Source organism: Amblyomma americanum, chromosome 7 (genome assembly GCF_052857255.1).
Source record: "Amblyomma americanum isolate KBUSLIRL-KWMA chromosome 7, ASM5285725v1, whole genome shotgun sequence".
In the NCBI taxonomy this organism is placed as follows: domain Eukaryota; kingdom Metazoa; phylum Arthropoda; class Arachnida; order Ixodida; family Ixodidae; genus Amblyomma; species Amblyomma americanum.
This window is the reverse complement of record NC_135503.1, coordinates 21,991,715-22,048,548: the sequence shown is the minus strand read 5'-3', so window position 1 is coordinate 22,048,548 and position 56,834 is coordinate 21,991,715. Positions and strand designations below refer to the sequence as shown.

General features: G+C 47.5%; 3 protein-coding genes across 3 annotated transcripts in view; 2 read left to right on the top strand and 1 right to left on the bottom strand.

Moving 5' to 3' along the window:
• Positions 1-986: 986 nt before the first annotated feature.
• Positions 987-9,352, bottom strand: LOC144098659 (dehydrodolichyl diphosphate synthase complex subunit NUS1-like). Its single transcript, XM_077631463.1, has 5 exons — positions 8,943-9,352; positions 7,814-7,942; positions 4,986-5,150; positions 4,128-4,218; positions 987-1,499 (listed from the first exon to the last, which is right to left on the bottom strand). Exons 1-5 carry the CDS (start codon positions 9,259-9,261, stop codon positions 1,409-1,411), a joined length of 795 nt encoding a protein of 264 aa, XP_077487589.1. The 5' UTR covers positions 9,262-9,352; the 3' UTR covers positions 987-1,408.
• A 158-nt stretch (positions 9,353-9,510) lies between these two features.
• LOC144098658 (uncharacterized) lies at positions 9,511-18,418 on the top strand. Its single transcript, XM_077631461.1, has 4 exons — positions 9,511-9,803; positions 9,987-10,424; positions 12,161-12,333; positions 13,796-18,418. The coding sequence occupies exons 2-4, from the start codon at positions 10,014-10,016 to the stop codon at positions 15,708-15,710; spliced, it is 2,499 nt and encodes an 832-aa protein (XP_077487587.1). The 5' UTR covers positions 9,511-9,803; positions 9,987-10,013; the 3' UTR covers positions 15,711-18,418.
• A 33,413-nt stretch (positions 18,419-51,831) lies between these two features.
• Positions 51,832-56,834, top strand: part of Dys (Dystrophin) — a 421,748-nt gene continuing 416,745 nt past the window's right edge. The window contains exon 1 of the mRNA XM_077631460.1: positions 51,832-53,036. Coding sequence (XP_077487586.1) covers positions 52,766-53,036 — 271 coding nt within the window. The 5' untranslated portion in view covers positions 51,832-52,765. The remainder of the gene's footprint in view (positions 53,037-56,834) is intronic.

The following is a 56,834-nucleotide window of genomic DNA, read 5'->3' as shown; positions in this document are numbered from 1 at the left end:
TTTTCTTAGGTTTCAGTGGAGTTTTGAAGGCACTCGTGGCTACTCCGAAGACAGCAAAAAACAGCACATTAGGTTGGCTTTTTCGCACAGCTCCACAAGTGCAAGTTAAGCGCCGGCTATGATGGCTTCCCCGCTCCACAGCCGTGTCACGTGGAAAGCTGTACGCTGGAGCAAAAGCTATTGCCGTTTTCACCACCGGCCAATGTGAGCGAAGGGTTGTTAACCGCAAGCTTACAACCACTTGCTCTGCTGCTTCGAGGGTGCTGTGGGTGGATATGCCAGAGGTGTGAATGCGTGCTGTCTGCTAGACTACAGCCCTACGCGTCGCATCGCTATTGGCGAGTGCAAGATAAAAGCAAACCTAGGCTCTAGCGCTTCCCCATTGCCACCAGTCACTTGTAAAGTGTGGCGAAGCCTGCCATTTGAACGGGCACCGTTTGGCACCAGGGAGTTCCATATACCCAAGTCATGGCCAACCGCGTATATATGAAGTAGAAATTGCATGTGTTTGTCAAAGATATTTTCTATGAAGAGTTCGATATAGCCAATAATTCGTAATATCAGTGTTCATTGTATCAAGGTATTACTAGATGGTAAACAAGTAAACTTGAATCAACAAGTGAAATTTGCCTACGCTCGGTACCTCACGTAATTGAATTTATTCTTCCATGCAGTTTCAGTAGTCTAAAGGCAGTTAGACGTCACATGTGAACACCAGATCATACGAGACATATAAAAATTGCAATGGCTCTTAGTTCACTTGGTGCCATTCCGGTTTCTAGAGCAGTTTAGTGCAAAAGTTTGAATGAATTAAAATGACAGAGCAGTGATTATACTGCAGTTTTTGTGGGATTCATTGTGTACAAAGTGCCTGAAAGGGTTAATGTTGGTATATGAAGCATTCTAGATTTTGTTAACGAGTGTAAATGCAAGCCCTTCTGATTGGAAAGAATGGTAGTAAGGATAACCACATAAGTAACTCTGGGTCGCTGGCAACATACGAAAACATTTATTTACAGTACATTCCAGCGCAGCCATAACAAATGGCCGTGCTGCAGTAGCCAGGCCTGTTCATGTAGTGAAAATGGCCTGGGCAACCACCACTAGTCCAATCATCAAGTACCACTCACGCAGACCTGCATGTTTGAAAAGCTCGTCATATGTCGCAGGCAAGTCCTTTTGAAACGGAAACAAAACAGGGAAGGAACCTGCAAGGCCTTTGGGCAATAGAGTAGAAGTATCCAAATTAATGCAACTTAAGTAACATTCTTATGCTAAAAGGAAGACTTAGTGTTCCTCCTCCCAAAAAACATAGCATCTCATCACTGGGACAATGAATTATTGATGACAGAGAGCAATGAACTTGGTGGAGGGGGTGGGAAACAGAGGCGCTCCATGCGTATCACAGTCACTTCCCGAAGCGCTGCTCCCGTGTGTTGTACTTGACGAGTGCCTCCAAGAACTCTGACAGCCGAAGATTATGATGAGTGGGCAGGGTTCTGCAAGTGGTGACCAGTGTTCTTGTTACCTTCCTTTTCACAGACTATGTAGACTGACATGTAGTAGAAAAGCTGTTGAGCTGGCACATCCCCAATTTCAAGGGCATTTTCACACAGCAAATTCTTCTATAAAGAATGTGCACAAAGAAAGATGATGACAAGGAACAATGCATGTCCTTAATGGAAAAGATTTGTGGAAGTGAAGTTGGGTCCAACATGCCACATAAGACGGCAGGAATGACTGGTGAACACATTGATACCCAAAAAACAAAAAATCCATGTCAAATTAAAGACATGACAGTAGAAAAAATGTGGCCCATAACAAGGCAAAAACAACCAAAATGTTTTTCTTAGATGGTATCGAGGAAGCGTTGCCAATCTGCACTCCTTGGAAAAACACTGGTAGAGTTCTTTAATTTGTATGCAGCAGTATGTCCACATTGCTACTCTAGCAAAGACTGGATACAAAACCTTCCTAGGACAAGTAACTGACGGAAATACAATTTAGGATTGTTTTTGTTCTGCATTGTAAACGTTGCATTTTGGAATTTTCATTGGTTTGAACACTCCTAATTCAGACTTTTGGCTTACTCGAACTGATCATTCAGTCCCATTACATTATGCTCATTATAAAGGTCCCATTTAACACGAACCCTCCATAATTCGAACAAATAATATGAACAGCAACCTTAAGTTTTAATCATCGGGAGCCACAAACTACAGCACTACCCTGCAGTCTGTCAGATGCTACACTTCCAACGTGAAATAAACGAGAGGAATGGCTTGCGTAGCTGCAAGCAAAATAGTCCGTCAGAAGATTGTCATCAATATCAACTTCCATTGTAAGACAAAGGCTTCTCTGAAAGGGTTCAAATTCTTGCCTATTTAACACTAGCTGTGGCCACGTTAATTATTAATGCCAGAACAAACAAACAAAAAAGGATGAGCAAGGTGGTACATATAAATAAAAACAAAATGAAACAAATTTCGAGCCTGAAATGGGGCATGAGAGAATGATGCAATTTTTCACACAACTGCAGTTGCTGAATGAGCACTTTGACAACAGCCCGCACCACTGGTTTTGTCTGCAGACCAGTGCTGCAGCAGTGACTAATGCTGCGAATGGCTCGTTACTGCTATGTACAAAGAGCAATACTATATGACCTTCAGTTGCGTATCAATCGCAGATAATTCAGTCCATTGTCTATTTCAACCTTAATATGCTACAATAATCAATGCACTGCACAGCTTATGTGATGGGAATGTTTTATACTGGTACTGGGTCATTGAAAAGGCAAGGCATTGCAGGTGTAGTGGTGCGCTACAACAAAGTTTCGTGGCAACAAATCTTTCACCATTTTTCATTTTCAAGATCGATTGTGGCCGTGAAGATGTTTGTCATGCTCAGTCAAATGTTGCATCAGGCAGTGAAAGGTAAACTATATCAGAATACAGAAAGCCCCAGCTAATGCCAAGCTAAGTAGGCAAAAAACATGAATGCTTAAGGCACACACAGAGTGGTCAGTATAGGAAGGGTGGAAAAATTACTTGTAAATGTAAGCCCCTGTATCCTAGCAGTGTAAAGTTGAATCTCACTGCAATGCTAGGCTTGCAAAAGCTATCGTTAATAAGTAATGTAAAAGGATTCTGGCTGGCATATGCCAACATTAAGACATGGTGGCCGCAAATATTACATTTTTGAATACTAGCTGCGTAGATTCACAATACAGCGGTGCTTTAGAACAATTTGTGGACAATTTTGAACACGCATTTTGGGTATTGCAGCTGAAATGAAATATCTGTATATTAATAAAGAGCTTTGCAGTGCCTTGAACTTTGGTTACATCATTAAGATTTTCAGGTGCTTTCAAAAGAGAAGCCCTTGTTCTCCCAAATTTTATATGTCTACTTAGCAATGTCAATGCACATTAAAAATTACAAGGTGGTCAAAATTAACCCTGGGCCCTCCACTACAGGGACTCTCTTTCACCACCTCATCCGTACTTTCCTTCATGGCATGGCCTAGGTTTCCACAGTAAGAAAGTTACTGTGCCTTTTCTTTCCGTATAACCACCCTCCCCCAATATGTAGCAAAATTCTAAATGTCAACGTTCATAAACAAAATGAATACTTACGCAGTGCTGAGCTAGCTACCTTTGTAGTTTATATAAATGGTTTATGGTTTATGGGGGTTTAACGTCCCAAAGCGACTCAGGCTATGAGAGACGCCGTAGTGTAGGGCTCCGGGAATTTCGACCACCTGGGATTCTTTAACGTGCACTGACATCGCACAGCTCACGGGCCTCTAGAATTTCGCCTCCATCGAAATTCGACCGCCGCGGCCGGGATCGCGTCTTTCGGGCCAGCAGCCAAGCACCATAACCACTCAGCCACCGCGGCGGCTGTAGTTTATATAAAGTGCAGCTGCTTACCCCACATGTATGTATGCACGTGCACAAAGTACTGAACCTGATTCTGTTGAATCCTAGTGATTTCCACACTCTGGCAGGATTCCAGTACTTTTCCAGAGCAATTTATTAGGATAAATTTGCGCACATCGTTCATCTGTATTAGGATATACTACACCAAACTGGTACCAAGTGCACTTTTTCCAAACAGCACACTTACATAATCTCTGTGAGCCGGATCTGCCAAGGTGGGTAACCAAGCAGGCTGTGCACATAACCACACCTCAGTAACAATTCGGGGTCAGGAACATCTGCAGAAAGGAAAGTCTGCATCTGTAAAAAGTGCTGTAGCCTTACGTGCCTGGTATTGAATTTAGTCACTTATCCATTCAGAATGTTCCTTTTCCATAGCCCGAGATTCAACTTGGTGCTCTACCTGGCACTGTCACTGTTAAAAGATAACCTCAGCCATAGCTTTCCATTTGAAGCTGGCATTGCCAGCACAGTTCACTATCCCAACAGCCCACCATGTTAGCTTCCAGTGTATTAAAGAGGCTAAGACAGTGAACATTGAAGCAGGAAAAATTTTGGTAAATATAAGCATAAATCAACCATCAGTTTACACATGTTGCAGCTGCATAAAACACAAATTGTTCAATCTTCCCACCATGCCAATCAACATCAGGATGCAGAAGAATTTTACAGGAAGTTCAGTCCAACGATAAAAGGACTACAAAAAAAAAAGAATATCCTTGCCATAAATACAAGTGTACGACAGGTACACAGATCTTACAGGAAACAGATAGCAATTTATGACATGCCACCAGAGCTAAAATGCACTGCAGCAAAGAAGAAAAGACACTGCTGCAGTCAGATGCTGCTGGAACTTCCACAGTTTACGCGACAAGAACTAGATATTGAATTTTGTTCAGAATATTGACTCTCTGGTGGCTGCGCACTGCAACCAGTGGTAAAGCAGCAGCAGCGTCACCTCATCAATGCTGCAGGCAATTTACAAAACGCGTATTTCCCTTAGGAGGGTCAATAAAAAGGAGTATACTTCCAAGTACAAACACACCTCCCAACTCCCGCTGTATTAGGTGAGGAGTAATATCATGAGGTCTCATCTCTCCTCTTTCCACGGCTTGGCAAAATGTGCGAGCTATGCTCGCCAGGTGTGGGCGGCCATCCTCGGAACTGGCCAAATGCACATTGATGTGCTGCTTGTAGCCATTCCGTCGACCTGGGAGAACAGCATTATGATTAGCACAACTGTTTCACAGCCACTGCTAAACGAAAACACCTACAGCTGCAGCCTTGTGAGTCTCCTCAGCAGTTACTACTGCTGGGTACAACTCGAGAACGAAGCTGCAAATTCCCCTCAAGGGAGGCCCTCCAACCAATGGCATCGACCTATTGTCATGACATAGCAGTCAATGCCTTGCACCTGCCACAGCCACAGCTGTTAGCATGCACCTGCTAACAGATGTGGCAGGTGCAAGGTTTCTGATGCCATTGGTTGAAGGGCCTCTCTGAGGGGAATTTGCCCCTCAATTTTTAAGTTGTATCCAACTATGGTATGTAAACAGCATTACAGAACGTGCATGAAAGTGCCTTCTAGTACAACGATAGAGCCTCTGGTATTGGACAATGCTCTGTCTCTGATCAGTTTCAATTCTAGCCTAAAGAGTTCTTGCATACAGGCTGCCCGCTACTCCTTGCTTGTTTCAGATATCTTGCATTCAGAGAATTCTTGCTTGACACCACTTAATAAGGGTCAACATAGAGAATCATAACAAAAACAGCAGCCACTACCCACAAGGCAACATGCAGCTCAGTTTAAGAAATAGGCAGCTGCACACTCCGCCGGAGTCCAACTAGCAAAAAAAAAATGAGGAAAATATGTAAGTAAGAATAAAAAAAACAGCAGTGCACATTCTGATCAACCTCAGTGAAGGTGGAAATTAATAATGACTGCCGGTATCAGGATGCCTGCAATAGTTTTAACAAAGCTATTATGCCAAACAAGCTTTGAAGGATGCCACAAAAGCTATTCTTCAGACAGCTGCTCATAAAATATTCACTCCTAATGAAGAACATAACTGCCGCTAGCAATAAGTTTGCAGAAAAATGTACTATAATGCCAAACAGACTAGATCTACTAATTCACTTTGAATGGGTGCCACAAAGCCTATTCATTACATAGATACCAATAAAATTTGCAACGTCAGTGAACCACACAGTTCAGACATTAGTCGACCAGCTGCCCTTAGGCAATGGATGTTGACAAAATACGCCCATTTATAAGTTACTGCTAACGAAGGGCAGAATTTGTGCATGGCTTTTTTCAGCTTAAAGTACTGGTAGTTACATAGCAGGTGGAAGAAGCATCGCTTGGCTTTGCACACCTAAAGGCACTATGTGCACAGAATCATGTGGGTCACTCTAGTATAACCTAATCAGTACTGCTGCAAGCCATGTATCACAGTTAGACAAAGATGCTTCTTTTGCCTGCACCCAGGTGTATACAAAACACTAATAATGCTTGCACCAAGATGCAATGAAGATTAGACAGCCAAGATAAGCAAATAAATGGCAGCACCATTCTGTCTGAAAAATTATACACACCAGTCCATGTATTTTTATTTCAACAACGCAATGCAGCATCAGTTACGAAAAAGATGTCACTTATCCTCAAACAGAGAAAATATTGTGCAAAAATCCACACCAAATCACACAGTGGTATATGGTCTGTTCAGAGCAGCATACCATGTGTTCGCAGCCTTTGTACAAAACTGAGACCGTTATGCCGAGCTTCAACAGCACAAAAAAAAAAATTGTGGCGTAGGAACAAACTTTACTTGCCTGCTTTTATGCAGGATTCTTTCAGCAAGGGCATCCAAACACAGCAGCAAACCTCAGTATGCAGTGAGTGTTCGCATTTATAATGTAACATATCTACAACTCAAGGGGCTTGTGTCATGTTTGATGTGCAGTTTCGTTTTTGGTCATTGCATTATTTGATGACTATGATCATGATCATCGGCCTGACCATACCAACTGCAGGACAAAGCCCTCTCCCATATTTCTCCAATTAACCCGGTCCTGTGTGCGACGCGGCCAACTTGTCCTTGCAAACTTCCTAATCTCGTCAGCCCACCTAATTTTCTGCCACATTCTGCTACGCTTGTCTTCTCTTGGAATCCAGTCCATTACCCTTAACGGCCATTGGTTATCTTGCCTTCACATTACATGCCCTGCCCAAGCCCATATCTTCCTCCTGATTTTGAACCAGAATGTAATTAACCCACGCTTGTTCCCTGACGCACTCTGATCTCTTCCTGTCTCTTAACGTTACACCTATCATTTTTCATTCCATAGCTCGCTGCGTTGTCTTCAATTTAAACTGAACCCTTTTCGTTAGCCGTCATGTTTCTCCCCATATATAAAAAAAAAACTTGCCGTTAACTTTCGTAACCATGAAAGAAAAGTAAACAGCACTGGCAGCACCACATTCCGAAGACGCACTACTATTCCTCTAACTTTCAAAGTAGACCTTGAATAACAGCAGAGCTAGACAAAAACATGAGTGGGGTTAAACCAGAGAACTGAGGTAAACAGGCATTAAATCAACCAACAAATCTCCTTCATTCCATCAGGGTATTTTTTTTTTTAAATCGGGCATTTTGAGCTTGATCTGGAGAATTTATTTTGGCATTTTTTCTGCTGCCTCAGATTTTTTGCCACTTTTTTTTTATGCACACTTGCACACTTCTGACGTGCTCTCTGCGAAGCTTCACAAACTTGCAACCAGCAAAAAATGTCGCATTTTACAACGAACGACACTTTCAGTGCACAAATCTTAGAAACAAATTACAGCAGCAAGACTGGCTCACGAAGTCGTACCACTCCTTTCTGGCAGTTCCTGGCCCTTTACATGCAGAACAACTTTGCAGCGGCTGTCACGCCCGAAGTGTTCCGCCTGGCTCTTCGAGATCTCCTTGTAGAGTCTGGCAACGTTCTCCTTTAATGCCCCTGCAGTGGAGAAAGGAAAAGGCGATCAAACGCTACGGATGGTGCACGTTGGATGGATGGATGGATGGATACGGCTGAACCCTTTAAATCGAGCGGTGGCTCAAGCCACCTAGCCATGACTTATGAAATTTTAGCCACCAATGAGATAACCTTCGCTTGGTTACTTCTACCCGCTTAAAATCTCCTTTCCCTTCACTGTCCTTAAACCCCAATGCCTTGGGTAAATCCGCCCCGCTGCTTTCCACTGTTCACGCGCAAAACGGCGCAGCCACTGTAGCGCGCGGTACGCACGATGAAAGATGCGCTTGTATCACTTTTTTTTAACAGGTGCGAGCACGTGAAACGGTAAACACATCAGAGAAACGCGAGCAGATGACGTTAGCACAGATAGACGAACGGAACACGTGTGCTCGGCTACGCGTAGCGAGCTCAGCGAAAGTGCCACATGCGCGCGCGCTCTAAGGTCGCTCGTCTTCCACTGCCGGTGCTTCCGGAAAAGTGGCTCGAAAAAGCGACGCCCTCGGGGGGCAAACGCCCGACAGTATCGACACCGCAACGTCGTGGAAACGTCACCTGTTAGTGCGGCAGCAATGTGATAAGCTCGGCCCAGTCAGAAGTCCTTGCGCTGTGCACAAATTGTGGCTGGCTGTTGAGCACGAAATATAAAATAAGCACGCTTCTCAGGACGGAACCGAGGTCGTGTCTGGTGGTCACCGTAGGTGCGATGAAAGTGAACTTGATAGCAAGGCGCACAATTCCGACCCAGGCATCGTATCATGACCGGCATCAACACTTCCTCCATCACCTACGGCAACTTGTTGAGAGACTAGACTGATGAATGTAGAAACTTCAGCTCCTTTTTTTTTCTTCGATCGCAGGTAGAAATTAAAAAAAATAAATGGAAGGACGCAGCGACAGGAATGATAATTCAGGCAATGAAAAAGAAGCACTGAACGAAGCACGAGAGGACCGGTGACCGGTGTTCAGCGGTGCAACTCACCTTCGGCATCATAGAGAGTTACATGCGGTATCCCAGCAAACAAACACCACACAACGATATTTGCGGCGTCTCGATACGAGATGTCAAGTTCACCAATTAGAACAGCTATGTGCTTGGGAATCTTCTGCAGCAAGTCCATACTGGTGAGAGCACTGGAGGGGCACAGAAGTTTCGCGTCGGCAAACTTTGCATCATGCACACTCGAGTACTTGAATCGATGAAATAGCTTGTGTTTCACGAGAGAAAATACGTCTAAAATGTATAGACAAGCGTGTAAAAAACACAGTATGAGTTTACACACAAAACCAGTAATGAGCATCGTGCAGCAAGCTATATTCACAGGCTCATATCAACATAGTTACACGAAAGCGACACCAACGAGTACAGAGGCGTCTGGCGGAGTTGGCGTCGTGTTTACAGGGCCGCAGTGAATTCCATGGAACGCAGAAAATAGACATACAGCTGAAAATTCTGCAAACGTATTCAAGTAAAAAGATATTTTATTCTTATGTTGCTTAAATATAGTTTAGTAAGAAAACAAATGTAGTAAAGGTTGTTAATACGATAATTGTAAACCTCTCAGCTGCTGTGTGGTGGAGCTGCTTCGATGTCGTCTATTTCATGGCGCGAACTGTCTGTGCTGCAGGTGTAGGCGGAGGGAGTTTGAGCTGCTCTTACAACTTTATTTCACTACACTCGGCGCGTGAAGTGCCTGCGAGACCATGTTGAAACGTTGCGTTTGCCTATATGGTCTCGGAATTTGCTTAAATGGACACAACTTTATCTATGCTGCCAAACGCACCCGCTGTGGTATCCTTATGATCAACCTTGGTGATGGTTCCTCACTGAGAATCGCTGCAGGTAAGATGTTGCCGAACACGTCGTCTGGAAAGCGTTTCTTGTGTCCCTCGTAATTGTTTTCAGTGGGCATCGTGCTGTTTATATCTTGTCATTCTCAGCTATTAGTTCACCTATTGCACTTGCTCGCTTTGTATTTCGCCTTTTGCTGCTGAACCATTGTTGCACAAATGCTTTCCTTTATAGGTAAGAAGTCCTACTGATCTTCGCACAATGGAAAACGAGAGTGATGGAGAAATTTATTCTGATCTCAGTGAATCGTGTTCCGAAACCACACCCGGTGCCAAAGACTCTCGCTTCGCAGTCACTACTGAGTTGGACCTTTTGGACACACCTGTGTTGCCCAGGGAAGCCACTCCTGTAAACAAAGACCTACAGCCTCAGGTTGTCAGCAAGACCCAAAATCTGAGTGCCGTTAACGTAGTGGACGACGATGGAGCCGCCGACATTTACTCAGATCTTGGTGAATCGTGTTCTCAAAGTAAGCGTAGCATTGAAGAAGCGCACTCTGCAGCCTCTGCCGAATTAGACTTGCTAGACACTTCCGTGTTACCACGACAACCAACCCCGTTAAAGAAAGACGGACCGCCAAAGCTCAAGACATCCTGTACCCCAGGACGTTTGGTGAGTGCACCTTTGTATGCATGGTCACATACCCCCACACGTTTAAAACTTTCTCATAATCTCGCATGCGATGTCAACAGCGTACACTATGTACAGTTTTCCTTTTAATATTCTTGCACAGCATTTGCTTGCTGCAGTACCTCTTGTGCTAAGGGGAGAGTAGGAAATAGGGAACAGCCTGCTTATGTCCAGTTTGCTACCGTACACACGGGGAGACGGTCAAAGGAAACGGGGTTGGTGTATAGCATGCACTTAAAGGATGCATGTACAAACACTATAAGAGGTCTTTTAGACATGAGGGTTTCCATGTACTTTGACTGAAGTCTAGAAGCTTCCTGCGCCATTGGTCGATGAGGCCAGGGACTCGGAACCTTCCCCTGGATCTCGCCTGGCCCTAGGATAAGGCCCAGCTCAGCAGTCCGCATTGTTGGGTTTTGTATAGTGTATGCATTGGCATTAGAAGTGAAGACAGGCATACAGGATATGTTCAATGTTTTCCCTCCATTTGCAGTTGTTGTGCACTCCTGTGTGAGTCGGATATGTCGGAACACTTAACCAGAAAAGGCAACCACGGACAGCACAGTAAAGTCACAATGTAGCTGGAGAGTCCGGGCGACACCACTCTGGTGGAATATCGAGTCTGTGCATGAGCGCTCGGTAACTAAGTAAATTGTAATTGTGGCCAAAGGGCCTACATCAGCATGCTCTCGTTATGCTCTAATTGTCAGCCTCTTCTAATATTCAACACCACAGGAGACATTCTAGTAGTCAGCCTTTCTACATTCGGAAAACACCGATTACTAATGGGATCAAACCTCAATGAATGCTAGGCTGGTATTGTACCCACTTGTAAAGATTTGATGGTCCCAAGATTATGAATCCCAGAGGACTGAGGTCTTTCAGCATAAATTTTCTGCAGTCTTACTTTGCTTTCTTTTGTGATGTAAAATGTGATGTAAAGTTTTGCTGCAGTTAAACGCACACATAAAGGAATCCACTTCTGATAACAAGGTTCTACACAGAACAAATTATAGTGCATTTGCACGAAGTATTGTGTGCTTTTTTGGCAGCCTAGTTGCTACCTGGCCAGTGTCTATGTATCTGAGTGCTGTGACATGTTATCCAAGTTAACCTTGATTTGCTGTTCGAAGCTGGACACACCATTGGGGCTTCAATCTGCAAACAAGCAGTAATGTGAGATTCAGCTGCCTTTCAGCAAAGAGAAAATAAAATAAAATATAGTTGCTGTAATTGGTTTATTGACATCGCTAGTAAAGAGCTTGCACTGACCAGCATCATCCCTGTCTTTTCATCACAGTAAGTTTGTATGCTTTCTCATGTGTAGCACTTTGCTGCTCATGGCATTGAAGAAATCTTGAATGAAGACACGCACAATTTTTTTGCTGTCTGGCACCGCTAGTTTGAGTAGCTCCAAAGGTTTAATATGTCAGTAAATCACCTGTTATGTCATTTTATGATTGTTAGGTTTGTAGTGACCCTCATTAAGCTGTGCTGATAAAGATTTTTATATGCTTACAGGGACATGCTGGAAAGTATTTCTCACTGCACCTTTTATCCGAAATTCATCATGGTTGCTTGTATGACATTAAACTAAGACTGCAAGTTCTCCAGCTGAAGCTGTGATGATTATGTTCATTGTTGGAAAATGCTGTTTCCTTTGTTTTAATTGTTTCCATTGGCCCAAGAGTAATTTGTTTACTGGCCACTAATTTCAGACTGTGGGTGGTAATGCAACTAGCAGTCCTGCACTGTCCAGCACTGCGCGAGCAGCCATTGTTGCTTTGAAGAAAGAAAATGGAATGCTGAGGCACAACATTTCTGTTCTGTACAAGACTGCTAAGCAGCTGCTGGACTCGAGAGACAGGGAGATAGTGAGCCTTCAACGAAGGTAGGTAGATGCCAGCATTCAATGTTTGTGTCCTACTTGTAACAGGCAAGGCAAGACACACTAGATGAAACGAGGAGTGGCCATCGTGGTGTTGGTTTCTAGATTCTTTCTTCTGTGTCTTGTTTTGTTGGTTCCGTAACTGCGTCAGCAGAAAGGAGCCCAAAGATTTCGTTCTGGGCCATGCTGCATTGCTCATTATGCATTGCCAACATTTCATATATTTTGAGATGAGAAGTACTCTCATCCTTGCCCCTCCAGAATTTGGAACCTCAATGGATGTTATAAGAGCCCTACCACACAGGTTAGAATCAAAATGCTTGGTTTTTGTACTGTTGACAGTGCCTGTACCTACCAAGCTGTCAGTTGTTTACCCTGTCCCATGTCAACAGTTTGACTCTTGGCTTGATCCAAAAAAAGTTGAGCATATCAGTTAGCTTTTGGTGTTAAATGTTACCTGAATTCTCGTGGAAAAGCTCCTTCAATCTTTTGGGCTATTCTGTCAAATACATTGCCTGCCTTTTCTTTCGTGCACTGTTGCCTTTTTATGAGCATTTGTGGAGTGTGCAGGATTTGTTTTTTTGCTGGTGCTATACAAGATGCAGCTGTAAAGAAACATCATTCATGGCATTGGTTTAGTGGTTTGAGAAATACTGTTGCAAAAAGGCTGTTTACTGTATTGGTCTAAAGTTTGCATGTAGTAGCGAGACCAGCAAAAACTTGGGCCTTATCAAACCCTTGGTAACAATCTAGAGCATTGGAACAACCATGTGGAAATGCGAGCTATGAAATGAAATTATTCAATTTTTCATAACATGTTCAGAGATATCTTCAATGCGAGCTATGAAATGAAATTATTCAATTTTTCATAACATGTTCAGAAATATCTTCCTGGAACATATTTAAGATATACAGCATTGTTTTTTGAAGGCTGTAGGTTCTGTGCAAGAGTGAGGCCGTGTACCATCAGTGCATCCGTACAGCATCAGGCATGCAGGAAACCCATGTGGCTTCCTGGCATTGTCGTGTCTGGCATCAAACTGTATCAGCGGTCAAGTGTTCAAAGCCCACCAATAAATGAAAATTTAATGAAGCACTAGTCAAGATGGAAAGTAAAGCATTGTGCAGCAATTTAAGCAGTTTCTTGACAACTTTTGCATTACCAAAGTTGTAGTGCATCTGCTGGTTGCTGTGACCCATTCTTAGAAAAATGTTAGTTTGCATTTCGAGTGTATGGTGCACTCTGTTAATGCAGCAGTGAGGGACCAGGCTAGCTGCAGGAGCGATGCATGTCTAGCCCGAAACAAAATATGGAAATGCATTTAAACATGGACATGCTCATTTACTGTGATTTGCAAAGAACTTGTGTGCTTGATTGCTTGCACTAATTACTGTTGTCAGTCAGCCACAATATCCACTTAAACCCATTCTATGTAAGACTGACATTATATGTTTTGGAATGCAGGTTAGATAACCTTGTCTTCAAAAGGAACCTGGGGTCACAAAATTCACCACATGCAGCCGCCACTGCAACCAGTGCAAGAGACCTGCAACAACGGTCTCAGAGGCAAAGTCATTCACCATGGAATTCATCTGGAACATCCAGTGTGCGCAGCCCCCATGGCCCTTCTGCTGAAAAGCGTAATGATTGTCCAGATCCCACTGCACCAGCCATGCCAAAGGTGGACATGTCGGGGGACCTGCAACGGCTTTATGAGTACAACAATGTGAGACCTAAGCACAGAACTGAGTACAGCCACGTGCCTAAATTAGCGGTTGCATCACGAAAAAAAAAGGACGCGGCTAAGGTACCAGTCACTCCAACAAAGTCTGCTGCACAGAGGAATGCAAAGAGGCTATTAAAGAACAGCCTAAAAAAAATAAGTGGCTCCCCTACAAAGCTGCCGAGGAGGATGGAAGCGAACAGAAAGCTTGGTTTGTCACCACTCAAAAAGAGGAGGGCTTCTGATAGAGCACCATTAGCAGCGCGATTTAGCGATATATCACACCAGGAAAGGCGAGGTGCCACAAGTCGAGCATCGCCTAAAGATTGGCCCATGGAGCAACGTTCCATGCAGTCCAGGACACCACCATTTAGACATAAAAGTGTCGCTGAAAGGCCGTGCACGCCACGTGATGGCTGGTCACCTGAACCACATCTTGACCGCTATACGACTCCACCAAGAGATATAAGAATTGCCAAGGGACCGCACACTCCTCCTGAGAACCAACCAGTGGAACCTTCTGCCAAACATTTTAGCACTCCACCACTTGGAAGGAGAGCTGCCAAAGGACCGCAAACTCCACCAGACAATCCACCGGAGTTAGCGACCAAAGGCCATGGGACTCCACCATTGGAAGGACGAAGGACCGCAAAAGGACCACATACTCCACCAGAACCACCCACTAAATTCTTTGGGACTTCACCTCTAGAAAAAAGAATTGGCAAAGAACCATCGGAAGACCATTCAGCGGAAGTAAGTGCCTTGCAGTATAAGCAAGAAGCTGGGCCAAGCAAACAAGCTTTAAAAAACCTTGCGAAAGGAGTTGAAGATGCTACTAATGGATCACCGAGACACCAGGACGTGCTTGCCAAGTCGAGCAGGCCATCAGGTAAGTCTCGACCTCGTGAACGTTTGGGAATCAAGCGAAGGAGGTCTCCTACTGGGTATGCACGCAGCACGCGACTACCTCTGAACAGCTTGCCTGAAGAGGTTGAAGCCCGAAGAGTTCGCAGTCCAAGGGAGTCTGAAGACTTCTATAACATCCCGGCAAAGCGGCGCAGGTCGCGTTCGCGATCTTTCTCGCGGTCGCCATCGCCAAGACCATACTCTCCCAGACAGCATCTGCAGCCTCAGAGGGTATCGGTTCATGACCGCCTTGACTTTCACCACACAAGACGCAGGGTCCCAAGGCACCACCGCCACAGCCTGGAGTCAAGATCCATGCATCGCAGGTCGCGGGAGCATTTCTCTCCCCCACCTCGCCGGCATCATCGAACGGAAAGGCCCGCATATTCGCCTTCTCCACCCAGGCTTGCAAAGAGTTCTCAAAGGCAGCCTTCTCCTGGAAGACCAGAGAGCCCCATATCTCAAGATAAGTGTGTACGAATGAGTCCTTTGAGCAAGCAGCCAGCCATGGAGTCAGCGAAAAGAACGTCGAGCTTTGCAGTTAATATTAGTGTCACTTCGGAGCAGGCCAAAGAAAAGACGAGTGCGGTTGCTGTGCATCAAATACAAGAGACCCCATGCCAATCTTCGAAAGCTGTAGATGCGTGTGCGCTAGAAACTGAAACATTGCCAACAAGCAGTGCTGGCGACATAGAAAAGACGAAGGAGTCATCTGAAAAAACGAACATCAGTGGTCCCGGTGATGGTTGAATATGTAAAGCTAGATGCATAGTTTCTACTTTTATGCAAAAAAAAATCCAGTGCCGCTAAAGATACGTGTACATAATGGTGCAGCAAACAAAATGTTGCCTCACATAGTTCATAAACCGTTAGCTGCTGCGGTGGCTCAGTGGTTATGATACTGGGCTGCTGACCCTAAGGATGCGAGTTCGATCCCGGCCGTGCTGTTCGCATTTCGATGGAGGCGAAATTCTAGAGGCCCGTGCAGGATGTCAGCTGTGCATGTTGAAGAACCCCTGGTGTTCAGTATTATCCGGAACCCTCCATCACGGTGTCCGTCATAGCTTGAGTCGCTGTGGGACGTCAAACCCCCATAAAGCAAACCACTAACATGTTTTATAAAACCCGAGACGGAGAAAAATATTCGGCAGTACTACACAAAGGTTGGAAAAAAAAAGAAACCCGTGCCTTCACAGCACCAGCCAGTTTAGGGCTGGCCACTCAGCTCAAAGGCTACACACGACAACGAGCACACACTGACAAAGCGTCGGAATCGCTTGTTTCATGTCCATGTCATAAATTGAGCAAACAACGACCTTCACAAATGATTTCCCGCCTTTGTATAAAACGATGTGTAAAACAGGCTGTCAGCCGTTTTCTTTCTTTATCTCTCCAGCTGTACTCGAATAGGGCCCTCTTTCTTGGAGCCAGACTTTAAGGGGACTATACAATGAATAAAAAGTCGCTTGTAAATGTTTTCAATGCTTAGAAATGATGCTAAGAAGCATTCACACCAAGTGTGAGCCTTCGGAACTGAGCCAGCAATTTATTATGAATTTTTAAAAACCGTGTTTTTTCCAATTCGCGCCCGATTAGTGTGCTCGTAGTGGCCGATTTTGAAACTAAAATCGTGAAAAAAGACGTCACTGTACCCATGACGTTGCTAGGCCACCACACGCTCTCATTCGCTGGAGCCACGACGTCAGGGGCGCACTTACGGTAGCCGTGAAAATCGTCTGCTCGTGCCGCCGCGCGACGCTCTCGGGCAATCGCGAGCCAGGACATTGCCTTCGCGCATATGGTTTCAATTTTCCTCTGCCGCCTCTTTCTGTCGGGAGTTCAGGAGCCACTCGTAGTGGCTCGCCGAGTCGCTACTGTCGTCGCTGGCATTCAGCCGGTACGGCGTGAACGCATAGGGCTCGATGTCCATCGCGGCCGTAAGAACGAGCAGTCGTGCCTCGAGGTCCGGGTCCATTACTGCTAACTACAACAGACGACAAGCAAAAAAAACCCGACGCGCGCCGCAATCACGCCGCCGACGCTGCTGCTGGGGTGCTAGGAGTGACAACCGTAATTTGAAAAGGAACGTCAGCGGATGACGTATTCATGGGCGGATCCCAGTCCCAGAGATGTTTTCTTTATTTTTGTCTGGTGCCCCGCGTGCACGAGTTGGGGGGTGGAGAGGAGAAGCGTAATTTTTAATCGCCTATATCTTTGGTGTTATTGATGCTAGCTTTAAAATTCTTGCGTTGGGATGATGAAATGCCTATCTCGTCTGCTTTACGTAATCTCAATTAATTTATTGCATAGTCCTTTTAGGCTCTGCTCCGCTCCAAAAACTTGTTCGTAGTGCGATCTATCGTAGGACGAGCAGCAATCCGAGCATGAGCTGCACACGTTATTGCCAAACGTGCGCATCGAGTAACAGACGAATCGTTCTTGTCGACCACTCGGGCCGGTTTCTAGTCGCAGCCACGGGTTCCAGAAGCAACTCGTGGCAGCCATCCAGCAGAAGTTTCTTACTTCCGTTGCTTCGCACAGTGCACCGCCCTGAGTGCTCTGCACACGACGAGCGCTGTCCGCAAGCGGCACCTGCTGCTGCTGCTGATGATAGGAATAAGGAAAAGGAAAGTGCACGGGCCTGCCTACTGGCTCAAGCCGAGCCACGCTCGCTGCCGCGTGCTGAAAGTAGGAGAGCAAAGATAGAAAGAAAAGGCGCGCGCTAATATGCCCCAGGTCGATTCCGGTGGCAGTGCAATACCGGACCGACCAGTGCCAGAGTGCTTCAAGCCAAGCACTCTTTCGCAGGGTCTCGGGTGCGTCTTGTAAGCGCGCGCTATGGGCGGACGGTCCTTGCACGCATTGTTTATGCACTCCGAAAGCAACGCCGACCGGAGCTGCTGCTCCTAGAGTCACGAAAAAGCTTAACTGCTTCTAGAGGTACTGTGCAGGGAAGAGATGCTCGTAGAACAAGTTATGAGGGAAAGCCGCAACTCTTGCAATCAGGATGCGGATTTGGTGCAGTGGTTAAAGCGAGTGCAGGCTCAGTCTCATGTTTCTGGTTGCCGAGCTTGACTTAATCTGGGAAAATTACTGCTGTATTGAATGGTAAAGCCTACTAGTAGTGCGTTGGCTGCACCAAGGCCTATCTCAACAAATTGCGAAAATATTCGCTATGTGGATGGGTGGCGCCATCTGTTTTAAATGCCATAAATCACAAACGTTTTTCTTTTTAACAATTAGGGAGTCCTTGTGTTAAAATTGCGAGTTATTGATAAGAAAACATCGTTTTCAGTGAAAACAAAATGCCGCAAAGCACGATAACAGTATATGCACGAATGGACTGTCAGCAACGGTCTAGGGCTAAACGGTGCAAAGGATTTGGCCTCTGCGCTATGCTTGGATGCTTTTCAACAATGTGGTCGCGTTTGGCCAATAAATGCGCGAGCGCCGCAGTGAAGACAAACGCGCAACTATATGTACTTGTACAATAACTCCTATATGCGGGAGCATGTACAGGAACACTAACTGCTTTTGGCGAGGAGCGCCAGGTCTGGAAAAAAAATAGAAACGGGGATACCCACATTGCGATTTCTCCTTTCGGCACCGCATTCCCGCTCAGTTCCGTGCTGCATCTTGCATTTCGCCGAAAAAAAAAATGAAAATTTTGATTCGCGCCGACTACAGCAGAAAGGAGGAAAAGCTCTACTGTTGTTTTCTACATACAATGGGGATGTTTCCTATATTCTGTCAGAACATAATAGATCGTACTAAATGTTCTCTTTACGGAGAAATATGGTTACTAACGCCTATAGTTACACAAATTCAGTTTCTTATATCAGCCGCAGTCGCCTTATTTCGCAAAACTTGTGGCGATGCTAGCCTGCCGACAGTTCCTGCATGAAGTCTGCGGGAGCGTAGAGCACTGAAGCACGCTGGCATCGAGGTAGGAGGCGAGGTTACGGGTTGCACCTCCTTTGTCGCCGTCTCGACAATTTGAATTTCGACCACTCAATCACTGGCGCACTGTCATTGCAGGTTCGTGTCGCTATTTCGTCCTACAGATCGGCTAACAGCGAAACGCTTTGCTATTGGTCCGATTCTTTAATGGAACCTCCGCTGTGTGTTATTGTGACCGTACAAGATTAAACGCGATTAAACCGTTACTGGTCAATTGTCACCACATGTCCAATTATATTTTACATCCACCGTCGGAGCATTGAGAGAGCGAAGAGTTTATTTACACCAACATGAACGTCGGGGCAGGTGCTCAGCCAGAGGGAGGGTCTCCCCCCTGCCGGCCCTCCTGCGCCGTGACCTCAGAGGTCTTGGAGTAAGCCTCCTCGGCCATGCCTAGGACTACCTTTTGTACATCCGCAGATCCTCATGAGCTGGAAGCCAGATGACTGAAACCTCCTGGTTTAGCGGGTGTTTCCTCAATAGACTGGCCGCCTGTTTGGAAATTAGGCCTTTGCTGAAGTTCCTAACAGCCGCCTTATTGTCTGAGAGAATAGTTTTTGGCTCTAGTACCTGTACATGCTAGCGCTATCACGGCCTCTTCGGCTGTTAAAGCTTTACGCACATTAACGGATCCAATTACCTTCTGGGAGTGGTTCCCATCTACCACTGTTACGACCGCGGCCCCTTCTAGCCCGCAGGCACCATTGCAATAGGCTGATTCCTCAGGAGGGTCTTTCATTAGTTTACTTTGAATAAATTTTGCTCTATGCCTCCTTCGTTCCTTGTCATAGATCGGGTGCATATTCTTAGGAATCTGTGCAATTTTGAATAGTTCCCGCGTCTCAAGCACCAGGGGTTCAGCGACATAGGGTGGCTCTCCATACGGAAGCCGTAGTTCTTGTATTTTTCGGCCCGCTACAGTGGAGTTGAGCCGCCAGATCTGCAACCCCCTGACCTCTTTGGCAATCTCTTCCCACGTATTATGCATTCCCATAGCTAGAAGCTTTTCTTTCGAGGAGTTGGGGGATGCCTAAAGCCCTTCTGAATCACTTTCTGATCATTATCTCGAACTTCTCCGCTTCGCCAGGATTGAGATTCAGAAAAGGGGAGGCATAAGCTATCCTGCTGATTATGAAGGCACGAACCCAACTTATTAGGCAGTGTTCTCTGAGGCCTTTGTTCCTGAGGGAGATTCTCATGAATATCCCCGTTACCTGGTCAATATACGTCTGAAGCTTTTTAAGGATGGTGGTGTTTTTCCTATTCTGCTGTAGGAAATACCCCAGGATCCTAATGGTGCTGACTGTCGGTACCTTGCTCCCTCCCACGTATACCTCCACTGTGTAGGTGCGGTAGGCGGGATTCTCTGGTTAGTTGTGCTTTGCTGCACATTGAGAACAGTTCAGATTTCTGAAGAGAGCAAGATAGTCCTCTATCTAGGGCGTAGTTCTCAACTATAGACGCCGCTTTGTGTAGCCTATGCGAAATATCGGCGCTGGAGCCTCCTTCGGTCCAAATTGTGATGTCGTCTGCATAGATGCCATGTTTGATGCCTTCTATCGTATTCAGCTGGGACGAGAGATCTTTCATTGCAAAATTGAAAACCGGGGAGAGGACAGATCCCTGGGGCGTCCCTCTGCCCCGGTACTGATGGGCTCGGACCTGAGTCCCCACGAAGCTAACTTCAGTTTTCCTGCAGATGAGGAAATCTTTTACATAGTTGAAGCACTTGCTTCCCACTCCAGCCGAGTTGAGGCCTTTGAGAACCGCTCTGTGCTCAACATTATCAAAAGCCTTAGTGAGATCAAGTCCCAGGATGGCTCTATATGATGTATCGTCATCGGGAGCATCCAGGATGCCGTCCAGCGTGTACCCTACCATCTCCACTGGCCAGAGTTCCTTGGTTTCCATATGTCGAGAGATTCTGAGTTGCACCACTTTTTCCATGAGCTTTTCAGACAAGAGGTGAGAGATATGGGCCTCATGTTGGATAGTTCAAGTTTCAAACCATAGAGTTATACTGATTCAAACACAGGCGCGCCAGCTTGTTGACTTTCGATAGTGCGATGGTTTATCGGTAGATGGCACACCACGCATAGCCGGTTTAGTGTTCCTGTATATGCTCCCTGCGGGAGCATATCACTAAGCCGGTTTTGCGCCACTCTGATAAGCTCATTTGCCCGCGAAATTTATTTAATTCTGCCACATAATAGTTCGGCACCTTGCTCGGTGCGCAAAGCTGCTTGTATTAGACGATACCGCATTTAACGAGTGGGTTATTTCGCGCCGTAGCTACGTCGGGAATTCGTGCGCAATGACTAAACTGGCCTCGGGTGGCGACACCGACGCGTTGAGTTTCTTACTATTAATTGTAAGAAACTCTACGCACCGACGGGAGGCTTCATTTCCGTGGTTTTCATGATCGTCGAACTTGAATAGTTGGTTGGTACTGCATTTTGGTGCTTAAAAAAACTACCGAAGGTGCATCTGGCCAACGAGAGACATCGGAATAGAAGGTGCCGGATTAGTTTCGACTTACAGCGCACTGGCGCTTCTGTACTTAGCTGCCGTGTCCGGAATTGGAATCCTCGACCTTGAATTCAGCAGCCGGACGCCGTACATCCATTTAGCCACAGCAGGGAGGGGGGCTTGAAATTTGTACTTTGGTACTTGCTCGTACGTCACTCTAAAAAAAAGTGCAAATTGCTCCAAGCCTCGACCACCGTATTTCATCGTGCTGTAAGCGTCGGTATTCCTCACTGGGAACTTGCGACGCCAGTCAGCCACCTTCTCGTGCCAAAATCGCCATTATTTATAAAGTGAGCAAGTGTATGATGCTTCGCCTCGGGGACTTGATGTTTTTGATGTGCTTTCAGTTAAATCATATTTTACATCCTTGCAGGTTAGCCTGTCGTTGACGAGGTCTGTGCGTTCGAGTTCACGTCACCTTATTTACGACTATGAGTCAAATAAACATTCGCCTCTTGCACTCGGATCACATCATCACGTGACTGAATGCTCGCAAAGCTGGAGTAAGGTGTGCTACTATATAATGCAACTCGAGTGGCAGAGTGTCACACGCTTACGCGACATGCGGAGTATTATTGCCCATTAAAGGACTAACTTAGTAGCGTTTGTTTAGTGGTTAGTCGGCTCTTGATACAAGATGGGCTATCGCATAGTGCAACACAAATCACTCATCACATAACGGTAGACGGCACCACAAGCGCTAACGAACTTTTGCCTGCGGTTTCACTTTTGTCACTTAGTGCTAGCTTTCTTCGTTCACTTACGAGCACCTTATTTAATTATCGAAGCCTTCGTAAACACACACAAAAAAGAGGTTTGGTTTAGATTGGTTTACGGGTGTTTAACGTCCCTAAGCGACTCAGGCTATGAGAGACGCTGCAGTGAAGGGCTCCGGAAATTTCGACCACCTGGGGTTCTTTAACGTGCACTGACATATAGCACAGTACACGCGCCGCTAGAATTTCGCCTCCATCGAAATTCGACCGCCGCGGCCGGGATGAAACCCGCGTCTTTCGGGCCGGTAGCCGAGCGCCATAACCACTCAGCCACCGCGGCGGCACAAAAAAAAAAAAAGGTTTCATTTCACCAACCATAACCATGCATATGACTGTAATATAGGCATATAAAATTTGCATTGTGCAGTCATGGCATGAATAGTTGCATTGAACCGTTAGGTACTGGGAGCCGCCGTGGTGGCTCAGTGGTTATGGCGCTCGGCTGCTGGCCCGAAAGACACGGGTTCGATCCCGGCCGCGGCGGTCGAATTTCGATGGAGGCGAAATCCTAGAGGCCCGTGTACTGTACGATGTCAGTGCACGTTAAAGAACCCCAGGTGGTCGAAATTTCCGGAGACCTTCACTACGGCGTCCTTCATAGCCTGAGTCGCTTTGGGACGTTAAACCCCATAAACCAACAAACTAACCAACCGTTATGTACTTGTTGCATTTGAAGTTATTTCATGTCCTCGGGGAGGTCGCTCAAAGCTGCGCTGGCTATGATCATGCACTCCTATACTTGAATCTGACAGCAAATTCTTTTAAACCGATGAGCAACACTCCGTTTAAGGCACAAAGTCACCTTTGTCTTTCCTGCGGCACACACCACTCCTCCTCTGTATAAGCTTGAGTATGTGTGTGCGCTTAGTGTGCATGTATATGAGTTTATACATCATCACAGTCATCTAAGTAGCGCCCCTCCCTTTCTGCCTCTCTCCCCAACATCCAGGCTAGGGAACTTTCTCCAATCAGCATTAAACAGCTTCATAGTGAACCCGGATATATCAAACTAAAAAAAAAAGCGTTTCTCAATAACGTGGCGAGCTACCGGTAAAAATGCGCCTTCCACCTCCGAGCCCGAGCACCACTTAGCACCTCACGCATTCATTGCGGAAGTTCTAACCACTAGGCCACCCTGTGCCCCGGGCCATAGGAGTTGTTGGTGTATCCGACTTGCATGTGCAGATATGCGTCTTCCACCTTCGAGCCCCACACATATCAACACCTTACGCGTGCATTGCGGACGCTCTAACCACTAGGCCACCCAGTGCCCCGGGGCATAGGGGTTGGTGTATCCGCCTTGCATGTGTAGATATGCGTCTTCCACCTCCTAGCCCCACACATATCAGCACCTCACGCGTGCATCGCGGACGCTCTAACCACTAGGCCAACGCAGTAGGGGCTAGAGTATGTACGTTGTAAGCGTTCCTCAAAAATGTGGCATCGGCGGCACCGTGCATGTATATCCCAGCGCCGGGTAGCCACCAGTGAAAAAATATGGGAACACTTAAGCCACCTTGAGAGCGTAATGCGATAGCTTTAAATTTCACATCTGTCGCAGCTTCTGGTGCAACTTCTGTGTTTGTGTTGGCGTCAAGTTCGGAGCAATATCGGTCCATCAACCGCCATATTCGGACTGCTAGCTGCGGTAGCAAATATCCGCTATGCTGTGGCGGTGCTGACATTTGAAAATCACATTTTTCTGATTTTTGATTTCGATTCTCTATTTAGGTTATCTAGGAAGTAGGTTGCTCACAACCAGGTGGGCAGGTCACTCACAAACAAGTAGTCAGGTTGTGACCTGCCTCTGTTGGCAAGTTGCGATGACGTCACGAGGTCACGTGACCTCTCTTGACCGATCAGGGTGGACCCTCAGGGCATGATGTGATGACGTCACACGATCTCTCTCGACCGACCAGCGATTTTAGTATACCGGCATGTGATGCGGGTGCACTAGCCACAAGACCACCGCAGCTGGGACCTAGCGGTTAGTGCACCAGTGCTCTCTTATGATGATAGATTTTTCGCGTTACTCCGACAGGACGGCCCTATGCACCTGGAGCATGTCCTTGGACCCTGGTGGGACGCGGCTTCGGGTATGCGCGGGACAAAAACATTTTTAGTGTTTTTAAGAGATACGGGTTTGGTGGACATTCTTTGACAATCATGTGTGTGTGTGTGTGTGTGTGTGTGTGTGTGTGTGTGTGTGTGTGTGTGTGTGTGTGTGTGTGTGTGTGTGTGTGTGTGTGTGTGTGTGTGTGTGTGTGTGAGTGCGTGAGTGCTTGATTTCCCCATTCACCCTTTCTTTTTCTCTTTTCCTCTTTTTTTCACCGCCATCCGCTTCTCTAATCTCGTCTTTCACCCTCACCTGGAGTAGCATGCCAGGCCGACAACCAGGCAGACCTCTCCTGTTCCATTAAAGTCCCTCCTCCTCCTAACTTGAGTGATGTGCAATATGCCACACTGAGTTAGCCATACTAACAGGCCTGGGCGATTTTAACTGCGGGAAAAGAATCTACGGATACGTAAGAGCTTTCCTCACAAATAGAACGGCTACAATAGGGCTCGTGGAAATCAGGTCCAAGAGCTTTCAAACACCCAATAAGGGAACGCCGCAAGTGTCAGTGATTTCACCCATACTCTTTAACATAGCAATGGTTAAGCTGGCTAGACAGCTAGAAACCATACAAGGCGTAATGCATGCAATGTACGCGGACTACATCAGTGTGTGGGTCACGGAGGGCTCACTCAGCGAAAAGGAAGCGAAACTGCAGGATGCCGTAACGTGCGCAGAAAATTATGTTAGAGACAGGGGCTTGGCTTGCTCGACGGAAAAATCAGAACTACTAAGGGTCTGGCGAGGTAAAGTCAACCGATCCGCACCGGAAACAAAAGAACTAAAACTAAATGTTTATCTAGAAGGGCAACTCATACCGGAAAGAACAACCATCAAAATATTAGGGATGTGGATTCAATTCAACCAAAGGTGCACGCAGGCGCTCAGACTAATACAGAACTCGGCTACACAGGTCGCCCGCATGATAACCAGGGTCTGTAGAAAAACACGGCATGCGGGAGAGCGACACGCTTAAGCTTGTAAAGAGACTAGTGGTTAGCCGAATTACATATAGCATACCGTACTACAACTGCAACAAAGTAGAAATAAAGCTAGCGGACACGATACTTAGGAGAGCATACAAAACAGCGCTGCACCTACCGCCATCAACCTCGACGGAGAAGCTAATGGCGCTAGGTCTGCATAACACCTTTGAGGAGCTAAGGGAGGCCCAACTCGTAGCTCAGCTCCAGAGGCTGAAAAAGACCCAAACCGGGACAGAGCTGCTCAAAAATGCGGCTACGAGGGTGCACTGTAAGAGATAAAAAGATCAAAACGAATACCCGATGAACTGCGGCAAACAATTAGGGTGGCACCAATTCCCAAAAATATGGATCCGAACCTGCACAAAGAGCGACGGGAGGCTAAGGCACAGTATGTGCAACAGAACCTAGCCAACAAAGAAAACATTACGTACACGGATGCGGCTGCATACGGAAAAACTAGACAGCATAACAGAAATAGAGCGGTTTCAACGGCAATTAATCATGAGCTCAAAGAAAGAGTCAGCGCAACTATCAGGGATGGCACAATTGAAGAGGCCAAAGAGGCTGCCATTGCCCTAGCGGCGGCAGCGGGCTACCGTGCTCAAAGGTCCCTAATAATTCTAACAGACTCGCAAACAGCGTACAGAAACTACATGAATGGCAAAATAGGGGGGGGGGGGGGGGGGGGGTGCAGCGCTCCACATCCTAAACACAGCCAAATTACCGCCTAAGGAAAAAAAATTGCAACACGTAATAATGTAGGTACCGGGACACACAGGCATCGCGGGGAATGCCGAGGCGGATAGGAGAGCTCGAGAGCTTACAAACCAAGCCTCCAACCAAACCAGCCTCGAGCAGCATGACGCGGAACCAGTGCTCTTAGGATACTCAGAAATTCTGAATTACTATAAGGGGGTCAGGATTAGATATCCCCCACCTCACAAAAATCTCCACCAGCAGGAAGCAGTCTATTGGAGACAGCTACAAACGGGAACTTTCCCGAATCTAAACATGCTAAGCAAGATCCACCCAGGGCTATATAGCAGCAAATGCCCGAGGTGCGAGGTCAAAGCCACGTTAATTCATATAACGTGGTGTGAAAAGAGAACAAATGCGGCTGCAATAAACAGAATCCCGAGTGCGGAGCAGTGGGAGAGGATGCTTTCCAGCGAGGATCCGGCGGTTCAGTCAGGACTGGTCCGGAAAGCCTACCTGGCGGCAAGATTCAGTGGGGCCCATGACTAGGGGCTCCAACCCTGCCACAAGAGCCACAGACCACATCAAAAGATGTAAAGAGTGCCTCTGCACCGACACCCACCCTTATATTTCTATGAATAAAGTTATTACTACTACTACTTAGCAGAGGGATGCAGCCATGGCGTATAGGTAGAGCATCCGCCTCGCGTGCAAGAGGACCGGGGCTCGAATCCCTGTGCCGCGCAGTTCTCCACCGGGTTCTCCACCGGGTTTAAAACAAAAACTCCGCGTATCTGTGGAAGTGCATAACAAGGCCTGTGGTGCGGCCTGATCACGGTGACCAGAAATGACAATGCACTCCCTCACTAGAGCAGGATTTGGCAACCCTGGTGCAGTACTTGGCCACAACCTCCTATGAAAAAAAAAAAACAATTAACCTTCGGCAATCAGTCCCCAGCAGCTGCGGAGCAACTGACCAAGGCGGTGGTTAGACCTGTGACGCAACGGAGGCCGCTAAGAATCTCTGGCTCCGCACAGGGCGCGTCATTGGGAACTGAACCTGACAACGTTTTACGCTATAGGCAGTTCTTTCGAAGAACTAGTGGGCATTAAATGGGATGTCATATTGCCTAGTGAGGTTAGGAGGACAGATGAAGCATATACAGTACTAAGGAGTACGGGCTGTACTGTGACGAGAACTAGGGGTGGGATTCCTCATCAATCGGGATATAACTGGCAACATGGAGGAGCTCTATAGTAGTAACGAGAGGGGGGCAGCTATCGTAATTAGGCTTAATAAGAGGTACAAGACGAAGGGGGTGCAGGCCTCTGCGCCTTCATCCAGCCATGATGGCCAGATAGTTGAAAGCTTCAATGAAGGCGTGGACTAAGCAACGAACAAAGTAAAATCACCGTACACTGTACTGATGGGCGACTTCGATGCGAAAGTAGGCAAGCAACAGGCTGGAGACCAGGCGGTAGGCGACTATGGCACAGGCTCCAGGAATAGCAGGGGGAGTTATTAGTAGAGTACGCAGAGAGAAATAATTTACGGATCGTGAATACCTTCTTCCGCAAACGAGAAAACTGGAAGTGGACGTGGAAGAGCCCCAATGGTGAGACTAAACATAAAATAGACTTTATACAATGCGCTCAACCTGGCATCGTTCAAGATGTGGAGGTCCTCGGAAAGGTGCGTTGTAGCGACCACAGAATGTTAAAATGGAAAGAAAAATGATAGGTGCAACGTTAAGAGACTGGAAGCGGGCAGAGTAGGTGAGGGACCAAACGCGGGTTAATGACATTCTAGTCGGAATGAATATGAAGAAATGTGCTTGGGCAGGACATGTAATGCGAAGGCAAGATAACCACTGGTCCTTAAGGGTAACGGAGTGGATTCCAAGAGAAGGCAACCGTAGCAGGAGGCGGCAGAAAGTTAGGTGGGCGGATGAGTTAAAGAAATTTGCGGTGTTACGGTGGCCACAGCTGGCAAAGGACAGGGTTAATTGGAGAGACACGGGAGAGGTCTTTGCCCTGCAGTGGGCGCAGTCAGACTGATGATGATGATGCATCAGCCTGTGGTTGTTTTAGCGCGCTGGCACTTATTAGTGACCATTAACCGCATTTAGACGCTGTGTGTTTGCCTGAAGCCTGTTTTGTGGCAGACTGCTCACCGTTTCAGGCGGTAGCTCAATTAATTGTGAGAGACAGCTCGGGAAGAGCAACCTGTGTCGCAACCTAACGCAAGCAACCCGAGTCCCACCGATGGCAGCACCTGCCATGAAGGGCAGTGGCGCATCGCTTGACCGCTGCACCACTGCGCCTGGAGTGCTAGGAAGACTCACAGGGATCTATGATTGCAGAGAATGACGAATTCCACATATATAGACATTAACCCATTATCGCTATCCGAACAACTAACTGTCTTCCGTGAACACTGGATATCAACACCGGGACCGAAGTAAAAACCAAACTGCTAGCGCACCTAATTCGCCTTAAGCCTAACTACGCAAATCGGCCATTATTTCTTCTACTATTTTATAATCAATTATCGGTCAGGTAAGGAAAGTGATCTTCCAGTTAATATTAATCTCCAATTGATCAACTTATCACAAGTAAATAAAAGAAAGCACATTCATGCTTTTCTTCATTTCAGTGACTGTTAACTTCCTTCAAATATAAGCTTGGCATTATCGCTTAAACTTAGCCATGGAAACTAATTTCGACCCACTGTCTTTGTCCTGTGGCTATGACGCGATGCTGCTCAGCCTAAAGTTCGAGCTCAGGCGAAAGCCGCGAGTTCTACCCCAGCCGCGGCGCCCGAATTTCGATTTAGGTAAAAGAGGAAAAAAAAATGTGTGAAATTTTGGGCGCACTTTGAAGAAACCCGTGTGGTTGAGATCAATCCGAAGCCCTCCACTGCGGCGGCGCTAAAAGCCCTCGGCGTTTCTTTCGCCCGTAAGCTTCGCCGATCAATCATTCATAGCGCGGAATAGCCATACACTTCAGCCGCAACGCCGCACAAGAACACCCGCATGCGTATAGTACACCAGCAAATGCGGCTCTTGTGCCACGGTGCTCTCCCGGCGCTTTTCCGGTGCCGGAAGTCGGCGGCAGATCTACGCCCCCGTTGGTTGACTCCGCGCGAGTTTTCTGTGCGCGGAGGAGCTGCAACGCCTCTCTCTTCATCTCTCTAGATATGCAGTGCGCGGGAGCGCGCGCTCAAGTTTAGCGCGACTGAGACGCCGACACGACCTCTCACCCGTTCTGCGCCATTCCTTTGGTTGCTAATACTTTTGTCACGCCCGGCGCCTCACTGCTCTCGCCAGAAGCGCGCAGCTTTGGTTGGGTGGCATGCTGGACCGCAGTAATGTAGATACAGTCGGACCCTGTTGTTATAACGAAATAATGGATATAACGAAGGAATGACGATTCCCCTTGGAAGCACGGTCAACTACGGGCTATAACGAAGCTACGGCTACAACGAAGTAATCGCCGGGCCCCTTCAACTTGGTTATAACGAGGTCCAACTGTATTGTCTTTTTTTCGAGTCTGTTTCATTCCTGCCAACCACCCCCGCGCTGTCAGTAGATGATCACCGTGACGATAAAAATATTCTTTGGCTGCGCTCAAGATAAGGGCGGAGGAAACAAAATGTCATTCGAAACAAGTTGCCAAAATATCGTAAGTAAAATGTTGAGTTGGGCTAGTTGGTATTTGGTAGTTGGGTGTGTGTGTGTGTGTGTGTGTGTGTGTGTGTGTGTGTGTGTGTGTGTGTGTGTGTGTGTGTGTGTGTGTGTGTGTGTGTGTGTGTGTGTGTGTGTGTGTGTGTGTGTGTGTGTGTGTGTGTGTGTGTGTGTGTGTGTGTGTGTGTGTGTGTGTGTGTGTGTGTGTAAGTGTGTGTACGCATGTGTGTGTGTGCGTGCGGGTTCAATGCTGTGCCCTCTGCGTAACTAACAAAAATGTCTGACACATCCACCATAAGCCTTGGTGGGCTTAGTTGAGGGGGAATAGTACGTGGGAAAATTGCAATGAGCAAAAAAGAAGAAGCAAGAAAGAGGTCAGAACGTGCAAAGATAATTGGAGGCCGCTATCGGTCTAGCTTGCTCCGACCTATCTGCACCGTTTCAAGTGAGAGGCAGCACTGTCACATTGTTTGTTTGTTTATTTTTTCACCCCTTCCTCCTTGGGTGGGAACTTCTTATCCATACCCCTGGCTCCCAACCGCTTTTTTCAAAAGCCATCTGTGTACTGCGCAGAATAAAAAAAAAAAAAAGAAAACGTTTCGCGCCTCCGGCGCTTCTTCACTTTGCTCCGCTCTTCGCCTAATTTACTTCGCGAGACGATATGCGAAAACAAACATACGAGCAGGCGCCCATGAAGGCTGCCGCCGCCCGAGACGAGGAGATCCATGGGCGGTGACGGAAAGTGGAGAAGGCGTCTCGCAAGTAGATTCCTCCTCCTCCTCCCCTCAAGTCGTCTCCACTTGGCGTGTGAAACTTCTTCAGTTTCATGGCCCGCTTCAGTTTTCTTTTTCTCACCCTCCCCTCGTTCCGGGCGAGCGCTATAACCTTTGGTTTGTTTTATGCCTTCGCTCGGGCAGCGACCGAAAGGGTTTGCGTGTAGTGGCTTCCCAATAAGAGCGGAAGTGTTTGCCACACAACGCCAGGCGTGCGTTGGTGTTTGCCACACAACGCCAGGCGTGCGTTGGTGGCGGAGGCACGCGGAGGCGCCTGGCTTGGTCCGCGTCGCATTCCTTTTCTGTGAGAATGGAATTTCATTGCTGCGTCACGTCCCTCTTCTTTTTTTTTTTTGATTTCTTCTCTATCTTGGCTTCTCTTCGCGGGTTCGGCGTTGGAGCGTGGAAGGCAGCTTCTTGTCGTGAAATGCAAATTTCCTCCGGCGCTGTATACTTCTCTTGCAACCCTTGGTTCGTTGCGAGCGTCTCGGCGTTGTTTGCTATCGTTGATTTTGTTGTTGTTTTTCGTTCTTCCCAGTTTCCAAATGTTGGTTAAAAGGAAAAAAAAAAAAAGAAAGGGACTGAGAGCAACCCGATGTGAAAACAACAGCACGAAAAATGGTGGAGTACAGTTGGGAACTTTTAAAGGTCTTTCGTGTTGCTCTTTAACATCTAATTCCAATCTGTTATTTCTTTTTTCCTGCGTGAAAATCAAGGGGATTGGGCTATGCTCTTTCTTTCTCTCTGCGCCCCCCCCCCCCCCCCCGGCCTTTTTTTTTTTCGTAAACAGCAAGTACTTCTGCAACGTATTTTTTTTTCTTTTCAAGAATAATCGCGCGTTGTTCCCCTTCTCGTCGTTCAAGAAGACGACCGAAGATTGTCCCGTTTCTCAATCCCGCACCCGTGAAGGAAAATCGCTCGCCTCTTTACTCCTGTGCTTGCTTCGTGAAAGAATTCCCCTTGCAAATTGCTAAATGCGCCATGCAGGCTCGCATACTTCCGGTTTTTTTGTTTCTTCTTTTAACAAGTTGAGATACGCTAATTTTACCGCTCTTTCGACCGTTTCACATCGCGCGTCGCCATAAAAACCGGGTGCAAGTAATTGCCTCATTGTAACACGCGCGTCCTTTGCTCGTTATTCTAAGTTCGCCTTCCTTTTCTCCAGATAGCGAGACTGCCAGAATGCAGCAGCCTTTTGTGCGCTTTCCTTTTTTTGGGGGGATAAAACGCGACGGCTCTAAGGAGAGACCACTTTGCGCTGTTGCAGTGTCTCGCTCTAAGAAAATTGCCCCCCGGAGAACGAACAGAGGCGGTAAAATGAGCGATTCCGTTCCGTTTAACTATGGCGGACAAAATTGCCTGCAGTCGCTATGGTCACAAGAAGTTGGACGTTAGACGAGACTTCCGAGAAAATTGGTTTTTCGGGGCAACCGAGAACGGCAGTAGCAGGGGAAAAAAACACAAAAACTTCCGTTCATATAGGACGCTCTGTAATCGTTCCCTGACGCTGATATGTGGGCGGCTGTATTTTTCTCGACAAGAGGTGGTGTACAGTTACGATATAATCTTAATAGGTTCGAGTAACCAGAAGTGTCTTCTCTCACATTTTGATTGCACTTTTACGCAACCCGCAGAGAAGAGATGACTCCGAAAAGGTGAGCTCGCTGTCGAAACTACCAACATTTTATAAACGTATCAGGCAGGCTTTAACGCGTCGTCGTCGTTGTTGTTGTCGTTGTTGTTTGCCTAACAAAATGGCACAACGTTAAAAAAATTGGCGGTGATTTAGCTCTGGTTAAACCTGGAGTGACGCGATAGCTACAGCTGGCCGAGTGGAACTTGGTCACTTGACGAACCACGTGATCAGCCATGGCGCCGCGCCGCCGGCAGCTGCTCCGCATCACGTGACCAACCAGGTGACAGCGTGGCGGCGCCGCCATGCTCAAGGCTCGAAATGCTAATAATAATTGTCTTTTTTTTTGGGGGGGGGGGGGGGAATGGCGCAGTATCTGTCTCATATATCGTTCGACACCTGAACCGCGCCGTAAGGGAAGGGATAAAGGGAGTGAAAGAAGAAAGGAAGAGAGAGGTGCCGTAGTGGAGGGCACGGGAATAATTTCGACCACCTGGGGATCTTTAACGTGTACTGACATCGCACAGCACACGGACGCCCGTAATGTAGCTAGCGCTACAAAAGCTGGGCGTGATCTCAAAATGCTCACGTTTGCTTTTCCTGCGTGTGACAAAACTATGCTGCTCGCTACCAACTGAACAATAGACAAATATATTATTTTTTTTTAACGTGCAGATAGCGTGTAACCCCGATGAACGATGCATCAGTGTGTGTCGGAATTATGAGGTAACATAAAGTGAAGCGCTTAGCGTTCGGCTACTTCATATCACCCTCGCCTGCACGCATGTAATAGCTGGCAATATGCGTATAGATGCTTCAGTGTATGTCAAGGCGATTTGCACCGCCTCTCTCGAGCTCATCCAGCAGTCCCTCTCTAACGTGGTTCGCTGACGTGTACAGACCGTCGTCGGTGTAAGCACCTCAGCGGTGCACGTGCCATGAAGAAGATGGGCATTTCCCTACAGCCGCATCGCCATCGCTCAGAGCGAGAGCCTGGTCCAGCCTAACCGCCCACGGAATATGTTTCACCGCTACTTTCGTCCTTTCATTTTCTTTACGTAAGAAACGTTCTGTTTTTCATAAGGAACGAAAGAGACGATTGTCTCAGTAATACCTTGATCAGATTGTATTCTGAGGCTTTTTTGCATAACGAAAAACACAGATGATTGCGCCAGTGATATACAACAATAATAATAATAATAATAATAATAATAATAATAATAATAATAATAATAATAATAATTGGTTTTTGGGGAAAGGAATTGGCGTAGTATCTGTCTCACATATCGTTGGACACCCGAACCGCACCGTAAGGGAAGGGATAAAGGAGGGAGTGAAAGAAGAAAGGAATAAAGAGGTGCCGTAGTGGAGGGCTCCGGAATAATTTCGACCACCTTTATAGAATTCTAAGCTGAGGCTTTTTTCATAACGAACAAAATAGATGATTGTGTCACCGATATCCTGATCAAACTGTATCAGAAAAAAAGGTTTTTGGCATCTCACTGATTTGGCAGGCAGGAAGATGTAAATATGTGCGTTCTTCTGAATAACACTGCAGTCGTGAGTCAGTGCTTGTCCTTTTGCTCTTCACGTTCTTGTTTTTATTTTATTAATTGCGCTGTCCATTGATTAACGAGACATATTGTCAACTGCTCAATGAGACTGCACGTTATTTTTTTTTTGTGCTATCAAGCTGCGAAATATAAATTGGCGCCCTTGCAGAAGCTCCGTTTGTGAGTTCGTCCGCTAATGTTCATTCATTCATGCGTTCATATGTTAGTGTACGTGTCCATCTGAAGAAATTCCTCCACGTGTTCATCCATTCCTACTGCATGAAACAAGTGCTTTCGGGAAAACAAGGTGCGAATCCTGCGTGTGCAATAAGAGTGCCGGGAAAAAGAAAAAAACTGCTGGGCTCCAGTCATTGATGTGCGCTTGGTATGAGAAGCGACTGAGGGCAACGGCCGTAGTCACGCACACAGGGAAAAAATAAATAAACAAAGGCGAATTATAGTGCCCTGGGAGGGGACACTTAAGCACCGCCTTAAGGGTACGTCGCGAAAGCATTAATTAGTTAATACTCGTTTATGCGGAACTGGTCATTCTCTACTTCACATTCATATGTCCCTGGGAGTCCTCACACCATCCCTCGCGCAACGGTGCGGCGGTGAAGCAATGCGCCACTGCCCTGCGATGGCAGACGCTGCCACTGGTGGGCCTTGTGCGATCGAAGTTGCTGTTCCCGAGGAACCTCTCGCGACCAATCATTATTTTAACTGCCACCTGCCAGGGGTGTTAGTTTGCTCACAATCTGTTGGGCAGGCTGTGATGTTGCCACAAGGTCACGTGACCTAGGTAGCCCACCTTGCTTCTCCTGGGCTGCCGTATACGCCGCTATATATTTATCGATTACAACGCCGCAGACGAAGCAGGATTCTCTGCACAACGGGAGACTTAACGCTATCGCGTCAAAAACAGCACAGTGTCCATAAAAGGCGGGAACGGGGCGTTAAGCGTGTACGACTTTCGCACGTTAAGGGCTATATTCTACCAGTTGTTTTGCTGTGCTGACTTCTTCAAGCAGTCACCACTCATTCGAGACAAGTTCTACCTTGAACGATTAATAACTGGACGCCGCACTCCAGTTGTAGCCAACACAGTGCTGTGCGCGTGTGTTTTAATTCCTCTAAAATGAACTAATCACGCGCACAACCTGGACACATTTCTTATTGTGTAAATAGTTTGTACATATTAGTTCTCCCCCTATCCTCTATTCCTGTCCCCTCACCTCTTTCATTTCATTTCTCCATTCTGCCTGCTGTCCTTTATTTCCTCTGCCCCTTTGAGGGGCATTTGTCGCTCCACTTTCGAGTTGTACCAGGCTATACAACTGGTTGTCTCCGCGCGAGTGCGCGTACTTCTCTGTTGCCCTTGAAACTTGCGCCATGTACGAACGCGGAGAGAGAGAGAGAATAAATTTTATCGACCTTTTGAAAAAGTTTCCACCTTTCTCTCGTCTACTCTTCGACGACTTGTAAAATCGAGGCTCGTGAATCTTGCTAGTTTCGATCTAAAACGATGTATCCCGTTGTTTTGAACCAGAATACAAGTTTTCGCGCAGTTCTGAGATAAAAAGTTTTCAGCTCTCTCTCGTCTACTCTTACATTTCTTATTGTGTAAATAGTTTGTGTATATTACTTCTCCCCTATCCTCTCTTCCTGTCCCCTCACCTCTTTCATTTCATTTCTCCATTCTGCCTGCTGTCCTTTATTTCCGCTGCCCCAGCTCAGGTGCCTCAGTATCGATGGCAGATGCCGGGGCTAGCAAAAAGCTTTTCCTTCCTTTTTACTATTATTTTAATTAAAAAAAATCACTACCACCATACGTACCGCGGTATTCTCGTGTGATATCACTGCAGAATATGCAGGCTCACCAGCATTGAACAAATGGCGGACTGACTAAAGGTGAAATTTACAGCATTTTGTTCTGGATAACCTTATCGCATACTTTTCACAAACCAGTGACGTCGGCTTTTGCTACTCATGGAAGTGCCGCACGAAGCCATTCGAGGAAACGAGGGTGCACAGGTTTCGAGGCGGAGGGGGGGGGGGGGGGGGTTGCACCATGACGTCGTTTTGAAAGGATCCATCGCAAGCCGTCACTTTTCCTTCCTTGCGGTCTTTGTGAAAGGAACATCTTGCGACATACCCGCCCTTTCCGCCGTTGCGGGCTGACTCGGAAGTTTTCCACCATCATATCCATCTCAGCCCCAGCAGCTGTTTTCGCCGTGTTCTGATCGCTGAGGCGGCAGTCACGAAACGTGGAAGCCTGGAGGCATATAGACGCGCAGAATCGTCATTTTTGGGTAAGTTTCTTATGACAGCCTTGTTGATCAAAATAACTGCTAAACAATGTTCACTTAACCGTTTAATGCGTACGTTGTATAGTTCCTCAAGGAAGTGGGAGGCGCTAAAGGAGAACGATGGGAGCGGTCCGCGCTTGTATTAACGCTCTCTTTTGTTAGCACTGTGTGTTCACGTTATGTTCATTATACCCCGCATTTTATAAGTAGTACCCGTATGGATGAACTTAACGTTTGCAAGATGAGGCAGCGTGACTTCCTCTGCAAGGGAAATAACTGAATCGATTAAGGTAACGTCTTCAGTTTAAATACCGAAGCCCTGTAATCTATGTTTCATGCAGAGAGGTTTGGAAAACTGCGCTTTTTAATTGTTTTCTGTATTAGAGAACGGCTAAAGCCCCGCCCTGCACGAACGGATGGAATGTCCGAAGGATATACAGTGTATATGAAAGATGATCTTCTCAAACTTATAGTCAACATCAATGAAAGCGATATAATAACGTTGTGATGATGATGATGACCCTTTCACTTGCTGCAACAAGGGAAGACGCTGAGATATTTTTTCAGGGAAGAAATTTCTTTAGTCGTCACTAGCGCATTAATGTGAATTAGACAAATCCCTTTCCTAATACGTATCTCGATGCTGCTGAAGAATATTGTGCTTTATGGTTTTTAATGTATGCTTTTTATGTATTTTTTATGCTTTCCTTATCGAGTTTCCTTCTACCTTACTTCCTTACATTAGTGCTCAACGGGCGCTGTACATATTCGAAATAAATAAAACTCGTTTTTTTTTTAATCTTTCTTCGTCGCGAAGCGTACACAGAAAACGGCTTAGCCAAAATGGTCATCTGTGCACCTCAATACGACGTAGCGGTCGACTGATGTCGCCAAGCTTGACGAAGAATGGACATCCCTCTACTAAGAATGACGATGACGTTTCCCGGTCGCTATAGCCAGGCACTCGATGCGGACCGGGCCTGTTGGCCTCTACTGTTCGTTCCGAACACTCTGCCGCATCCCGGAGTCCCCCGCACGACTGCTGTGCAGGAAGACGTCCCTCCGCTCCACGTTCCATCCGCGCACAGACATCCCGCGGCGGCGGCCGCTCTCGGGGCATTCATGTGTCATCTCGTGAGGCTCTGTCTCAGCAAGTGAGGCGGCGGCCCCCCTCTCCGCTTGTCTCGACCGACGGCGGCGGATGTGGACGATTAGGTCGGCACTGCCTCCCCTCCCGTCCCCGCTGGCTTCTGCCAATTGGGCGACCCCCTCCCAAGCTCTCCTTTCCTTGCGGCAACCTATATGGTGCCGTTCTTTCCTCCCTCTTTCTTGCACTTTCATTTTCTTTGCGTTTCTCTTACTTTCCACCAGCGCGTCTCGGCACACACTTCGAGCAAAGCAAGCGGCGTCGTTTCCACGAGCGCCTCTGCGCCGGGAGCTATTACGTAGGCCCTTTAGCTGGCGGGATGCTCTTCGGGTGCTAGTCGTCCCACAGCTATATACACAGGTCGTGCGTGTTTCCGCTGGGTCCGTGTGTAAGTGTGTGTGTGTGTGTCTCTGTGAGTGTGTTTCGAGGCTACGATCGATGTGCACCTCTGCAACATGCCACGCTCCTCTGGAGGAGGTATGAGCGAGCCACGTCCGAACCACGTCGCTGCCACTGCGGCCACCGATGACGAAACGGTGGGTGACGTCTTGGAACCCGTCGTGCAGACGAAGCTATAGCTCGGCCGCCGCTGAGGCGCCGACGATAACCGGCGGAGGCCTGCCTTGGCAGCGATATAAGCCGGTCGCGTCCAATTGCCAGCGCTTCCGGGTCTTTTGTGTGCCGTTATATGGGCGCCGATATGTAGATGCGGGGGGTGCCGGGGGATTCTCCGCGTCTAGCAATGGCTCCTGAATGGCGTTGTCATCTGTTTGAGTGGCCGTGAGGAGCGTGTTGCTTTGTATTTCCGCGGCTCCGGGGGGCTAAAAGCGCGGATACGTGTTTGGTTCACGTGCTTGGAATAGGGCGTGGGGCCTTGCCATTTATGTAAATTTACGCTAATGCACGATAGTTAAAGGAGTCGAGCGGCGTTATCCCGTACACTTTTATGATTCTGCTCCCGCGTTCAGGAGTGAACCGGCCGGCACCGCTTGTTCTAACTGCCGAGCATTTGCGTTATCGTGTACGGCACTCTTTTTCCTTTCGCAGAAAACTGAACTAGTAGAAGCCAAGTCTAGTCCACGAAAAAGGCATTAGCGAAAGGCGTTTTCCGAAAACGGTTATCGCTGAGGTAATGACGGTAATCACCAAGGCACCGTATCTGATGCCAGTTACGGCTAAAGCAATGTTAGCGAAATTATTGGCATGTTCGTATGCGATAGGTGCCGTGCGTGACGACCGTGTATGCTCGTCTTAATTTGTTCTGCCTTCCCCGCACCTTTCTTTTTCAATGGAAACTCAGGACGACTCCACCCAGTTATTGTTCTCAGCAAAAATTGATTCTCCGGCCGTTTCTGGCTACGTTGACATTTGTCCAGCTACAAAAGACGCATTTATCGGCGAGAAAATTGGATGTAAAAATTTTCCCGCCAGTGAATTCAAACTCGTGACGTCCATGCCGAAAAGTACGGGTTCCCACCGTTTTGAAGTGAATGGCAGTGCAACGTAGCCTCCGGGATCAGCGCACAGAAATCGGCGTCGACGAAAGCATTTTACTTGCGAAATTGGTCGGTGACGGCGCCACCTGTATTTCGGTTTAGTGGTTCTTTCTAGCTTATATAAACAGGCCAACTTCCTTTTGTTCTGAGTGTCCCTTTAACTTTTGTTCATTCTTGATTGCTAGCCATGTTGTGTGAAGGTCGTGTCTTTTTTCAACCCTCTCTGGAAATGAATGTAATATGGAACATTACACGGTGTCAACAGAGGAATCGCACAGAGCTTGGCGGCAGGAGCAGGAAGGCAAAGCTCTGACATTGGGAAGCTCAAAGTCGGAAGTAGAGAACTTATCAAAACCATGGCTGCCGTGTCGAAAAATGGAGCCATTTTATGCTCAGAGTCTTCATCTAACCCGAGAAATCAAGCTGAGAGCTCTGCTTTTTATTACCCCGCAATGACAGCCTTTCTTGCGCGCTTGTTCTGCGCATTTAATTCAATGCTCATAGGGCAGCTGATCATTTTATTTGGTTTTCAGCATCAGTGCTTGGCCACTTTCGCATTCATAAGCATGGCTCTTCGGTTTGCAACAAATCATCTTACGAAATATATACGGTTCTCTACAACCGCTCCCAGAGGATACAGCGGCAACTGTTAATTGTACTTTTCATGGGTTGCACAACGGCGTAGTACAAAATCTAATACGGGTGTTTGATGATGCTGTCGGCAGAAGGAATGCCACAGTCATCTGACAGCTATGGAGTGGGCAGATCACCAAGACGGCATGAGTGGTTCTTGTGATTCATGAGTGGTTCTTGCAGTCATTCACGCAACACATGTGCGATCATTCCGTGCATTCTGTTGACGCAATACAGAATGATCACTCTGCGCACAGTGAGTGCACGCAATTTAATTCACGCACGTACACCTTACTATCATAGATAATTGCAAAAAGTTGTTTAGTATTTATGTAAACACGTGAAAGCAAACCACTATCACGCCATGGCCTTGACTGTCCATGCTAATATATGCGACGCTAGTAGAGTTCAGTTAACTTACAGTCGCCCACGGTCTGCCGACTCTTCTGCAGACCAAACACGATGACTGCTTCGTCAACAGCAGCAGTGGCGTAGCTAGAGTTATTTTGCAGGGGGTATTATACGCCGGTAAAAAAAAAAATAAAAAGGAAGAGAGCCTGTGACCGAACAATGTTTTAGTCATTTTTCTGCTTTAATAAAGCCGAAGGGTTAGTTGTTTCGTTCAGTATAATATATACAAAAAAATACCAGCGCACGCAGAGCTCAGAGGATTTGATTTGTAAAGAACATTTATTTTCTCACACACACACAGAAAAAAAACACTCGTACGAAAAATCGCGGCTATTTACAATATTTTCGCATAATATACAACACAAACGCTTCTCCCCTTCAAGAATAGTTAGCAACTGCTAACGAATGGTAGCTGGTAAAAAGTCTATTCCATGCATGTGAACCTATACGCCCGGATGCAGATGCACTTTAAAAAAAAAGGACTTTTTATTTTCGCGATAGTTTATGATCATTTGAGGACAATGCAGAAGATGATAAAGTATAGCTGACGTTAAAAGGTATGTTTAATTTGGTGAACTGAGCCTAAAATTAAAAGAAGTGTCATGCGTCATGCTATGGCGAAGAAGACTCTTTTCTGCAACAACTTCCGCTTCCTATTATAGAGCCGCGATAACGTGCATCAATCTTTTCGAGAATAAGCCGACACCCTTCTTATTTTTGTTTTTACATTTTAATATATCGATGCGGTGTGTAAATAGCATGGGTGAAAAAAAAAAGGCCGAAAGGAAGGGAGGGGGGATGCAGCGCTCAGAAAATTTCGAGGGGTGTTCTGACACCGAAACACCTCCCTTGCTACGCCCCTGAGAAGTGACTAAATCATAGTTCGCGATCCACGGCTCCGAAATGAGCGGTGGCTTCGGTGAAAGCGAGCACGGTTCCCGTCATATCTGTGCGGGTCTCACTGCGCTCTTCGCAATTTCGAAGATGCCGAGCACAAAACGAAACAGAAACACCACCGTAGCTGTCGCAGCACCGACATCACTAACGTAGCACATGGAGGAACACGACGCCAAAAAGTGACTGTGACCGGCGCCGCAAAGCAGGCGACAGACAGGGCGCGTGATAACGAGACGGATAGAGTTCGCGAAACGCGCACAGGATGCGAGGCGGTTGCAAAGGCTGTTGCAACGGCCGCGCGGGTCAGAAATTCAAAAGGGGTAGAGAGACAGATATCTTTTCTCCTTTCAGAAACTTCTTCTGGTTAGACCTTGTTCTTTATTACAGGCGCCAGCACCAATTACGTGTTCAGTTACGTTCGTAGCAGATGGTGGCGCTGTTACGGCTTCAGCGGAGGTTTCTCCAATTAGCCACGACGTAAGTTGCTCGCGCTTACCTCCCCTTAGCAGCAGCCTCGTCAGCGAGTTCAGGCAGCTGCGTAAACCGTTGTCGCCATCTGTCGGAAAAGAACTCATAACTCGAAATGCCGCTCGTGTGAGGCCCGTTATGTGGTGATGGCATGTAATCATTGTGGAATGGACGTGAATAATATGCAACAGAGCTAAGACGCGCACAGCTGTTCCCGCGTACGGATTTCTCAAAGGCCAATGGCTGCTTAGTGCGGCTTTTCGATTTGACCATTCAGCCAGCAAATTAGGGAACTCGTTTCTAAATTGGTTTCGGCTGCTGCCTTCGTCAGTCTCCTGCCTCCTCTCGACATATTTTATTCCAACAGCTGCGCTTTTTGCGCCCAATGTACTTGGGAGCACTGCTCTGCTGGAAAGGAAAACTCGGTATATTTTGTATCAAAATCCGCCACCTATTCTTAGTAGAGACGACAGAACAAAACAATACAAAACACGCGTATGAGAAAGAAGACACTCTGAACGACGGGCCGGTTCATTTCGTAAGCAAACATCCCATAACGTTTCTTCGAATTAATTAAGTATTGCAGAAAATAGGAGCATCTGCATGGACCGACTGGGGTAACAAAACGTTAATTCCGTTAACGGTCACAGGCAAAGCACGCCGAGAGCATAAATAAAACGGCAGAGAAATAAACAATACATGCTGGGTGCGCCACGCTGGAGGTCGTTTCATCCTGGCATGAATAATTATTCCCTGCAGGTGCGCCGATAGGAGCAGCGCCCCTTCTGGGAGCAAAAGTAAAGTAATAATAATTGGTTTTTGGTGAAAGGAGATGGCGCAGTATCTGTCTCATATATCGGCGGACACCTGAACCGCGCCGTAAGGGAAGGGATAAAGGAGGGAGTAAAAGAAAGGAAGGAAGAGGTGCCGTAGTGGTGGGCTCCGGAATAATTTCGACCACCTGGGGATCTTTAACGTGCACTGACATCGCACAGCACACGGGCGCCTTAGCGTTTTGCCTCCATGAAAACGCAGCCGCCGCGGTCGGGTTCGAACCCGGGAACTCCGGGATCAGTAGACGAGCGCCCTAACCAGTGAGCCACCGCGGCGGGTAAAAGGAAAGTAAAAAAAAATTGAAAAGCTGAGAAGGAATAGCGTTTTGATTTCATTTTCTTGAGCAAGGACTGCGGAGAGGCACTGAAAAGCTCGAAGTATAATCTCGATGTGGGCAGTTCGGTAAAAAAGAAAAAATGTCATCGCAGATCTTCGTGAAATGCGATGGCTACTTTGCTTTCACACACTCCGTCTTCTTCTGAAATGAATTTATTGATTAATTCATTTTTGCTTTCGTTGTACAAGCGTGCATAGCGCAGTGTTTGTCCCGCATCGATTAGGAGAACGCTGCCAATCTGACAAGTAAACCGGGACGTTCGTACTTGTGCTCACTCCAACGCGCATCGAGAAAATAAAACGCAGGTACGGATTTCGCCAAAAGCGAAACCCGCACCTCCGAGTTGCTAGTATACCACTGTTATGTATGTGCTCGATCATGACCTAGATGACCTGGAAAATGGGGTTTTCGTGACACCGGGTTCGAACCCGACCGCGGCGGTTGCGTTTTTATGGAGGAAAAACGCTAAGGCGCCCGAGTGCTGTGCGATGTCAGTGCACGTTAAAGATCCCCGGGTGGTCGACATTATTCCGGAGCCCTCCACTACGGCACCTCTTCTTCCTTTCTTCTTTCACTCCCTCCTTTATCCCTTCCCTTACGGCGCGGTTCAGGTGTCCAACGATATATAAGACAGATACTGCGCCATTTCCTTTCCCCCAAAACCAATTATTATTATTATTATTATTATTATTATTATTATTATTATTATTATTATTATTATTATTATTATTATTATTATTATTATTATTATTATTATTATTATTATTATTATTATTATTATTATTATTACACCGCCAACGCTAAAAAGTCCTGCGATTGAAAAGGGCGGTTTTCTGCGCACCCCAGGGCGACGCAACTACTACACGATGCCCTGATGAGTGTCACATTTCTGTAGCCTGACGTTACTCCCGGTCATGCCACCGTACGCTCTGAATCTGTACACGCTACAGCTGCATTAGTGTTCTTTTGATTATTTTAATTATTTTTCTTTCGAAGAAGCGGCGAGGAATTGGCAATTAAAATTTCCGGGGTAAACTAATTGTTTGGGAGTGCATTTATTTGCTTATTTGTTTGTTTTTTGCAAAGTGGCAAGAATTGCTCTCCTTTGTTTTACAAAAAACTATGTGCGAAAACTGTCGCCCGAGTTTTAATTGATTTCTGTTTAGAGCATGTTCTTCAGACCTTGCTTTTTGTGCGGACGTCGATCTCAGTCGAAGGTGAAAATGACAACAGGATGCTAGCAAGCATATGTGACTCTTTCTCCTTTGTGAAGTTTTGGATTAATAAGTCTTCTCTTTAGATACGGTCCTGCAGACCATGCTGAGTCCTTTTTGCGCGAAGAGTATAACTTGGGCTTGATGGCAGGTCATGACGAGGTTGGCAAAGCGCAGAGGAAGAGCGCTAACTTTCAGCAGCTTATTTATTGAAAGACATAGATTCTAGAAGGAGCACCGCGCATGCGCTAAGCTTTTTCGTACATATATCCCGCTGATCTAAAAACTGAAAGGAGAGAGTAGTGGTAGGGGTGAAAGCAAGTTACATATCAAGGCAGAAAAAACTCACATATCAAAAAACGGTGTTCTTTCGACAAGCTGCCATGTAATTTGCCGAAGCTTCGTCGCATGGTGACTGGTGAGCATTTAAAGATATCTGAGTGCAGTAAACAGCACGAGGCAAAATTAGTTCCGGGCAACGAGGGCGTTGTTTACAACATCCCACTCAGCTGGGGTAAAAACAGACACTGGTTTATTGGTCTATGGTGGTTTGACGTCCCAAAGCGACCCATGCTATGAGGGACGCCGTAGTGCAGGGCTCCGGAAATTTCGACCACCTGGGGTTCTTTAACCTGCACTGACATCGCACAGTACACGGGCCTCTACAATTTCGCCTCCATCGAAATTCGACCGCTGAGGTCAGGATCGAACCCGCGTCCTTCGGGTCAGCAGCCAAGCGCCATAACTACTGAGCCTCCGTGGCGGCTCTAAAGCCAGACAGACCACTAGCTAGCTCAATGACAGTCTAAGAGAGCATGCAAAGTCCCCAAAAAATGGTTGTGGTTCGAATTTTCCACCCCACTGTAAGGACTGCAAGTGTCACCCTTTGCTCCAAACCACTTTTGGAATCGGTAGGCATGAAAGAAAGCTCGTACTTGAGCTGTTTGAAGCGACCGATTGCTTAGAGCGACCGACGCATTAGTGCGCCCTCAGGACATATCACTCATGGAGAACACCGTTTTTTTTTTATATATCTGAACTTTCTGTGCTTTCCACTACTCTATCCTTCGAGTTTTTAGACGAGTTCCATTATGTATATATGAAAAGGCTCAGCGCATGCGCGGTGCTCCTGCTAGAATCTGTGTTCTTCTACAAATCATTTGCTGGAAGAGAGCACTTCTGCGGTTCACTTCTCCGCTGTCATCCTTGCACCTTTGCGTCTTTCTATCCTCATCATGACCTTTCTGCTGATTTCGTAGCCTTCGACGGTGCGAGACTTTGGAAAACTTTTGTTTAGATCGTCATCGTTTAGCTTGCTCGTCTGTGTTGAACCACCAAGTTTTTTCTCTTTTCTTTTAATTCTGAATTTTCTGAATTAATCTATTGGTATAGCCCTATCCTAGGGGATCTGGGGCTCATTGTGTTTTTCATCATTAGCCGACAGGCCCCATAGAAAAGTAAAGATAAAACCGCCGTAAAGGTGGAACACGGCGTGTTTTTCAGCCTGGATCTCGACAGGTCTACCTTTTTTTCTTATTTTTTTTTTCTAAATCCCAGCGCTCCGTTCAGTACGGCCACGAGCTTTCAGAGGCCACAGCTAACAACAAAACGTATAAGGCAGCCTCGATATCGATTGAGCTGTAGGCTGTTTCTGAGGGCCCCACGTGCCTGTCGTGGACGGTCGGATCAGGTAAACAAGGGCCGGACCGTATACGGCGGTTGTTTCGGAAACCTCGCCTTTCGATCCGCGCGCGTTGCGAGCTGAGTCCTCAAGAAGAAAACAGGGCGGGGTGGGGGGGGGGGGGGGGGGGGGGGGGGGTAGAGGGAGGAACTTATTTGCAAGTAAATACGGACAGGCCGAGCCGGCGTATTGGTCCGCGGCCAGCTGCTCTGTTCTGTGTCGGCAAAAAGGGAGTTTGGAGCAAGAGGAGCGCAGACGACAGGACAGAGACGACCGTAATGACAGCGAACTGAAATACAAAGTAGCCTTGCAGACCGGCTGGCGTCTAAAGCTTTTGAACTGTTCAGCGAAGCCTTACTGCGCCCGACTTGAACGAACGAATTCAATTTACAGTCGTAACAGACTTATAATGTTAAAACAGAACGTGTAGGCGGGTTAAATGTTTCGTGGCTCCCTTGTTTCTAGGACAAGAAACAGCGCTTGTTCCTCGTCTTTTTTCTGCCGCGGTGTTTGTCTTTTCACTGCACGTAATGGTGCGTTGTAAAGGGTGTCTGGCCTACTTCGACTCATCTTACGCGAGGTCGTTCCTTGTTTCTCTGTTCAAAGCTTTCAAGTCAAAATAATAGGTAGTCCTAAAAAGCTCAGAATTTGTAATGTCGGATCATTTCTCAATCTGCAGACTTGTTATTCGAAATGGAGGGGAGAAAAAAATGCTATTTGTAAGTGCGACGCTTAGTCTCGCAGTGACACTACACAGAAGCTGCGACTCTACTTGCTTCTTTGACGCCGTTATGTCAAGATTAATCACCAGCGTTTATAAATGCATCTTCATTATCATCATCATCATCGCTCCCCTCAAGCCCACGTTAACAAACAGGCCATCCTCAGTGACCATTAAATATGCGACCCGCAATTTCCCTTAAGCTTGCTCGCTTCTTAACCTCATCCCACCGCATTCACTAAACAAATGTAATCAAACCGCCACGGGGACTTAGTGGATTTGGCGTTCGGTTATTGACCCCAAGGTTACGGGTTCGATCCTGGTCGCGGTGGCCGCATATTGATCGAGGCGAGATACAATAATGCGCTCGTGTGCTGTGCGATGTCAGCGCACGTTTACCTACATTTTTTTCTGCAACTCCACCTTTCCTGTGTACCGCGGTAAAGGACATTTTTTAGGTCATGACGTTTCCGCAGTTCAAACACGCACAAGGAACGACACGAACAGAGTAATACTGAATGAAGATTCAGCTTGGGCGAGTTATTGGTTATAAATTTGTATATTAATTCTTATTCTCACTTCTTGTCGGAGCCACATGTAAAGACGGCTATGTTAAGAACTAAACCGAATGATAGTCAATGCAGGCGAAGGAGCAACAAACAAGGACACTAAAAGGAGCATGCGGGGCAGGAGCACTAAAAGCGACCCTCACACTATACGATTATAGTGCCTCTCTTTTCTTCGTATCGCTTCTTGTGTGTGCTTTCCCTGTGGAGACGCCACGGATGAGTGGCCAACTAGCCCGCACCCGTACTCGAATGTTCTGAGCGTTACTACGCTTCGATCATACAACGCCGTCTGCAGTGCATCGGCAACCCGGTAGTAAACCGCGGCGGGCCATACCGAGTTGGCGTCGGCGTCGGCGGCAAGCGTATATACGCGCATGTGCGGCGTACGGTCCGAGGCGGGGAGGGCGATACGGGAGATGTGGGTCGGGGTTCGGCGTCCTCCGTGGGCGAGCCGGCCTTCGAGGCGGCGACGACGACGCATCGTGGCGCAGACGCCGTGTGTGCGGCAGCAGTGAGCAGCTGCCGAGTTGTCGCGGACCTGCGGATGAGCACTCGTCGGTCGCACGGCGAGGCGACAGTGATGGATGCGAGCGCGTCTTGTTAGGAGCGCCCTCCTCGTCCGGACGGTACGTACGCACAACGGGGCGCTGGTTCGGGACGCTCTTAAATCGGTCTTGCAGTCAGGTTCGGAGAAATCCTCGGGTAGGGGGGGAGGCGAAGCGAGAGCGGGCGCTCGAGTGTTTAACAAGTGTGCGCAACAAAGCAGTTCGTTTTACTGGCGGTATAACGGTGTTCCTTAACCCCTAGCGCTGAATGGGTGGGGTCTGTTTGTAGTGGAAAAATGTGCCCCTGGCGAATTCGCGTTGCTGTAGGTGTACGCGTCAAAATGGAACGGTGAAACAGGTGGTGTAGTGTTTTCAAGGAATTTAGGCTACAAAGTACGCACGAGAAAGGAGTCGTCAAATAAGGCGTCGGTGTAGGACTGCAGCCTGTTTCGCCTGAGTAGGTCGGCCGTGTTTTGAGTTTGTCTTGAGCTCTGTTCATGTCGTGTGTGGTGCTGGGTGGATATGACGGGAATCGCGTCGTGTGCATCTGTTGCGGACTTTCTCGAGTTTCGTGTTATTTTTATTTGGACAGTACTTCGGCCGCATTTGGCCTTTTCTAGTTCTCTTTCTCCGGTTGATGAAATAGTTCCTTCTTGGCAGTTCTTTCTGCATACGATCTCATCGCCGAATACACAGTTGTGTGGGACGCCTTTGATTCGGGCTGTTATTACTCTTTCTGCTGGATGCCGTTCAAGAACGTGCATACTCTATATACGCCTCACGGCCACTCGGCGCGCATTTCGTGTGTTAAACATATGCGTCCATTATATATTTTTTTCTCGTCAGAGTTGCAGCACAGTATGACTACTACTGGCACGAATTTTCGGTACAAGGAAAATTCTGCGGCTGCCTAATTTTTTTTTTTTTGTGCAGTGTCAAGAAAACAGCCGACGTATTTTCTGCATTGGGTAGTACACAGTGCTACACACAGCGTGCCTATCACGATAGGCGCATTTGACGCGAGTAAACACCGCTTACTGCGAATGTGACGTAACCTGTCGGGACAGAAAAGTCTCATTACTGCTGCAGAAGAGCCAGTCGAGACAGGGCTAAGAAGTCGGAAGAAGGAAAAAATGTCAGAAAGCAGTAAGTTGAGCGTGAATTGGGAAACAGTTGGCAGGAAACTTCCACGGCAAAAAAAAAACAGCACAAGAAAGAAAGAAAGAAAGAAGGAAAGAAAGAAATAAAGAAAGAAAGAAAAGCATCCTACAGTTAACACCGTATCCTCCTCCTTCTTCTACGCGAAGGTGGGGAAGGGAACGAGCCGGCATAGTTTTCTTCTCGGCTTCGAGAGCCGGAAAGCATAATGAGGCGATGAACTTCGCGCACTCTTTGTGTGCTCTGTGTGGGGCGCTTCGGACGTTCTCAGCATGCTTCGTTTCTGCGTCCAGTTCTGCCGACTAAGCTTAGCGTAACAGCAGCGTCACGATTAGCGCGTCTGTCGCGTTTGGCATGTGGACCCTGTGCATCATGATCCGTGCCTTCTTCCCGCAGCCGGTGCGTGACATGCCGCCCAACGAAGAGGATGGCGACACCGAGGAGCACTCATCCTCGACCGAAGAGGAGAACCTCAGCCGCTTCCAGCGCAAGATCAAGACGGAGAAAGGTGAGCTGGAGAGCAAACGAGTTGTCTACGAACGCGCTGTGACTAGGTGCCCCAGCTTATGAAAGCTAAGCTTGTGGTATTACGTTGGTGACCATACAGAGATAACAAAGGAGGCGGACTACGTTTGTTTTCTTTTGCGCGTGATTCCTGCTACAGAATCGATAAACGAATCGATAGAAATAGAACAGAATCAATCGAAACGCGCAGCGCTCACTGAAGCAGAAACGAAGCCAAAACGGATGCTCTTAACGTATGTGCTCGCTGTGCCTGCAGGTGTATGCACGGCTTCTTGTTCAACAATTCTTTTTTCTTTTTTATTTATTCTTCTCACAGATCTTTGTGACGTACCTTTACGTATTGTTGTCGATAACTCGTTTTTCACGTCGGGTGTTGGGCCCGTGAGCGCAGCGTATCATGGCACGAGCGCGAATACGACCTTCGTGTGACCCCCCCCCCCCCCCCCTCGTCAACAAGGGTAATGAGTCTCTCCTAATCATAGTGTGGACTTCGTGTGGCGTTCAAAGGATATTTAAACTAAAATATGCGACAAGCCGGGGTAGTGGTGGTGGTGGTGTAAAACGGACGACTCTAGCATCCGTACGAGAGCACGGGTTTGCTTGGTTTTATAACTCAAACCGGTAGCACGCCCGAGGGAGAATACCTGACGAACAGGATTCATTGTGCCTTCCGGGCAAAAATAAAAAGAAGTTATTTAATATCTATGCAAGAGTCTTGTAGCCACTCAGGGGCTGAAATATTTCGTGAAAACTGGCATTTAAGTGAAATTTTTTCTAGCTTCAGCGCGAAATTGATGAAGCTGCCGCGCAATAGAATGAGCAGTTTTTATTTTTCAAGTATTTTTGCTAGAAAGTTATTTACACGGCGATGGGCGTCACAACATGAGCGACGGTGAAAGAAGGATTAAATTGCCGGCCTAGCGTGAGTGCATCATCCCGCGCCACTGCCACTTTGGTTGTCTTCTAACATTGTTTTCATTTACAATTTGATAGAGGCTACTTCGCTCGCTCGCTCACTCACTCACTCACTCACTCACTCACTCACTCACTCACTCACTCACTCACTCACTCACTCACTCACTCACTCACTCACTCACTCACTCACTCACTCACTCACTCACTCACTCACTCACTCACTCACTCACTCACTCACTCGCCCACTGCACTCACTCACCCATTGCACTCACTCACCCACTCACTCACCTCAACTCACCTCAGTCACCAGCGCCACTAGAAAACCGATTATTCTGTATCTAAGTGCTAAGCAGGAAGAAAGCTTGGATTAGGGAGTTTTATGAATTCGTAAGGTGAGCGCAATTATGATGAATTAACTCTCTTAAAACAAACGAAGCTGATGACGCTGTGTACTGAAGAAGCACTGCCTGCATGCTGTATTCGGCAACGGAACTACCGTCATCTTTCCTGCGTTTTTTTCTCGGCTTCATACTTGTTTGGCTTTGCTGCATAACACATAAGTTTAACACAAAGCAATCTTTACAGTGGTGTCTAATCTCGTTCTGCATTTCCTGCGTGTAAACACACACACACACCCCTCTACATAAACATCTGTCTGATAAGATACACACCCATCTATACAATAATATTCATAAATATGTGCAGGTATAGGTACATACACTGCCGAAGTGCTTTTTCATTATCTCCTCTTACTTGTTCATTTGAACGCTTTGATAAAGCATGAGTGGTGAGCTCTCTTTTAAGTAAAATACGTTTTCCTCGACTCACATTGGCACGGCGAGTCGAATATATGACTTGTGGTCATTTGTATTAATGAGGCACGTACAGTTTATTACGTCTCCATAGTTTTGGAATGATGAAAAAAATGCACTTTTTCTATAAAAAAATTCATTCGCACCAAATCTCTCCACCAGCATTTTGCCCTCAATAAAAAAGAATGTATGTGTACCAATAATGACATAAATCTTTCTTAGATGTACTTTCGCTATCCTTGGCTGTGTGTGGTGCTAGCGTTATTTTTAAATTTAAAAAAAACGCTTTAGATTCCGCTTTTATAATATTTCAACGCCAAATATTTTTCAAGATGGCCGTCCTTCTTTTCGCATTTGTTTGTTGGAGTTGTCGTGATGAGAAAGAGACTTGAGCTGCATCTGGTTGTGGCAGTCAGTGTCGACGTATGCAAGACGAAACAAATGTGATGCGCAGTCATTATGACATTCATGGCTTAGGCCTCCGATGCTTGCACGTGTCTTCAATGTCAAGCTAAATAAGAAATACGAAAAACGAACATTCTGCTCTTGTCGTCTTAGCGAAGAATAACACACGAGTGGGCACAAAACCCCTAGAAACATATACGGCGTTTAGTTTACCTGTGGATATACTTGTGGATATCGTTCAAACATCGTGCTTTCAAACGTACCCTTTGCATTGGAATTGTGGTCATCGCAATGCTCCCCAGCACACGAGCTTCCGCTGTCATCTGATTAGTGCAGCTCGTCTGATATTTAGTGGCCGAACCGTAAGATGATGGTATATTGCGCGTTGAGAAATAGCACGACTGTGCGGACCAGAGCGTTTTTTAACCCTTCAGAGATTTCAGACCAAATATATTGCTCTGTTTGCACTACCGGGAACTAACTGTGCACGCTAGTGATCGGCGGACGCTAGATGTGCCACATCATCTAGTTCCGGTCATCAAGGGCATAACGTCTTCCTCGCTGTCATCCGCGCAGAACGAATCGTTCCATCGTTAGGGTGCGGCAGACGTAAGCTGGAACATCCCGCGGGCATAAGACACGTCAGAGGGGCTCCGCTAATCTCCAGTAACGAGATGAGGGACAAATAAATGCGATCCGAGCCACGGGGACACGCAGCTCGCGTCACAGCCGCGGCCAGCACCGGAAACGAACGACCCTCCCGGGAACGGAGGTAATGCACATTTCTCCGGACGGGCAGTGAAAAAAGCGGCCAGCGATGAGAGGAGAGATGCGAGCTGACTCCCCCAGCGCGCAGGAGGTGGCGACCGCGGTGGCAGCAGCGGCGGGAGGATGGAGAGATCACGTGACGGCCGCTTTCTCTGCTCGCATCCCTTCCCCCTCTCACCACCTCTCCATCGTTGGACCACGTGACGCAGCGGGGCGCAGGCTTCGGCTGCCGGCCGCGTGGTGGCAGGAGAAGCCTCCCCTACAGTGTGCAGCGCTCGCGCGGCAAAAGCTCTCCGCATCATCAACACGCGCACCACGCTCGCTGGTTGCGCCGCCACCGCCGCTGTTCTTTTTCCGTTGCATCGCAGTCCGGAGGAGTGGGAGCTCTTTCGGCTCTCCCGCCCGAGCTTGCTGGGCTCACGCCCCGTTCTGCTGTCGTCTGCTGCTGCTCCTTCTACTGTGACGAAGAAGAAACCGCCTGCACGGTAATGTGATGTGACAGCGACGCTCGTGGAAGAACAAGACAAAAACGTGCGGAGCCTCGTCACACGTAGAGATCCTTTCGCCTACCCAAGCTGAATCAGTGGCCGGAGCTCGGTGACGCACGGTTCGGGGTGCGTACGAGCCGCTATCCATTCGCGGGGCGCGTTTGCCAGGTACGCTGCCGCCTTCGCCTGTCGCGCTCCTTCGCCTTTCAACTCGGTGTCGCTGTGTGTTGTGTGTGCGTGCGTGTGTTGTGTGGCGTCCGTCGCAAGGAAAGCATTGCTGCGACAAGCGTGCTCGTCTCCACTGCGAGGACTCATCGCCCATGCACGCGGGAGGAAGACGCGTGACGCAAGCTTCTTCTGAGCGCTGAAATAAGCAGCAGCGGGCTTTTTTCGCCCCGCACTGGAGGAGAAAACAGGAAACGACGCTTCTGAGTTGCACCGTCTCGTGTCCTTGCGGACTGCTGCTGGTAGCTGTTTCTTCTTTGTCGGAGCGCTTGACGCGCCCCGCATCGCTTCGAGCGGCCGATTGCATCGACGAGTGACCGACGAGACGCGAGTTATGCTACGAAGCATGCATGGAGCTCCTGGAAGCACGCGACCGGGCGAGCGCTTCGCAGGGTGCCGGTGAATGTGTGCTGCCTGCGAGGTGCGCGCGGCCGCGTGGTGTAGTCGTCGGTGGCGGGCGGGCCCTGTAGTAGCTCGCTCCTCGTGAAGTTTCCGTGACCGCACAAGAAGAGTACGTGTAAGTCGTCGTTGTCGCTACCATGCACCGGCGACGGCCCCCTGCGATACCTCCGCGACCGTCGTTCGCTGCACGTCTGGGTGGCGTCAGCACGGGGGCCGGTGCGAGCGGCCTTTCGTACCGCGGGGGCTTCGTGATTCCCACCCTGGATGTGACCGACTACGACGACGAAGAGGCCGACGAAGAAGAGGCCGGTGACGACGACGAAGAGGAAGACGACGACGAGGAGGAGGAGCGTGGCGACGACAGGTGGCGCCGCCAGCGGCGGGACGACGACCTCGTGCTCGACGAATGTGAGTGCTCGCGGCGTGCGTTCGGCTTGCGCGTTGTTGTGATGCGATGCTTCGGGGTGAGTGGAGAAAGAGGAGTCTGCATTAATATATTGAGAGTCTTATTTGCTTTGCCTGGTCGTACGCCTAGTAATTTCCAAGTGTCAACATTCCCAGATGACACAAACTAAAATCGCGTTCATGATCACGGGATACTAAACAGGGATGTGAGGCAGTTCTACTGGTTGAAACAGTAGTCGCACAAAATGCCTGACTTGACCGTCCATTGCGGCCAGACGAAATGGTCGTAAATATCGCCGCGACTGTAAATTGACTCTGCGTGCATGTACAACGAAAGCCGTGAACGTTCGGAAATAAACTGACACAGCACTAATTAGACATGAAAATAATTTTTCTTCTCGGTTCTTGGGTGTTTGCTTTTTTTTTTACTTTTGTTGCATCACTAATAGGAACGGTGCGGAAACTTTATCGACAAGACTGACGGGGCGCGTAGGATGTAGGTCTGTGAATACATCCGGGACGATGAGATAGGTGTGAGGCATGTATCGAATTGGTATAGAAAAAAAATGAGCCGACGCGGAGGCAGTGATCTAATATCGAGCATTAACTCATCTAACAAAAGTCGCCAGTTTTAATCCCTGTTGTCAGCTGGACTCTAACTTAACTAGCAAGTTTATGCTGCGTTAAACGCGAAATTGTATGCCACCACCCCGAACACTCTACGACAAACGGTTGAACTGCAATGTTCATATAAAGATTCGTAAAGGCGTGGAATTGGAGGTGCATAATAATAATATAATAATAATAATAATAATAATAATAATAATAATAATAATAATAATAATAATAATAATAATAATAATAATTGGTTTTTGGTGGAAAGGAAAAGGCGCAGTATCTGTCTCATATATCGTTGGACACCTGAACCGCGCTGTAAGGGAAGGGTAAAGGAGGGAGTGAAAGAAGAAAGGAAGAGAGAGGTACCGTAGTGGAGGGCTCCGGAATAATTTCGACCACCTGGGGATCTTTAACGTGCACTGACATCGCACAGCACACGGGCGCCTTAGCGTTTTTCCTCCATAAAAACGCAGCCGCCGCGGTCGGGTTCGAACCCGGGAACTCCGGATCAGTAGTCGAGCGTCAGCGGGCGCCTTAGCGTTTTTATGGAGGAAAAACGCTAAGGCGCCCGTGTGCTGTGCGATGTCAGTGCACGTTAAAGATCCCCAGGTGGTCGAAATTATTCCGGAGCCCTCCACTACGGCACCTATTCTTCCTTTCTTCTTTCACTCCCTCCTTTATCCCTTCCCTTACGGCGCGGTTCAGGTGTCCAAAGATATATGAGACAGATACTGCGCCATTTCCTTTCCCCAAAAACCAATTATTATTATTATTAGTCGAGCGCCCTAACCACTGAGCCACCGTGGCGGGGAGGTGCATAGGCCGCCGGTTCGAATTCTTGCCGCAAGCGAGGCTCTACTGCGTTTATGCTGCACGAAACGCTGAATCGTATGACACCACCCGGAACACCCTGCGGCAAACGGTTCTCCCACAAATTTTATACGAATGTCGAGACTAAGTGGCCCGACTTTGACGGCTGCCAGAGAGGGATATACATACCGGATCAGCATAGCTTAGCTTGGATTTGTGGTGCTCGGGCATCACGCTGCCGCCTGTAATTATCTTTTTTTCCGTTATGTAAACACCTCGGTTACCATGGCAACCACTCGGAGGCCGCCATCTTAGATTCTGTCCGCGGAGTCAGCATAACTCGGAGGCTCGAAACGCGGCCAGTAGAGCTAACGCCCTAAATAAGGCACAGGTTTCACCAGCAGGAGTTTACTAAATGGACAACAGAACGCTAACAGAGATCAAATTTCCTGCAAACTGCAAGACCTCTTTGACTTGTACAACGCGCGTTGGTGCGCTGCTGCAGCGTGGAACTTAAGCAAATATTGATGTCTTTCTTTTTGAAAGGAACAATCACACAAAATACTATCACTCTTATTGCGTAAAATATGATGATGATGGTGGTGGTGGTGGTGGATTTTTTTGGCGCAAAGGAATCTTCGGCCAAAGAGCGCCATGTCACAAGGTACTTTTCTTCTACTCTAGGTGATGTCAGAGACCCATGTTCCAAACATTCCACCCTAAATAAGCCGAGCACCAGTTCAGGGGAAAGCTTCTACCCATTGTATCACCGGTGGATACCCGGCGCCATTGGGGATCGAGCCCCGCACCTCCCGCATACGAGGCGGATGCTCAACCACTTGGCCACTGCTGCAGTGTATTGAGTAAAACAGTAAACGAACTTTAACTCCAGAACGGTCATATGGCGTATCTATTGCACGGAAACCTAGTTGCCACCCTCAGCCCAAGCTAATCAAGCCCAGGTAGTGGAGGAGGAGGTTGTGAAAAAAGGGAAAGCACGGTAAATGTCTCCCACTGAACAGAAACCACGCCGTAAGAAAAAATCTGAAGCGAATGAAAATAGAGGCGGTCAGAGTATACGTGCAAGTAAGTACACAGAACACACTGCCTAAGGACTGCGCAGGAGGGTCCAGACCACATGTGCTCTGCGCCGTGGTGTCGGACCCCACCGAACCTGCGCCGAACTGAACGTTAAGGCATTGCATTTCACGGCTGGCCAGGCATCGGCTTTCGGAGTGTGGCAGTGCCATATTACAAGTGTGCAGGTATAGAGTTTATTTGCGAAATGCGACAACTTAACTACGTGAAGCCTTAAAGTGTCGAGATCGCCATTGTTTCTTGATCCAAGTGAAAAAAAAAAGATCTTGGCACTTCCTGCCGGCCGATGTTCAGGCGCCAACTGTCAGTCAGGCACTGACGGTGCGGCTGCCACCCTTTCGTTTGCCTTGGAATAACAGCCTACCTCCTAAGCCGACTGGATGATTGTTAGCTGGGCTAGTTGATACGCAAGCTCTGTGACAAAAAAAAAAAAACATCGCGAAAACGAAGAGAACTCAGGAATGAAAAGACAACACGAACAGCGACTCGCAGTCAACATTTACTAAAAACACAAAATTGATACGCAGAGTACACTTGTAAAAAGACTCAATAAAAATTCATGCGGACACCTAATTACATGGTGTGTTGGCAGTGCCATAACATTAGAAGCTGTTGATGCCGGAAGTGACGCCATTTCCGTTTTGGTGACGTCGCTTTCCTCAAGCCAGTTCAGAATTATTCTTACCGGTGACATCGGTGACGGCCCGGTGTCACCTGTTATTATTTTATTCAAGTATGTAACCACCTGGGTTACCACGCGACCATTGGGATACAATATTGTTGCTATGGAGGCCGCCATCCTGGATTCTATCCATGGATTCAGCATAAGTCGGAGGCTCGAAACGCGACCAGTGGAGCTAGCGCTCTAAAAAAGAACATGCCAAATCACATTCGTGAGAAAGAGCACGTGCCAGCCAGAAGCACAAACTCTGTGCATAGTAAAGTGTTCTGGAGGTTTGACCCGGAGACGGATGTGTCTGCTTTGAGTCTGATATGGAGGGTTTGGTTTGGTTTATGGGGATTTAACGTCCCAAACCGACTCAGGCTACGAGGGACGCCGTAGTGAAGGTCTCCGGAAATTTGGACCACCTGGAGTTCAGAACCCCAGGTGGTCGAAATTTCCGGAGATGGAGGGCCTCACTGGTAGCTCTTCTTATGGTGACCTGATGCACGATTCTTGATGTCAGCTTCATACCCGCACTTGTATCAATGTTATGTAAGGTGGGACTGAAAAGCGCACATGACAACTGATTGGGCTCTGTAAGGCGTGTGGAC

What these genes read in the sequence shown, in the direction of transcription:
- LOC144098659 (XM_077631463.1), bottom strand. Translation starts at nt 9,261, where the DNA reads ATGCTCATTACTGGTTTTGTGTGTAAACTCATACTGTGTTTTTTACAC. An exon ending in AACTCTCTATGATGCCGAAG is followed by an intron (nt 7,943 to 8,942) that starts GTGAGTTGCACC and finishes TCTCCACTGCAG; the next exon opens with GGGCATTAAAGGAGAACGTT. An exon ending in GGAACTGCCAGAAAGGAGTG is followed by an intron (nt 5,151 to 7,813) that starts GTACGACTTCGT and finishes CTGTTCTCCCAG; the next exon opens with GTCGACGGAATGGCTACAAG.
- LOC144098658 (XM_077631461.1), top strand. Translation starts at nt 10,014, where the DNA reads ATGGAAAACGAGAGTGATGGAGAAATTTATTCTGATCTCAGTGAATCG. An exon ending in CCTGTACCCCAGGACGTTTG is followed by an intron (nt 10,425 to 12,160) that starts GTGAGTGCACCT and finishes CACTAATTTCAG; the next exon opens with ACTGTGGGTGGTAATGCAAC. An exon ending in ATAGTGAGCCTTCAACGAAG is followed by an intron (nt 12,334 to 13,795) that starts GTAGGTAGATGC and finishes TTTGGAATGCAG; the next exon opens with GTTAGATAACCTTGTCTTCA.